The 72,089-nt window shown below is 43.5% G+C and overlaps 1 protein-coding gene across 1 annotated transcript; it reads left to right on the top strand.

Moving 5' to 3' along the window:
* The first annotated feature begins 29,472 nt into the window (after window positions 1-29,472).
* On the top strand, window positions 29,473-43,162 carry LOC141257952 (astacin-like metalloendopeptidase). Its single transcript, XM_073672958.1, has 13 exons — window positions 29,473-29,564; window positions 29,678-29,699; window positions 32,327-32,374; window positions 32,986-33,120; window positions 33,224-33,341; window positions 34,398-34,576; window positions 36,535-36,619; window positions 37,727-37,854; window positions 38,702-38,811; window positions 39,688-39,913; window positions 40,077-40,195; window positions 41,455-41,683; window positions 43,056-43,162. Exons 1-13 carry the CDS (start codon window positions 29,499-29,501, stop codon window positions 43,058-43,060), a joined length of 1,470 nt encoding a protein of 489 aa, XP_073529059.1. The 5' UTR covers window positions 29,473-29,498; the 3' UTR covers window positions 43,061-43,162.
* The last annotated feature ends 28,927 nt before the right edge of the window (window positions 43,163-72,089 follow it).

The following is a 72,089-nucleotide window of genomic DNA, read 5'->3' as shown; positions in this document are numbered from 1 at the left end:
AGAGAGATTGTCGGCCCCTTTAGGATCCCTGAAGGCGCTAAAGATGAACTCCATAATGTATGTGGATTTTCTCAAACAGCACTTCCTGCCATGGTTCAAGAAGAAGAACCGTGTATTTCACAGCAAGATCATTTTTCTGCATGATAATGCACCATCTCATGCTGCACATAAAACATCTGCATCTCTGGCTGATATGGGCATAAAAGGGGACAAACTTATGGTGTGACCCCCATGCTCCCCTGACCTCTACCCCATTCAGAACCTTTGGAGCATCATTAAAAGGAGTGTCTATGATGGCGGGAGGCAGTTCACATCTAAGCAACAGCTCTGGGAGGGTATTCTGTCCTCATGCAAAGCAATTGAAGCAGAAACCATCCAAAACCTGACAAATTCAATGGACGAGAGAGTTCAGAAGCTCCTTTCGAACAAGGGGTCCTATGTGAAAATGTAACATCACCTAGAATAAAGTTTTGAGTTGAAAACTGTTTGATTTCAGTTTCTAACAACCTGCTAATGCTTATAATTTCAAAAATGACCATTTTTTTGGTCTTTATTAAAATGAAAAGGTTGATCAAAAAGTTTGGGGGATCTAAGAGTGTGGCAACCCAGTAGTCATGATTACTTCGAATTCTGACAATATGAGGGTCATGCTGCAGGTAGTGCAGCAAGAAGGCACTTATGTGTCTTGCGCATCTCGGAGCCCCAAAATTATTTTCCGGGCTAGATGCAGCTAAAAATTATTTTTAATTTTAAATCTGGTGGAGCTTATTATAGATGGTCTAATAGGATCAGTGCTGCACACTGCTACAAAGCCCAAATTATTTTCCAGTCAAGATACAGATAAACATGATTAGTAATTTGAAAGCTTAAAACGTTTGGTTGGGTGATTTTAACCAATCATCAAGCTTTTACTCTCCCCAGGATGACACAGGGGTAGAAAAGTCGTTTCGGATCCATGATTTGTTCATTTTTATGAACGTGAGTCTGTCTACATTATCAGATGGGCAGTTGGAGATTTGGGAGCTGTGAGGAAGCAAGTGCGATTTGGGTGACACCTTTGAGGACTGGAGTATTTGTGATGTTGAAGTTGATGTGGAGGAGAGCCCACTTAAAGGAGCACTTGATATCCGTTGAAGCACCTGCTGTTTTTGTGCCTCATCTGGAATTTGTAGCGATTGGCGTGGCCGTAAGAAAGGGATCTTATCACATTGTCCGCTAAAAGAAGTAGACATTTTAGTTTGGCTGGAAGATGGTCTTTCTTCTGCAGATGTTACTGTTGCTTTAACACCTACCCCACGGACACAACCTTTTTTCCCCTTCCCAACACGCCTATTCCCCTTTCCACCAGCAGCAGGCCTTTTTCCACTCATTTTGGTGGTTAACTAATTCACAACTCTGGAGTTGTTTGCACAAAAAAACAATGGATGGTAACCGAGCAGAGCTGAGTGGCCAAACTGTGGTATTAGGCCAAAACTATTGGCTGGGTTAGATGCAGAAAAAAATTATTTTGAATTTGCAACCTGATGGAGGTCAGTATAGATGGACTAATAGAGAAAGTCCGACACACTACTAGAAGGCCAAATATTTTTTCAGAGGTAGATGCAGAAAAAAATATATTCAGTTTGCAACCTGATGGAGGTCAGTATAGATGGACTAATACAACAAGTCCCGCACACAGCTAGAAGCCCAAATATTTTTTCAGAGGTACTGTAGATGCAGATAAAAATTATTTTTAATTTGCAACCTGATGGAGGTCAGTATAGATGGACTAATAGAGAAAGTCCGACACACTAGTAGAAGGCCAAATATTTTTTCAGAGGTAGATGCAGAAAAAAATATATTCAGTTTGCAACCTGATGGAGGTCAGTATAGATGGACTAATACAACAAGTCCCACACACAGCTAGAAGCCCAAATATTTTTCAGAGGTACTGTAGATGCAGATAAAAATTAGTTTTAATTTGCAACCTGATGGAGGTCAGTATAGATGGACTAATAGAGAAAGTCCGACACACTACTAGAAGGCCAAATATTTTTTCAGAGCTAGATGCAGAAAAAAATTATATTCAGTTTGCAACCTGATGGAGGTCAGTATAGATGGACTAATAGAGAAAGTCCGACACACTACTAGAAGGCCAAATATTTTTTCAGAGCTAGATGCAGAAAAAAATTATATTCAGTTTGCAACCTGATGGAGGTCAGTATAGATGGACTAATAGAGAAAGTCCGACACACTACTAGAAGGCCAAATATTTTTTCAGAGGTAGATGCAGAAAAAAATATATTCAGATTGCAACCTGATGGAGGTCAGTATAGATGGATTAATAGAACAAGACCCACACACTGCTAGAAGCCCAATATTTTTTCAGAGGTAGATGCAGAAAAAACTATATTCAGTTTGCAACCTGATGGAGGTCAGTATAGATGGACTAATAGAACAAGTCCCACACACTGCTAGAAGCCCAAATATTTTTTCAGAGGTACTGTAGATGCAGATAAAAATTAGTTTTAATTTGCAACCTGATGGAGGTCAGTATAGATGGACTAATAGAGAAAGTCCGACACACTACTAGAAGGCCAAATATTTTTTCAGAGGTAGATGCAGAAAAAACTATATTCAGTTTGCAACCTGATGGAGGTCAGTATAGATGGATTAATAGAACAAGACCCACACACAGCTAGAAGCCCAATATTTTTTCAGAGGTAGATGCAGAAATAAATATATTCAGTTTGCAACCTGATGGAGGTCAGTATAGATGGACTAATAGAACAAGTCCCACACACTGCTAGAAGCCCAAATATTTTTTCAGAGGTACTGTAGATGCAGATAAAAATTAGTTTTAATTTGCAACCTGATGGAGGTCAGTATAGATGGACTAATAGAGAAAGTCCGACACACTACTAGAAGGCCAAATATTTTTTCAGAGCTAGATGCAGAAAAAAATTATATTCAGTTTGCAACCTGATGGAGGTCAGTATAGATGGACTAATAGAGAAAGTCCGACACACTACTAGAAGGCCAAATATTTTTTCAGAGCTAGATGCAGAAAAAAATTATATTCAGTTTGCAACCTGATGGAGGTCAGTATAGATGGACTAATAGAGAAAGTCCGACACACTACTAGAAGGCCAAATATTTTTTCAGAGGTAGATGCAGAAAAAAATATATTCAGATTGCAACCTGATGGAGGTCAGTATAGATGGATTAATAGAACAAGACCCACACACTGCTAGAAGCCCAATATTTTTTCAGAGGTAGATGCAGAAAAAACTATATTCAGTTTGCAACCTGATGGAGGTCAGTATAGATGGACTAATAGAACAAGTCCCACACACTGCTAGAAGCCCAAATATTTTTTCAGAGGTACTGTAGATGCAGATAAAAATTAGTTTTAATTTGCAACCTGATGGAGGTCAGTATAGATGGACTAATAGAGAAAGTCCGACACACTACTAGAAGGCCAAATATTTTTTCAGAGCTAGATGCAGAAAAAAATTATATTCAGTTTGCAACCTGATGGAGGTCAGTATAGATGGACTAATAGAGAAAGTCCGACACACTACTAGAAGGCCAAATATTTTTTCAGAGGTAGATGCAGAAAAAAATATATTCAATTTGCAACCTGATGGAGGTCAGTATAGATGGATTAATAGAACAAGACCCACACACAGCTAGAAGCCCAATATTTTTTCAGAGGTAGATGCAGAAAAAACTATATTCAGTTTGCAACCTGATGGAGGTCAGTATAGATGGACTAATAGAACAAGTCCCACACACTGCTAGAAGCCCAAATATTTTTTCAGAGGTACTGTAGATGCAGATAAAAATTAGTTTTAATTTGCAACCTGATGGAGGTCAGTATAGATGGACTAATAGAGAAAGTCCGACACACTACTAGAAGGCCAAATATTTTTTCAGAGGTAGATGCAGAAAAAAATATATTCAGTTTGCAACCTGATGGAGGTCAGTATAGATGGATTAATAGAACAAGACCCACACACAGCTAGAAGCCCAATATTTTTTCAGAGGTAGATGCAGAAATAAATATATTCAGTTTGCAACCTGATGGAGGTCAGTATAGATGGACTAATAGAACAAGTCCCACACACTGCTAGAAGCCCAAATATTTTTTCAGAGGTACTGTAGATGCAGATAAAAATTAGTTTTAATTTGCAACCTGATGGAGGTCAGTATAGATGGACTAATAGAGAAAGTCCGACACACTACTAGAAGGCCAAATATTTTTTCAGAGCTAGATGCAGAAAAAAATTATATTCAGTTTGCAACCTGATGGAGGTCAGTATAGATGGACTAATAGAGAAAGTCCGACACACTACTAGAAGGCCAAATATTTTTTCAGAGGTAGATGCAGAAAAAAATATATTCAGTTTGCAACCTGATGGAGGTCAGTATAGATGGATTAATAGAACAAGACCCACACACAGCTAGAAGCCCAATATTTTTTCAGAGGTAGATGCAGAAAAAACTATATTCAGTTTGCAACCTGATGGAGGTCAGTATAGATGGACTAATAGAACAAGTCCCACACACTGCTAGAAGCCCAAATATTTTTTCAGAGGTACTGTAGATGCAGATAAAAATTAGTTTTAATTTGCAACCTGATGGAGGTCAGTATAGATGGACTAATAGAGAAAGTCCGACACACTACTAGAAGGCCAAATAATTTTTCAGAGCTAGATGCAGAAAAAAATTATATTCAGTTTGCAACCTGATGGAGGTCAGTATAGATGGACTAATAGAGAAAGTCCGACACACTACTAGAAGGCCAAATATTTTTTCACAGGTAGATGCAGAAAAAAATATATTCAGTTTGCAACCTGATGGAGGTCAGTATAGATGGATTAATAGAACAAGACCCACACACAGCTAGAAGCCCAATATTTTTTCAGAGGTAGATGCAGAAAAAACTATATTCAGTTTGCAACCTGATGGAGGTCAGTATAGATGGACAAATAGAACAAGTCCCACACACTGCTAGAAGCCCAAATATTTTTTCAGAGGTACTGTAGATGCAGATAAAAATTAGTTTTAATTTGCAACCTGATGGAGGTCAGTATAGATGGACTAATAGAGAAAGTCCGACACACTACTAGAAGGTCAAATCTTTTTTCAGAGGTAGATGCAGAAAAAAATATATTCAGTTTGCAACCTGATGGAGGTCAGTATAGATGGATTAATAGAACAAGACCCACACACAGCTAGAAGCCCAATATTTTTTCAGAGGTAGATGCAGAAAAAACTATATTCAGTTTGCAACCTGATGGAGGTCAGTATAGATGGACTAATAGAACAAGTCCCACACACTGCTAGAAGCCCAAATATTTTTTCAGAGGTACTGTAGATGCAGATAAAAATTAGTTTTAATTTGCAACCTGATGGAGGTCAGTATAGATGGACTAATAGAGAAAGTCCGACACACTACTAGAAGGCCAAATATTTTTTCAGAGGTAGATGCAGAAAAAAATATATTCAGTTTGCAACCTGATGGAGGTCAGTATAGATGGATTAATAGAACAAGACCCACACACAGCTAGAAGCCCAATATTTTTTCAGAGGTAGATGCAGAAAAAAATATATTCAGTTTGCAACCTGATGGAGGTCAGTATAGATGGACTAATAGAACAAGTCCCACACACTGCTAGAAGCCCAAATATTTTTTCAGAGGTACTGTAGATGCAGATAAAAATTAGTTTTAATTTGCAACCTGATGGAGGTCAGTATAGATGGACTAATAGAGAAAGTCCGACACACTACTAGAAGGCCAAATATTTTTTCAGAGCTAGATGCAGAAAAAAATTATATTCAGTTTGCAACCTGATGGAGGTCAGTATAGATGGACTAATAGAGAAAGTCCGACACACTACTAGAAGGCCAAATATTTTTTCAGAGGTAGATGCAGAAAAAAATATATTCAGTTTGCAACCTGATGGAGGTCAGTATAGATGGATTAATAGAACAAGACCCACACACAGTTAGAAGCCCAATATTTTTTCAGAGGTAGATGCAGAAAAAACTATATTCAGTTTGCAACCTGATGGAGGTCAGTATAGATGGACTAATAGAACAAGTCCCACACACTGCTAGAAGCCCAAATATTTTTTCAGAGGTACTGTAGATGCAGATAAAAATTCGTTTTAATTTGCAACCTGATGGAGGTCAGTATAGATGGACTAATAGAGAAAGTCCGACACACTACTAGAAGGCCAAATATTTTTTCAGAGCTAGATGCAGAAAAAAATTATATTCAGTTTGTAACCTGATGGAGGTCAGTATAGATGGACTAATAGAGAAAGTCCGACACACTACTAGAAGGCCAAATATTTTTTCAGAGATAGATGCAGAAAAAAATATATTCAGTTTGCAACCTGATGGAGGTCAGTATAGATGGATTAATAGAACAAGACCCACACACAGCTAGAAGCCCAATATTTTTTCAGAGGTAGATGCAGAAAAAACTATATTCAGTTTGCAACCTGATGGAGGTCAGTATAGATGGACTAATAGAACAAGTCCCACACACTGCTAGAAGCCCAAATATTTTTTCAGAGGTACTGTAGATGCAGATAAAAATTAGTTTTAATTTGCAACCTGATGGAGGTCAGTATAGATGGACTAATAGAGAAAGTCCGACACACTACTAGAAGGCCAAATATTTTTTCTGAGGTAGATGCAGAAAAAAATATATTCAGTTTGCAACCTGATGGAGGTCAGTATAGATGGATTAATAGAACAAGACCCACACACAGCTAGAAGCCCAATATTTTTTCAGAGGTAGATGCAGAAAAAACTATATTCAGTTTGCAACCTGATGGAGGTCAGTATAGATGGACTAATAGAACAAGTCCCACACACTGCTAGAAGCCCAAATATTTTTTCAGAGGTACTGTAGATGCAGATAAAAATTAGTTTTAATTTGCAACCTGATGGAGGTCAGTATAGATGGACTAATAGAGAAAGTCCGACACACTACTAGAAGGCCAAATATTTTTTCAGAGCTAGATGCAGAAAAAAATTATATTCAGTTTGCAACCTGATGGAGGTCAGTATAGATGGACTAATAGAACAAGTCCCACACACTGCTAGAAGCCCAAATATTTTTTCAGAGGTACTGTAGATGCAGATAAAAATTAGTTTTAATTTGCAACCTGATGGAGGTCAGTATAGATGGACTAATAGAGAAAGTCCGACACACTACTAGAAGGCCAAATATTTTTTCAGAGGTAGATGCAGAAAAAAATATATTCAGTTTGCAACCTGATGGAGGTCAGTATAGATTGATTAATAGAACAAGACCCACACACAGCTAGAAGCCCAATATTTTTTCAGAGGTAGATGCAGAAAAAAATATATTCAGTTTGCAACCTGATGGAGGTCAGTATAGATGGACTAATAGAACAAGTCCCACATACTGCTAGAAGCCCAAATATTTTTTCAGAGGTACTGTGGATGCAGATAAAAATTAGTTTTAATTTGCAACCTGATGGAGGTCAGTATAGATGGACTAATAGAATGATGCTATGCCCAAAAGATTTTACTTCACTAGGTGCAGTAAAAAAATTGGTATTCTATACACAGGTGGTATATCTTGCAACACAGATAGGCTACTCCACTGACTAACACACTCTGCAATAGGCCAAAAAGGATTAGCTTTGCTAGATTCAGCCAAATGCTGTGAAAAAAACTTGCACAGCACTGGCACAGACCTGCCTGGCAAAAACTGATAAGAACTCATGTAACCTAGTCCTGAAAAGGACTGCAATTACAATTAGTCTTTACTCCCACAACCGATCTATTTAAGAGCACAGACCTCCCTGATAAAAGTCGTAGGAAATGCTGTAACCTAGTCCTTAAAAGGACTGCAATCACAACTATTCCCTACTCCCAAGCTATCTGTATATTTGTGCGAAAATTGGCTTGAAATTAACAAGGTATAGCGCACACAGCAACAGCGGTGCCGTCTAACACGCAGCTGCAGCAGTGAGAAAATGGTGGCGACGGGGAAAATGGCTTGGTCTTATAGGGCAAGGACATGTGACATACACTGCCAATGACACATGCCCTTGCTTGTGTGAAAAAAAGCACTTCGCTCCGTGTGTGCGCTGCTGATAGGCTGACAGATTGCACCTCCCCACTGTAAATGCGGGATAGAGAAAAAAAAATGGAGATCTTCATTGTTCCTGCAGAGATCCATCCCCTGCCCCTCCCCCCACCCCGCTGTACACTCAAACTGCGTATTAACATTCATTTTCATCATTACTGAGAAAAAATCCAGTTATTATTTTGGTGCACGAACAGTTATCGAACATAACCTCGAACAGCCGCATTTTTCTCAAATTGTTCGTGTTCGCCGAACGGCTCGAACACCGCCCAAAACAGCTCGAATTTGAGATTGGCGAACAGTTCGAGTAGAACAACGCTCATCTCTACAGATGACCCAGGAGGTCCCTTCCAACTCTACCATTCTATGATTCTATGATTCTATGATTAACTTGCCAACCGTGGGACCGTCGAGTGTTCTGCACTCAAACCGTAACAGAAACACAGTATCTGCTGGTAACATCAATTTTGCAGAATCATTTCACCACTTTTTTAGTCCATCCTTTGCAAGGCCACAGAAGACAAGAAGTCTGACACATAGTCAACGCCTAGAGACGATGGTACAGGAGTATCTCCAAGTAAACATTGAAGCCATGACTGTGTCACTGGACCCTTGCTCTTTTTGGGCTTCCAATCTGGATAAATGGCCGGAGCTCGCCACTTACGCCTTGGAGATCTTGTCATGCCCCGCAGCCAGCGTTCTGTCTGAACGTGTGTTCAGCGCTGCTGGTGGTGTGCTGACAGATAAGCGCATGCGGCTCTCCACTGATAATATAGACAGACTCACGTTCATAAAGATGAACAAATCATGGATCCGAAACGACTTTTCTACCCCTGTGTCATCCTGGGAAGAGTAAAAGCTTGATGATTGGTTAAAATCACCTCACCAACCGTTTTAAGCTTTCAAATTACTAACCATGTTTATCTGTATCTTGGCTGGAAAATAATTTGGGCTTTGTAGCAGTGTGCAGTACTGATTCTATTAGGCCATCTATACTAAGCTCCACCAGATTTAAAATTACTAATCATGTTTATCTGTATCTTGGCTGGAAAATAATTTGGACTTTGTAGCAGTGTGCAGTACTGATTCTATTAGGCCATCTATACTAAGCTCCACCAGATTTAAAATTAATAATAATTTTCAGCTGCATCTAGCCCGGAAAATAATTTTGGGGCTCCGAGATGCGCAAGACACATAAGTGCCTTCTTGCTGCACTACCTGCAACATGACCCTCAGATTGTCAGAATTCGAAGTAATCCTGACTACTGGGTTGCCACACTCTTAGATCCCCCACACTCTTCGATCAACCTTTTCATTTTAATAAAGACCAAAAAAATGGTCATTTTTGAAATTATAAGCATTAGCAGGTTATTAGAAACTGAAATCAAACAGTTTTCAACTCAAAACTTTATTCTAGGTGATGTTACATTTGCACATAGGACCCCTTGTTCGAGAGGAGCTTCTGAACTCTCGTCCATTGAATTTGTCAGGTTTTGGATGGTTTCTGCTTCAATTGTTTTGCATGAGGACAGAATACACTCCCAGAGCTGTTGATTAGATGTGAATTGCCTCCCGCCGTCATAGACACTCCTTTTGATGATGCTCCAGAGGTTCTGAATGGGATAGAGGTCAGGGGAGCATGGGGGTCACACCATATGTTTGTCCCCTTTTATGCCCATATCAGCCAGAGATGCAGATGTGTTATGTGCAGCATGAGACGGTGCATTATCATGCATGAAAATGATGTTGCTGTGGAATACACGGTTCTTCTTCTTGAACCATGGCAGGAAGTGCTGTTTGAGAAGCTCCACATACATTATGGAGTTCATCTTTACCCCTTCAGGGATCCTAAAGAGGCCGACAATCTCTCTCCCCATGATTCCAGCCCAAAACTTTACTCCACCTCCTCCTTGTTGGCGCTGTAGACGTGTTTGCGTGGGGTGTCCATCAACCAGCCATCCTCCACTCCATCCATCTGGACCATCGAGCGTTGCACGGCACTCATCCGTGAACAAAACACTTTTGAAGTCAATCTTCAGGTATTGTTTGACCCACTGGAGCAGTTTCTGCTTGTGTGCAGTGGATAGAGGAGGTCGACAGGATGGCGTACGCACAGCTGCAAACCTCTGAAGGATCCTGCATCTTGTTGTTCGGGGGACGTTGGAGGCACCAGCAGCTTCAAAAACTTGTCTGCTGCTATGACAAGGCTTTTTTGCCGCTGCTCTTTTAACCTGACGTAATTGCCTGTAGGAAAGAGTCCTCAATTTGCCCTTATCAGCACGCACACTTGTGTACTGTGAATCAGCTACATACTTCTTGATTGCCAAGACACTTCATCCTGATCATCGCACAATGTTTATATTGTAGTCATGCCTTGACCTAAACACTCCACAATTTGTTGCTTCTCAGCAGCCGACACATCCTTTTTCTTTCCCATTTTGGCAGAAATTGTAGGCTGCTTAATAATGTGGGACAGCCTTCTTAAGTTGTCTTGCCTTTCATTGGACACACCTGCCAAACTAATTAGCACAGGTGTCTGCAATTGCTTACAGTGATATAAAGAGCCCTGACACACATCACCATCAATGAGTTTAACTGACAAACAAACAAATTCTTCCCTTATCACTCCTAAACACTTTTTGCATAATAATTTGGAACACAGTGTACATGTGCTTTTCCACAAAACACCAGTGGTTCACGTAGTGAATCTTACAGTTCTAACTTGCCAACCGTGGTCTGTATGGAGTTGTTCAATAAAGGGCTCAAAATTAAGATAACATAGATGAGAGAGGTCTTTATGAATAGGAATTCCTAAGTATTTGATACCCTGTGAGGGCCAGGCAAAGGGAAAGTTGGACTGGATGGAATACTGTATGGATTTGGGGAGGGAGACATCGAGGGCCTCAGACTTCGCTGCAATGATTTTAAAATTTGACCATGTAACAAAGTGATCTATTTCAGCGATAACAGCAGGGATGGAGATATGTGATTGAGTGATATATACAAGGACATCATCAGCAAATAGAGAGCACTTGTACTCGGTGCCTCCCACCTCAATCCACCTAATATTGGGGTTATGGCGAATTGATGAGAGCAGGTGCTCCGTCACTAGGATGTATAAGAGAGGGAACAGAGGACATCCCTGCCTTGTCCCATTGGTGATTATGAAAGGGGATGAAAATGTTCTGACGTGCCCCCTGGGCCTTGGGACATCCGGAGCCGGACCCTTTTTGGTGGATGCTGGTGGTTGTAGTCTCGTGGCGGCGACCCGGTTCCGTGGCTCAGGCCGGTCAAACAGTGGTGGAACTATTTATGTGGTTTTGATGTTTAAATGTCCGACTACGCCACCCATGGATTGCGGTCAGAGTGAACCGCCGCTGCAGAGCACACCGCTGAGGCTGGTGTTGTGGTTGCAGCAGAGCGTAGCATAACTCCCCACGGGAGGAGTATAGCCTCAGGGCAGTGTATGCGGAGGATGGGGGTGATGGTGCAGGGCAGCAGCAGTAACGACACGGAGTCAGTGATGCAGTCCAGGGCCTTTACTCACAGTTCTTATTATCCAGACCACTTCTGCAGGTAACGGCTGCCCACGTCGTACTGTGCTCACCAGGTGAGGGGCTCAGACAACTCCCAGATAACTTTGGAGCGCTTCACAGGACCCCCTTTGTGTGTCCTTTGTCTGGCCTTTCTTACCAACCCTTCTGGCCGGCTGCCTCGGGCCTCCTCTTGGTAAACTTGGCGCCAGTTTCCCTGACCCTGTGTGGTGCCTTCCTAGAGGGTGTAGCGAGGGGCTGCACCACATAAAATGTCACAGCCTCCGGTTTCTAGCTGAGGGTCGTTTCCCGCCTCCACTAGTTTCGTGGACCGGTCTCCCCCTTTGGCCTGACCCCTCCACGCAGGTGGATTCGGGCATGCGGTGGCGACTCGCCCGTCCGCACCCCTGGGATCCCTTCGTTGCTCGTTCCTGGAGCCTTCTCCGCTCCTCTCCCTTCCTTCTCCCTCTTCCAGGCCTGGGCCTCTGTTACTAGGCCCGCCTCCGGAGCAGAGCTCATGCAGATCCCCTGCTCCCTGTCACTTCTGCTCAGACTTCTCTGCACTGAACTAAGATGGTGCCCACCTTTTATACTCCCTTCTCAATGCAAACAGGAACTGCTTCCTCCCTGCTCCTGCACTTCAGGGTTCCCCTTCCTCAGTGTTCCCTCCCCCCACTCCAGCCAGGGAAAAGGACTGTCGTGCCCATCTCAGGGGCATATTCTTCGCCCTGCCCCACGGCAATGTGGTGTAATGCATGCAGGTGTCGGGTCCTGATCCACACTCCATCCTTACCTGAGAGTGAGATATCACACCTCTGGGTGAGGTGCAATACCTCTGTAGCAACCGAGCCGTCAGGGTGCTACAGTTCCATTTATCTTCAGCCTAGGTGACGTATTGCGATACAGGACCGTGATTTTGGCTATAAAAAGGTCCCCTTGACCCCTACCCCAAGCTTTTCAAGAGAATAATATATGGCGTGCCAGGAGACTCTATGGAATGCTTTCTCAGCATCCAACGATAGTATCTAATTACAAATTTTTAACTGCATCTAGCCCAGGAAATACTTTGTGCCTAGTAGCAGTGTCTGCTAGTCAGCGGATTATCCCGGCTGTTAAGCAAGCTACACCACCTGTAGTTTGGAAACTTAATTTTTTCAAAGGAAATGCTTCAGGACCATGGGATACTCAGTGAAGAGCATCAGGAGGCACCCCAAGGCATAGGGGCTGGGACTGGCGGTAGGACGCCTTGCGGTGGACAGCCGAGCTCGATCCTTATAAAAGCTTTTTAACTGCAGCAGCTTTAGTGGACGCTACTGGAGCTGGAATTACGTGGCTGCTGGCATGAGACTTGCCCTCCAATAGATCCTTGTAAAAGGATTTAATGTGTATTCATTCAAATTAGAGAGACAATTTAAATTAAAAAGCTTAGAGCTGCCTCCACCACAGGGGGGCTCACTCGACCCACCAGCGGACAGGCACCAGTATTGGGAAAGGGGGGCTGGCCGTCAGGGTCCACCGCGGCTCTGGCACAAACCCGATGACACGGAGGTGGCACGGGCAGGAACGGACTGGCCGTGTCGGCTTCTCACTTTTTGGATTTTAGAAGGGCATGACATGCCTATATCTGTGTCTCCCCCTCCTTTTACTCCTCCACCTCTTTTCTTTTCGCATGACTATATGTACTTGTCACTTTTCCATGTGTTAGTTATGTCTTCTGAGCAGTTTGTCAGCTTTTGGACACCTTTGAAGGTGTTTTCTATGTGTTTCTATGTGTTTTTGTTTACCTGCCATTGGTTTTAACGGTGTTCGAAGGTGTTCGACGAACAGTTCGGCGAACACACGGGTGTTCGACGAACCGAACCGAACTCGAACACTACGGGGGTGGCTCAACACTACTCATCATCATCATCATCCACCTCTTGCGACAGTAATTGCATTTTCCCACCTTTTCCTTCGTGTGACCTTGGCTGCTCCTATATTTGGGCATCTCTACACGCGTTCTCCTCTTAACTCGCTTGAACCTGGCCAGGCGAGAGGCCCGAATCTACAAATGGAAAAGTGAACAGCTCTTCTGAGTGTCCAAGTGTTGAATCAGTTGTCTCCGGGCACTCGGCATGGTGGGAGGAAGGAGAATCAGGATGAGGAATATGCGATCTAGACTTACGGCTACTGAGACTTGACCGTGTGGAAAACAGGGTGGTTGTGGTGGCAAAGTGACTGGAAGCATTATCTGATATCCAACCAACAACCTTTTGACACTGCTCTGTGTTCAATAATGGTGTTCTGCAGTCCCCTAGTAATTAGGACATGAACATCGAGCGACAAGATGTGGTTGTTTGTTGTGCCACAATTTCAGCTTGCCCACGACCACTTCCTCGACTTCGGCCTCTGCATGCACCATCACCATCACGTCCACTTCACTGTCCCTTGCCGCGCACCTTGCCCATTTTTAATAGAGAACAATATATTCTATGTTCACGAGAAATGGCTTATTTTGGAATGCAGTTATATGTGATACGTCTGAAAGAGAACCACGATTTTAAATAGCAGACCTGTAATTTACTAATATTATTCTACACAGAGACCTAATGTGAATAGCTTGACCGACACACTGCAATAGAATGGAAATGGAAGAAATGTCTGATTTTGGAACAGTCTTATAGGTGATATGTCTGGCAGAGAACCACGGTTTTAAATAGCAGGCCTGTTATTTACTAATACTATTCTTCACAGACACCTAGTGTGAATAGCTTGACCGACACACTGCAACAGAATGCAAATGGAAGAAATGTCTGATTTTGGAACAGTCTTACAGATGATATGTCTGACAGAGAACCACAGTTTTAAATAGCAGGCCTGCAATTTACTAATACTATTCTTTACAGACACCTAGTGTGAATAACTTGACCAACACACTGCAACAGAATGGAAATGGAGGCCAATATTATCCATGTTCTGTTTAAATTTCTGGATTTTTATCGCTGAAATATGGAACAGGAGGGAGCTGAAGGCTGGACATAACCTGTGTGGTTGACCCAAACACACATAACTCCTGATACAGCAAATCCAGCAGCAGCAACGACATATGAAGCTCCTAGCAGGGGAGATCCATGGCAGGACATCCGCTCCACCCCCAGATCCAGGTGAGGACACACACATCAGGAAAACGGTAAGGAGAACCTTACAGAAGCTGACCCCGGGAATGTCGTTGAGGCGCTCCTGATTATTTTTGAAAGGGTGGCGGAACGGGAGAGATTGCCTCAGGAGTAGTGGGCAGAGGTTCTGGCGCCATATTTTACCAGGGAGCCGCAGAAGGCCCATTATGATCTGACTTTACAAGACGCAAAGGAGTACGCAAAATTAAAATTTGAGATATTGGCAGGCTCAGGAGTGACCATGTCTGTCAGAGCGCAAAGGGTCCACCACTGGGTATATGCTGGCGATAAACCTCCACGCTCACAGATGTTCGACTTGTTACATGTAGTCCAGAAGTGGCTGCAGCCAGAGTCTTCCACTCCTGCCCAGATAGTTTAGCGTGTGGTGATGGACAGGTTAATCCATTCCCTACCCAGGCCTGTGTAGACCTGGGTTGCCCAGGGCAACCCTCGGAAAGCGGACGACCTTGTTTGCCTGGTAGAGAGGTACCAAGTGGTCGAAAAATCCCTAGGGAAACCCGACATAATCATCTCTCCCTACTGGAGTTCCCAAAATGGGGTGGGCTCACCTCGGAAGGGGTTCAGAGCCACAACTGGGGGGCGTCCCACTTCCACTGAAGGTGCCACAAGGACTGTTGTTAAGGATGTGATCTGTTGGCGGTGTCGCAATCCGGGACACGTATCCGCCCAGTGTCATACATCTGCTGAGCCAATGGACTGCAGCCTAGGCAGATAATGTTCATATTATGCTTACCCTGCCTGCAGTGTGGACTGTCAACCCAGCGAGGGCCCACACGTGTGTGCCGTATCCGTTAATGGAGTGATGGTCCTGGAGCTGTTGGATTCTGGAAGTCTGGTAACCTTAATCAGTGCCACCCTTCCCCACCAGCTGATCCCTACCAAATTTCTGGGCGTCCACTGCATACATGGGGATGCTAAGAACTACCCGGTGGCCAGAGTGACAGTCGGAACAGACTGTGGCGCCCAATCCCACAAGGTCGGGGTGGTCAGGGACCTCATACATCCGGTCATTTTAGGGCGCGATTTTCCCTTGTTCTGGGACTTGTGGGGGAAGGGATCCAGACAGAGTCACGTGGGAAAAAGCCAGGACCCTAGAGAAATACCCCGGTCGACATCGGAAGTGGATGAGTTCCCACTATGTGTCATTGTCGGCGATGAGGACAAGACCGTGTCTGAGGTGGTCGACCTCCATAAATTAGAGGTGCTGGAGAGAACTTTGGGTCAGCTCAGGTTCGGGACTTGACTTTGATAGGGGCGTGGGATAATGTTACTGATTGTAATGGTATTGCTCAAGAGCCGGGGGCAGACACCAGGTACCACACTTTGCAGTTCAGGGGGAGCTATTATACCGGGTGACCAAACTAAAAAGTGAAGAGGTAGTGGAACAGCTCTTAGTTCCAGGTTCATACCGTCAGAGGATAATAAACATGGCACACTCACATATTCTGGGGGGACACCTAGGGGTTGAGAAAACCCAGGAGAGAATAATAAGGAGGTTTTATTGGTCAGGATGTTATCGGGAAATCTTAAACTATTGTAGGTCCTGCCTCACCTGCCACATAACCGCTCCCACCTCCCTCTTCCGTAGTCCTTTAGTATGACTACCTGTCATAGAGGTTCCCTTTGAGAGGATTGCCATGGACCTCGTGGGTCCCTTAGTTAAATCAGCCTGGGGCCACCAATACTTACTGGCGGTCATGGACTATGCAACCCGCTACCCTGAAGCGGTACCCCTAAGGAACTCGTCCAGTAAAAGTATAGCCCGAGAGCTAGTTCATATTTTTGCTTGGACAGGTATGCCAAAATAGATTTTGACAGACCAAGGAACGCCCTTCATGGGCAAGGTGATGAAGGAGCTATGCAGAGTCCTTCAGATTGCCCAGATTCGGACCTCAGTTTATCATCCGCAGACGGAAGGCTTAGTGGAACGCTTCAATAAAACCTTAAAGGCGATGCTCAGGAAGGTCATTGAAAAGGATAGGCGAGACTGGGACTACCTACTCCCATTTCTGCTTTTCTCTGTCAGAGAAGTTCCTCAAGCCTCCACTGGTTTCTCTCCATTTGAGCTCCTGTATGGACGGCATCCAAGAGGTCTCCTAGACATCGCCAAGGAAACCTGGGAGGCCGAAGTCACGCCCCACCGGAGCATCATCGAACATGTCGCCCAGTTACAGAAGAGAATGGCGAAGGTGATGCCCATAGTGAAGGAACATCTCCTGCAGGCGCAGGAAGCCCAGGCGAGGGTGTATAACCGGTCGGCAAGGCTGAGACAGTTCTAACCTGGGGATCTCATCCTGTTCTTGTTCCCACCGTTGAAAGTAAGTTTCTGGCCAAGTGGCAAGGCCCATATGAGGTGGTGGAGAAGCTCAGTGAAGTGAACTACAGAGTCCACCAGCCTGGCTGAAGAAAGCCACACCAGGTGTACCATGTAAACCTGCTCAAGCGGTGGCGAGATCGGGAACCCATGGGAACTCCTTGCCTGGGAGCCACTCCTAAAGACCAGGTGGAAGATGTCACGATAGCGGAGACCCTTTCGCCAGCCCAGAAGCAACAGTGTCGAGAACTGCTCCAGCAGAATCAGGACCTGTTCTCAGAGTTGCCGGGGCATACCCCGGTGGTAGAACATGATGTTCTAACAGAGCCGCATATAAGAGTGAACCTGACGCCATACAGGATTCCTGAAGCACGCCGGGAGGTGATCTCGGCCAAGGTAAAGAGGATGTTAGACCTCGGTGTCATAAAGGAGTCAAAGAGTGGATGGTCGATCCCCATCGTCTTCGTGCCAAAACCCAACGGAGAGTGGAGGTTTTGTAATGATTACCGCCGGCTGAATGAGGTGTCCAAGTGTGACGCGTACCCGATGTCCCACGTCGATGAACTCATCTAGAGGCTTGAACCGGTGAGGTACATCACCACTCTGGACCTGACGAAGGGATACTGGCAGATCCCCATGTCCCAGACGGCCAAGGAGAAGACGGCTTTCTCAACACCTGATGGGTGCTTCCAATACACTCGGATGCCATTCGGACTACAGGAGGCTCCAGCCACCTTCCAGAGGGCTATGGATCGGATCCTAGTCCCACATAAGAAGTATGCCGCAGTCTACCTTGACGACATTGTAGTCTTTAGCCCCGACTGGGAAAATCATCTGCCTAAACTGCAGGCCGTTCTGGATGCTCTAAGGAAGGCGGGATTTACAATAAATCCAAAAAAATGCACCGTTGGAAAAGAAGAGGCCAAGTATTTGGGCTATGTCATCGGGAGAGGCAAAATAAAGCCCCAAGTTAATAAAATGGAGGCAATCCAGACCTGGCCGAAACCGCTCTCCAAGAAGCAAGTGAGAGCATTCCTGGGAATGGTGGGATATTACCGGCTTTTTATCCCAAATTTTGCAATGATGGCCGCGCCACTGATGGATCTCCTAAAAGGCACCAGATCAACCATGGTGAAGTGGAGGGAGGAAACAGAGACTGCGTTTCAATTGTTGAAGTCAGCACTGTGTAAACAGCTGGTCCTGGTCGCACCAGACTTCAAGAAAGAGTTTGTGGTCCAGACAGATGCTTCAGAGGTTGGTCTAGGAGACGTACTCTCTCAAGAGATAAATGGAGAAGAACATCCCATTCTCTATCTGAACCGGAAGATTTCGTCCTGCGAGAAAAACTAGGCAATAGTAGAAAAAGAGTGTCTAGCCATAAAATGGGCCACAGATACACTAAGATACTACCTACGAGGCCGGACGTTTAAGTTGGTATCAGACCATGCCCCGTTGAGATGGTTGAGGGAATGTAGTTTGGGCGTCTCTGCCCCCTGACAGGCAGAGACGCCGTCCCACTTATTGCCGCACTCCCTGCCTGGCGTCCTCTGGCGCTCCTGCCCTGGCTTTGGGCAGAGGGGGGGGATATGTGACAGAGTCACTGGTATGATATATGAGGGGAGGTATGTGTTGCACAGGTTGCTAGCCTGTGTGAACTGAAACCAATGGATATTCTGCCAGCATGTTATATGCTGGTGGGTTAACTCACTTAAAGGGATTGGTTTTAGGGGAATGACATAGTGATGGGAGGGACGTCATTCCCAATACCTCCACCCCAGGGTGTGGCTGAGCAACGTTTAAATGTTCAGTCCTGTTTTTTTTTCTTTGGGTTGTGTTTGGAGAGGCAAGGTCTCCAGACTGGACAGCCATAGCTCAGGAGGGAGCTGAAGGCTGGACATAACCTGTGTGGACAACTTGCACACACATATATGGACTGTGCTACAGTTTATCTTTTGTTTTGTTGTTTAGCCAAGTAAGGCTGTATTTATTTTGCTGGAGTGCAGAGCATTATGCTGTTATTAAAGCCTGCAAAGAAAACCCGGCTTCCTGAATCTACTTCTGGAAGTGGCCAAGCGAGTCGTCCTACCACAATATATATATATATATATATTGTAATGCAGCGGCTTGCAGCATTACTGTAATGGTCCAGTGTGTTTTGGCTGACCATGTACCTCCCCCTCAGGTGACTGATCACATGACTGTGACATCAGCACAGGTCCTGTGTACACAGAAGGTCTGATCACATGAATGTGACATCAGCACAGGTCCTGTGTGTGCACTGGAGGATATATAAACCCTGGTAGTTTTGAGACAGGGTGTGAAAGGTGTGAGGCCTGTTCCCTGTGTGGGACACCATTAGAGTGTGAGGCCTAGAGAGGCCTGGTGAAGCCTGGTGAAGCCTGAAAGGCAGAGGCTGGATCCTTATGTGTAAGAGATGCCAGTAGCCTTGGAGGGCAAGAGGCTTGGAAGACAAGAGTCCTGGAAGGCAGAGCCTGCATGTTATGTGTGTAAACATACCAGTAGCCTTTGAAGGTACGAGGGCTGGAGACCCCCATCTGGGAAGCCGTAAAGCCACAGCTGTGGCAGAACAAACCTGAAACAGCTAAAACCTGACAAAGGTAAAAACACTGATTCATGTAGACATTTATATTGTTACCTTGCTGAAGGCTGTATCTGGAGCCAAGTGGACATACAGTATCTGTCACTGGAAAGGCTCTTAGACATTATATGTGTAATATGTTGGCGAGCCACTGAGATGGACTCGGTTATAAGCAGCTAGGAAGTATAATAAACTGCTGGATTGTGAAATACCAGAAAGGTGTTGCATGGTGTGCTTTAATTGACCCGGTGAAGCGAGTGTCCCCCAGCATGATGACTAGCACTGCCTTACAATATATATATACAGTATATATATGTTGTGGAATACCTATACTAACTATAAAGAAGCAAATCTCTCCCTGACGCAGCAGCACCTCTCCCTACTTTGCCTGATTCCGGGGTAGACTGTGACGAGCATAGTGGCGCCAGGTCTTTTATAGACCTGATGATGCTGTGCAGCCAGCTAATCACTGTAACGCCCACAGCCAACATAGCTACGGCATTACAGTGCATGGCAGGCAATCCCTGCATGTTCATTGTCTCTCTAAAGAGCACCAAACATGCAGGGAGGGGACCTGAGTTCCAGTCCGAACAACCCGGAAATACTCTCTGAGCGCCGAGGTTGTCGAGCACAGTGATGCTTGGGCGAGTACTGAGCAGTGGCGAGCATGCTCGCTCATCACTAGTTCTTTTGCATACTCTTGATGATAAATTTTATGGTGAGTAAGCAGGAGAGGCTTTCTTCTGATGACTAGTGATGGGCAAACCCAAACAGTAAAGTTTGGGGTCCATACCCAACACCTACTGTTCGGGCACGGACCTGAACACGGACTTCCTCAGGAAATTGTGTTACTGTTCAGGCTTGTGTTCGGGTGTTTCCCACACTGTCACTTGCGTGACAGTGCAGGAAACTCATGCTTTGATTGGCGGTGATAGCATTACCATGGTCAGAGCACTGTAGCATCATGCTGACAGTTGTGACCTGCTGTGAAAAGCTTACAGCGGGTCATAGGCGCTGGCTGATGGTACCATTACCACCATCAGCCGGAGCCTCCTGCCATAGGAAACAGCGATCACAAGCCCTGCTGGATGGGAGCAGTAGTCTCCCATCCACCAGTGCCTGTGCTCTACTGAAAGTGAAAAAAAATGTTACAATTAATAAAAAAATATTCAAATAAAAATAAAACACATTGTACTCACCTACACCTTGTCCCCAATGTTCGCCGCCCCTGCAAAAAATCAAAAAATCAAAAAAGATCATATACTCACCTTTCACCTAATCCCCGAAGCCCATGATCACCTGTAATAAAAGTAAAATCATGAAACAACCTCATCCTTACCTTTCCGATGCAGTCCAAATAGTGAGGGTCCCGCGAAGATCTCATGAACAGAGCGGCCACATTGTAAAATGTGACCTCTCTGTTCAGCAGCCGGCAATACACTGACTCAGTGTATTGCCGGCAATTGAGGTCAGCACATGCGCAGTGAGTGTTTTCCCACGCTTGCAATGAGTTAAACAGAGCGGTCACATTTTACAATGTGGCCAATTTGTTCATGGGATCTTCATGGGACTCTTGCTATTTAGACTGCGGCGGAAAGGTAAGGATGAGGTTGGTTTATTACTTTATTTTTATTACAGGTGATCATTGGCTTCAGCTGGAATGGGCGTGATGGTAAGTATGGTTTAATTTAAAATATTAAAGGGTGTCTGTTTTATTTCAAATAAAATGTTTTATTTTGGGTGTGGGTGTTTTTATTTTACATTTTACTTACACTATGGGGTTAGTAATGGGGGCGTCTTATAAACACCTCTCCATTACTAACCTGGGCTTGATGTCAGCTGCCATTATCAGCTGACATCTATTCCAACCCTATAACCCCACTGCCACCGCTACAGGGCAGTGGGAAGAGCAGGGATAAGTGCCAGAATTGGCGCATCCTATGGATGCGCCATTTCTGAGGTGGCAGAGGGTTCCTATTTCTAGCCTCGGAGGGGGCCAATATTCATGGCCACTTCCTAGGCTATTAATATCAGCTCCCAGCTGTCTGCATAGCCTTTGCTTGCTGATAAAATAGGGGGACCCCACATCATTTTTTTGGGTGGTCCCCATTTTAATAGCCAGTAAAGGCTAAGTATACAGCTGGGGGTTGATAATAGTAGCCTGGGAAGCTCCATGGGTATTATCCCCTTCCCAGGCTAAAATCATCCACCCCAGCTGTCTGCTTTCCATCCAGCTGTGCCTGCGGTCGCCGTTTCCTATGGCAGGAGGCATCGGCTGATTGTGATAGTAGTACCATCAGCTGGCGCCTATGACTCGCGGTAAGCTTTTTACCCCAGTTCACTGGCACAGCAGTGGGATCATGCTGACACCTGTCAGCATGATCTCACAATGCTCTGACCGCGGTAATGCTTACTGCCGATCATAGCCTTTGTTTCCTGTGCTGTCACGCAAATGTCAGCGCGGGAAACCAGGTAAATTCCGGTCCACGATTCACATGAATGGGGTCCATTTTCAGGTTCGGGGTTCGGGTACTGTTCTGGTACCCGAAGCGAACTTTTAAAAAACTGTTCGGTGTTTGGCTCAATTAGCTGAACCTGTACAGTCTAGGGTTCTCCCATCAGTACTGATGACTCTTCCATGAAGGCCATTTATGTGCAGGTCTCTCTCAACAGTAGAACAATGTACCACAGCTCCAGAGTCTACTAAATCTTTCTGAAGGTCTTTTACAGTCAAGGGGCGGTTTTGATTTCCCTCTCTAGCAAGCCTACGAGTAGCTTTCACTGAAATTTTGCTTGGCATTCCAGACCTTATCTTGACCTCCACTGTTCCTGTTAACTGCCATTTCTTAATTACATTTTGAACTGAGGAAAGGGCAACTTGAAAACGCTTTTTTATCTTCTTATAGCCTTTTCCTTTTTTGTGGGCCTCCACCATTTTCATTTTGAGAGTACTAGACAGCTTAGAAGAACGCATGGCTGCTGTTTTTGGGCAAAAGGTTAGAGGAGGCTGAGTTTTTATAAAGCTGGGAAATTTGCATCATCTGGCCTTTCCTAACAATGATAGTTAACAACAAGCCATAACCCTAACAGGCTAATTAGGGTCTGAAACCTTGGTCAAAGTTATCTGAGCACACAAATCTCCAAGGGTATCAGAACCCTTGGCCCATTTTTCTTTTTGCAATTTTTAAAGTGAAAAAAAAATGACAATATGTATATATATATTTTAATAAATATATATTTTCGCCTAAAATACAAAGGAAATGTGTGATCTTCAACTTTAGGCTTTTTAGAGATCATTTCATCTTCAACTTGCTTAACTGTTTACAGTAATTTTGACCATGGTTGCCTAAACTTTTACATGCCACTGTAAATCTAATTTATCATGGTGATTGAATAATGTTGATTGCAGGTGTAGGTAATAACCATATATCAGTTTTTTCACATCATGTACAGTAGATCACTGCATGTTTAAAGCAGTTGAGATATAGGACACTAGACTAATAGTTGTGTAGGCCTTTTTAAAAATAATTGTTCTCACAGAGCGGAATTTACAAGTAAGACCTTACAACCTCAGGACAAACAGGTACAGACCATACCAGTCCTCTTCTACCTGCCTAATCTTCCTGCATATGCAATTTGGGGAATTAATGAGGTTGTTTCATCCTTTGTTTACTGTGGGTCCCCGAGAAACTGGATGGATGACTTGTATTGACTTTCATTCTTTATTTTCCTTTTCCTTTCAGGTTAATCACATTCACTAATCTTTAGAGGGGAAAGAAAGCAGAATATCCCAGGTTCCAGTAGTTCATTAGGAAATTTATAAGAATTCCTAGAATACCTTTTATTATACTAAACAGTAGCCAGCAGGCTCAAATGATACAACATTGATAGCAACAAGCGTAGATGGAATGAAGGATGTATTATGAAGTGTCAAGATGGAAAGTTCAAACATGGGCCTGCATATATAAATCTATTGCAAATGCCCAGTGGCCTAGAGTGAGTTAAATACAATGAGCATATCCTGAGATAAGAATTTTCTCAGACCTGCATATTCAGGTCTGTCCAGAATCACTGTTATTCAATGGCTCTTAAATAATTAGCGGTTAGAATATTCCCAAGGGTATATACACTGCTAAAAAAAATAAAGGGAACACTCAAATAACACATCCTAGATCTGAGTGAATGAAATATTCTCATTGAATACTTAGTTCTGTACAAAGTTGAATGTGCTGACAACAAAATCACACAAAAATTATCAATGGAAATCAAATTTATTAACCAATGGAGGCCTGGATTTGGAGTCACCCCAAAATTAAAATGGAAAAACACACTACAGGCTGATCCAACTTTGATGTAATGTCCTTAAAACAAGTCAAAATGAGGCTCAGTATTGTGTGTGGCCTCCATGTGCCTGTATGACCTCCCTACAATGCCTGGGCATGCTCCTGATGAGGTTGCGGATGGTCTCCTGTGGGATCTCCTCCCAGACCTGGACTAAAGCATCCGCCAACTCCTGGACAGCCTGTGGTGCAACGTGACGTTGGTGGATGGAGCTAGACATGATGTCCCAGGTGTGCTCAATCGGATTCAGGTCTGGGGAATGGGCGGGCCAGTCCATAGCTTCAATGCCTTCATCTTACAGGAACTGCTGACACACTCCAGCCACATGAGGTCTGGCATTGTCCTGCATTAGGAGGAATGCAGGGCCAACCGCACCAGCATATGGTCTCACAAGGGGTCTGAGGATCTCATCTCGGTACCTAATGGCAGTCAGGCTACCTCTGGTGAGCACATGGAGGGCTGTGCGGCCCTCCAAAGAAATGTCACCCCACACCACTACTGCCAAACCGGTCATGCTTGAGGATGTTGCAGGCAGCAGATCGCTCTCCACTGCATCCCCAGACTCTATCACGTCTGTCACATGTGCTCAGTGTGAACCTGCTTTCATCTGTGAAGAGCACAGGGCGCCAGTGGCGACTTTGCCAATCCTGGACATCTGTGGACGTCGGGCCCTCATATCACCCTCATGGAGTTGGTTTCTAACCGTTTGTGCTGACACATGCACATTTGTGGCCTGCTGGAGGTCATTTTGCAGGGCTCTGGCAGTGCTCCTCCTGTTCCTCCTTGCACAAAGGCAGAGGTAGCGGTCCTGCTGCTGGGTTGTTGCCCTCCTACGGCCCCTTCCACGTCTCCTGGTGTACTGGTCTTACTCCTGGTAGCGCCTCCCGCCTCTGGACACTATGCTGACAGACACAGCAAACCTTCTTGCCACAGCTCGCATTGATGTGCCATCCTGGATGAGCTTTCTACCTGAGCAACTTCTGTGGGTTGTAGAGTCCGTCTCATGCTACCATGAGTGTGAAAGCACAACCAACATTCAAAAGTGACCAAAACATCAGCCAGAAAGCATTGGTACTGAGATGTGGACTGTGGTCCCCACCTGCAGAACCACTCCTTTATTGAGTGTGTCTTGATAATTGCCAATAATTTCCATCTATTGTGTATTCTATTTGCACAACAGCATGTGAAATTGATTGTCAATCAGTGTGGCTTCCTAAGTGGAGAGTTTGATTTCACAGAAGTTTGATTTACTTGGAGTTATATTCTGTTGTTTAAGTGTTCCCTTTATTTTTTTGAGCAGTGTTTAACAAGGGGTTTAGACCTGGACATATTCTACCTCCTAATTGCATATGCAGGTCTGAGAAAATTCTTATCTCAGGGTATGCTCATTGTATTTTACTTACTCTAGGCCTCTGGGCATGTGCAATAGATTTATGTATGCTACCGAGGAACTCTACAGGATTACAATATAGACATTGCCTTGATCAAGGTATGCGACATACCTTTTTATGTGTTGTCTAGGGCTATACAGGAACATAATTCTGATCTGGTCATAAAATAGCATTCACAATACTTACTCTTCATCTCTACTGTATGAGGTATATGTAAATCACTCACCAATTCCGTATGACTGACATATTTGAAAATCTTTCGCATTATTATATTTATACATGTACCACCAGTATTGCTTCTAATTTTTGGTCACATACATCTTTCTATTGTTATTTAATAATTCTGGTGCTGTTTCCTTGCGGGGTATATTAGGGTCACTGAGGGCGAGCCGACGTTGAGCGGGGATGCCATATAGTTACTTAGAGTGTCAACTTCAGCGGTATGGTAGTGAAACCACTAGGCCAAAAATAAGGTCAGGATCCCTTGTGCTCATATATGTGACATTCTGTAACATCCCTGGCGGTGTGCTGGCATGGCTTACCACCTCCCACCACGCAAGACCGCCATCTTACCTATCAATCCAGGCTGCACACTTTGCTCCAGTCTGATTGCCTAGGGCGGCGGCGCGGTTACTGCTTGATTCTTATAGTTACTGTGTGCGCACTCCTAATGCCTCCCCAGCCTATTGCTGTGAGTCACTGGATACTTAAACCCCCTCCACCCAGTAGGGGGTGCCTGAGCAACACTTTTCTTCAGTGTGTTCCTTGCAACTGAGTTGCCAGGACCTGTCCTGTATCTTTTCTGTCCGCCACCCTGGGGGCTGTATACCCAGGCCTGTTACCTGTGTCTGTGACTTCTAGTCTGTTCCGCCACCCTGGGGGCAGTATACTCAGGCCTGTTATCTGTATCTGTGACTTCTAGTCTGTCTCCGCCACCCAGGGGGCTGAGTTCTCAGGCTCGTTCCTGTATCTTGTTCCTGGTTCAGTTCCTGTCTGAACTGTGTCCTAGCCTGTCACCTGTTTGTCTCTATGTCCGAACCTTCCCTTTTCCTGCAGTGTCGGAACCTGCACCTAATTCCAACTCATTGTCTCTGTACTTCTGTTTGTGAGTTTTGTGTCCACTCGCTACTTCATAGTAAGTACCTTGTGTGTATCTGGTTCTGCTTGTCCCGTTTCCCTGCCTCAGTATCTACCTCCTGTGTTCTAACTATCTTCCTGTATTTTCCAGTCTGTTCCATGTGAAAAGAGCCCTGTCCTGTCTGCCTGCACCTTCTGCTCTGTTCTGCTCTGCTTGCCCACCGCATCTGCGGTTTCGCTCTGCTCTGCTTGTCTACCGCACCTGCGGGTTTTGCTCTGCTCTTCTTGTCTACCGCACCTGCGGGTTTCGCTCTGACTCTGCTTGTCTACCGCACCTGCGGGTTTTGCTCTGCTTGTCTACTGCACCTGCGGGTTTTGCTCTGCTCTGCTTGTTTACCGCACCTGCGGGTTTTGCTCTGCTCTGCTTGTCTACCGCACCTGCGGGTTTTGCTCTGCTCTGCTTGTCTACTGCACCTGCGGGTTTTGCTCTGCTCTGCTTGTCTACCGCATCTGCGGGTTTTGCTCTGCTCTGCTTGTCTAACGCACCTGTGGCTCCGTTCCTGTATCCCAGTCTGTACTGGTCCCTATCCTGCCTGCGTTCCTACTTGCCAGTACCCGCCTGTCTGCATGCCAGCCGTGCCTGCCAGTACCCGCCTGTCTGCATGCCAGCCATGCCTGCCAGTGCCCACCTGTCTGCATGCCAGCCATGCCTGCCAGTGCCCACCTGTCTGCATACCAGCCGTGCCAGCAATCCAATGACTTGATACTATCAAAATAACGGTGGAGAAAACCCTGGTGGACCTATCTAGGCTTGCACAAGATCGAGCTTCCTTAAGATCGTTCACCCATCAAGTCACTATAGCTCAAGATCGAGACGAAGGACATTAAATAGTAAATAATAGCCAGCAGGTAACACATCCTGATCTCCACACTTTTTGACATTCACAGTCATGGAGGCGTATATTTATGAATGTCACCAAACATTCTACCAAAGCACCAATTATGCATTATATTGCATGGTGATTGCTGTAAAAGAATTAAATATAAAACGGTATCCAGATTCATTATTTTTTTATTCATCTTTGGAACAAAAAAATAAAAGGTGATAAATAAGTTGTATGCACATCTTTCCATGAACATTTAAGCTCTTACACCTGGTATGCATGGCACCCCATCCCTATCCTGGTATACATGGCACCCCTATCCTGGTATGCATGGCACTCTCATCCTGTTATGCATGGCATCGCCATCCCAAACCTGGTATGCATTGCCCCCTCATCCTGGTATGCATGGAACCCCCATCCTGGTATGCATGGCACCCCCATCCGCATCCTAGTATGCATGGCACCTCCATCCTGGTATACATGGCACCCCAATCCTGGTATGTATGGCATCCCCATCCTGGTATGCATGGCACCCCCATCCTGGTATGCATGGCACCTCCATCTTCATCAGGCTGCACACAAAAAAAATAAAGGATTCTACTCACCTTCCTTCCCTCAGCTCCAGCAATGCGTCCTGTTCTGCTGCCAACAGCTGATCTCACCATGTGAGGAGCACAGGACATCACTGTCCTGCGCCCTCACATGCTGAGATAAGCTGCCGGAATAGTCACTGCTCCCCACGCCAGGGCTATGGGTGTGTGGAGTAGTGAATGTTCATTCTACTTAAATGTGCGCACAGTGTCAGCCACCGCTCCTGCTGCGGCTTGGTGATCATGTGTGCCCGCTAGTAAACAGAATGAATATTCACTACTCCCCATGCTAATGGGAGTAGGGAGCAGTGAATAATCATGCTCTTTAATAGCGGGCACACTGTTAGCCGCAGCTACTGCAGGAAGCCGGCGGCTGACACTGTGTGCACTATTAAGGAGAATGAATTTTCACTACTCGCCACTCCCATGGGCATGGGGAGCAGTGAATATTCATTTTCTTTAGCAGCGAGCACAGTATTGGCTGCAGCAGGCGGCTACTACCTCCTGTGCTCCGCTCCTCCGCTGCTGCCGCTCCTCCCACACTTTCCCTCTGCTGACAAGGTTTTTGTAGATAGAAATTTCATTCTCAAGCAGGACTTGGCACTTGTCCACACTGCGAAAAGTACCAATACCTGGTTTACAAGCAACAGTATCACTGTGCGTGATGGGCCAGCAAACTCGCCTGACCTTAACCCCATAGAGAATCTATGGGGTATTGTCAAGAGGAAGATGAGACCCCAGACCCAACAATGCAGATGAGCTGAAGGCTGCTATCAAAGCCACCTGGGCTTCCATAACACCTCAGCAGTGCCACAGGCTGATCGCCTCCATGCCACGCCGCATTGATGCAGTAATTGATGCAAAAGGAGCCCCGACCAAGTATTGAGTGCATTTAATGGACATACATTTCAGTAGGACAACATTTTGGATTTTAAAATCATTTTTCAAGCTGTTGTTATAAAGTATTCTAATTTACTGAGATAATGACTTTTGTGTTTTCATTTGCTGTAAGACATAATCACCAACATTAACAGAAATAAACACTTGAAATAGATCACTGTCTGTAATGACTCTATATAATATAGGAGTTTCACTTTTTGTATTGAAGAACTGAAATAAATGAACTTTTTGATGATTTTCTGATTTAGTGATATGCATCTTTATATAAATGGTGTTCTGTAGAACAACTCTATTATTGGGTATAGGGTAGCCTTATTTTTATCATGAGAAAAGATTAAAACCATATTTTACTTTAAAATTTGCTCAATGCTATAAATAGTTTTTTACATAGGTGCGTGTAATTATAGCCTTTCAGTCATTTGGGTGGAGTAATGGTTTCTCAAATGGGGAGTGCCTCCCTCCTCATTGATGAAAACCCTTGTGATGATTGGCTATTTCTGCACAGATTGGAGGTATATATTGAGCTTATGCTGCACATGTACCACCAGAAGAGAGAAAGTTCTCATACAACACAATGAAGTTAAGAATTGTGCTGCTGTGCTTACTTAGCTGTTCCATCAGTTGGGCGCTACCTGTACAGGTAATTCGGGATCCTAACCTGTCATTTTCTCTAATAAAGAGGAGTAGATAGATCTGTACTCAGTGATCCCTCCACTTTCCAAACATAAAGTTGTCTCTTTTTGTTCCTTGCAGGTAAATGATGTTAAACCCAATGGTAAGCAAGCGTTTGTTTTCATTGATTTAATAACATTTCTTTCCTCTTGATGATTAATATTTTTTCTTTTGTTAATTTTCTTTTCTTTCATAGTCATTAATAACATTATCACCTAAACAGTTTTCTGCTTCTCTATCTCTTTCTTCACTGCCATTACAAATTTATTGCCAGCTTTCTCTGCTCCTTCCTGACTCTATTTTATAAACCACAGAAAACATTTCTTAGCCCCTGTATAATTTCTTTTCACTCACTGATCTTTTTTTTTTGGCTCATTTTCTTTTCTCTATAACTATAATTTCCATAGTCAGTAATAACATTATTCTCATGTCCATGTTGTTTTCTGTCTTTCCGTAACTGAGTGTAATAAGTTTGCCTCTACAAATTACTTGTAAGCTTTCTCTGCTTCTTCTTGACTCTACTCTAAAAAACACATAAAATAGTTCTTATTCCCAAACCCCTTTCTTATCTACGTTGACTTATTTTTATTTTATTTTTTTTTAACAATACACATGATTACCATAGTCAGTAATTATATTATCCTCATGTTCATTAGTCACCCATGCTGTTTTACTACTTTTTCCATTCTTATCTGCACTAGCTGTGCCATAATCTAAGATAAAGACAAAATGAGCAAATACCCTGCAGTAAGTAAATAAATAGTAATAGTACATATAAATACATAGGGGACTTCGTTAACATTGTTTTGATTAAAAAAAAACATAAAAGCCATCCCACCACGACAAGGTGTACCCAAATCGGGACAGTACCTAACTCTTGTAGTCCTCCTCACTATGTATCAGCAGGCGTAAAAATAGATAAGAGCAGAGTAGGACCTGGGTCCCGACTGTTTAGACACCTGCCCATAGATAGCTATATAAATATAATTGCCCAAAAAAGGGGAGCTATGACCCTGTTAGTACAAAGTACAAAAAATAAACCAAAACCTAAAATAATTGAGCCAGAGCATATGTTGGTATTAGTGCAATGCATAGGTGTGCATTCACACTGTGGCCATTTAACAAGCAGAACCTAACATAAAAACAAAATGAGAAAATACCCTGAGGTAAGAGAATAAATAGTAATAGTGCATGTAAATAACATAGGGTACTACTTAATTAAAGTAGTTTTAATTAAAAAAAAACATAAAAGTCATCCCACCACAATAAGGTGTACTTCAATTGGGAAGTTCTATTAAAAATGTATTGCTAGCTTTCCCTGCTTTTACCTGACTCTACTCTAAAAAACACATTAAATATTCCTTAAACCCAGTTTGAATTCTTTTCTCCTGCTGATCTTTTCTTTGTTCGCTTTCTTATTTCAAGAACTATGATTTTCATAGTCAGTGATAATATTATCCCCGTCACCATTGTTGTTTTCTATTTTTCCATCCTTGTCTATACTATGTCATTATCAGTTCATTGCCAACTTTTTGAATTTTTTTTCTCTCTACTCTAAAAGCCACATAAAACATTTTTTACCCCCAGTACCATTTATTTTCTCTCACTGGTCACTTAATTTTTCTTCTTATTTTTTTTTTCCATACTCATGATTTTAGTGATAATATTTTCTCATGTTCCCTAGGATGTTTTCTGTTTCCCTATCCTTTCCTTCTAGTTTGTAACAATTACAAATTTATTGCCAGCTTTAGCTGCTACCTTCAGACTCTACTCTAAAAATCCCATAAATAACAACAAAGTGTTTTATAATAATTATGAATTATTTGAACCATAATGAAAATAATAATAGCTTAATAATGGGGTAACTAATATGATACAATTTAATTTACATGTTACAAGACTCTCACTAATTTTGATCGGTGGAGGTCCCTGTCCTGAGGGTTCAATGATAGCTTAAGGGGAACCTATAATGTAAATAGAAATGCTATTGACCTGCAGATATGGGGTTAATCTGGAGGGTAATAACGTTCTGACACTATGCAGCTGCCACACTGAGAGCCCAGCTGCCAGGAGGAAATTAACTTTGTTCCTCCCGGCAGCCTTTGGCTTTCAGTCACGGGGGTGCAGCTTGGATGATTTCAGTCAACACTCTGTTCATAGAGAGCTGCAGCTGTAACAACGCCCCGGCATTGATTGACAGCTGGCTCAGCATTAGTTAGGGGTTGTCTGGGACTTTAACATTGATGGCCTATCCTTAGTGGCCATGACCAGGTACTGCAATTCCACCCCCTATTGCTTTGATGAGTCTATGGAGCTGTGCTATGCAGCTCAGTAACTGAGCAGTTCCGGACGCCACTGACAGCAGGAATAACTGATTGGCAGGGGGTGCCGAGTGTTACACCCTCGCCAATCTGACGTTGATGACCTTCCCTAAGGATAAACCATCAATGTAAAGGTCCCAGACAACCCCTTTAACCTTCAAAAACTGTGCGACCTTTCAAAGCTTTTATGCCTGAAACTGGGAAAAAGTCCCTTTTTGTTCTTTTTTCATGACTATACATAGGTGAAATTCACCATAAGTGAACTGAAAAGAACAGAACACGTATTTTTGTTGATGAAGCTGTAATTTGGTTCATTGTTTTGATCTATTTCATATGTAGAATGTAATCTTTTGAACACAACATTTTTTTCTTTATAACATTTGTGACTTTTTTTCTCTATACTCTTCAGTTGATGATAAAAGAACGTTGTACGAAATACTTAAAGAAGCCAACAAAAGTAAGATAATGTATGTCATGGATCGTTAAAAGGAATCTATCAGCGGGATTTCACCAAACTATTTCCATGGCTCTTTCAAAGATAAGTCCAGCAATACCTTTACATGGCCAGTCCCAGCCTTCGTTACTGAGAAATCTGTGCTTGAATTGATATGCAAATGGATATGTTAGGCTCAAAGCCTCTGTCACTCCAGTTATATTATCCACCCAGGGCCGTCTTCTCCTCCTTGACTAACAGCTCCTTTACCTAAAGTCACACAGCATAGAGCTCATCAGTCAAGCAGGAGGAGGTGTCACTGGGTGGGAAATAGATCTGGAGTGACAGAGGCTTCAGATCTACTATAGCCCTTCATCTTCATTTGCATATCAGTTCAAAAGCCGATTTCTATGTAATGGAGGGACGGACTGGCCATGTATAGGTATTGCAGGACTTGTCTTTGAAAGAACTAGATGCACATGTAAGATTACAGGCTGAAATCATCCTGCTGACTGATTTCCTTTAAGCAGTTATTGTAAGATTTGGGGATTTTTGTGACATTTTTCTACCATCATAAAAATTGAATGTTTCATGGTTAAATATAGCCTCTTAGTTATTATTCTTCCTTCTCTCAGACGTCAGTGTCTTTCTTAAGGAAGAAGACATCAATGTTAAAATCATGCGTAACATTGTATCATGTTCGTCATGCCGGTGGAAAAAATCTGACGACGGAATAGTAAGAGTCCCGTACACCATCTCTTCTTCATTCTGTGAGTTTTCTATATTCCATTCATTATCTGAGGTACTCATGTCTAGAGAATTTTAGCAGATATTTTAGACCTGGAAAATGTGACTCTGGTCTTCTGTTTCCAGTGGACTACGAAGCATCAATGATCACTTGGGCCATGAAGGAATTTGAGGTGATGACCTGTGTACTGTTTGTCGGCAGAACCACAGAACAAGATTATATCAGTATAGAGCCCGGCGGAGGGTATGATATTTCATTATTATAGCTTTCGTTGGTTCGGTCGTATTTCATATTAAGTGACATTTACTTACTAGTGTGGGGGAATCCGTCCAATATGTGTGGAAAGGCAGTAAAGTAGGAATCAGCACCAGTCTTAAAGAATCGGTCCAGACTCCCTAGGCCTCTTAATTTTGGGTAGCAAAGGACAGCACCATAGTGAGGGGGCACAATTAGATCTATTTCAAGGGGCTTCTCATCTTTCATTTTCTTATTGATTTTTAAAAGCAATCTTTAACCTCCAATACTCAAATACCATCAATACACAAAAATAGAATACATATTCTTAAATTTTTTTTTAGCATAATTCACACACTAAAAGCCTGCTAAATATGCAAAAAGAAAAAATAATTATATATATATATATATATATATATATATATATATGTATTTATATACACTATGTATAGGGAAAACCATATGCATTAGGACAGGGATGTCAAACCAAGATGAAAAACTTGGACAAAGTCGCAGGCCAAGCAGTATACAGTATAATGAGCCCCACAAAGTTCTCCATACAGAATAATGGGCCCCACATAGTCCTCCATACAGAATAATGGGCCCCACAAAGTTCTCCATACAGAATAATGGGCCCCACATAGTCCTCCATACAGAATAATGGGCCCCACAAAGTTCTCCATACAGAATAATGGGCCCCACATAGTCCCCCATACAGAATTATGGGCCCCACAAAGTTCTCCATACAGAATAATGGGCCCCACATAGTCCTCCATACAGTATAATGGGCCCCACAAAGTTCTCCAAACAGAATAATGGGCCCCACATAGTCCTCCATACAGTATTATGGGCACCACATAGTCCTTCATACATAATAATGACCCCACATAGTCCTCTATACAGAATAAAGGCCCGCCCCACATAGGGGTGGTGGTTCTGGTGTCATGGGCCAAAAAAAACAACCCGTGTGCCAGAGTTTGACATGTATGCATTAGGACATAATAAAGTTATAGATTTTTGATCTAAAAAGTATCGGGTCGTTAATTGCTGTTTTCTGTTTTTTAGGTGTTGGTCGTTTGTGGGAAAAGTGGGAGGTAAACAGGTAGTAAGTCTTGTTAAATCTACCTGTCTCAGATTCCCTCTTGTACAGCATGAACTCATGCACGTACTTGGCTTCTACCATGAACACACCAGGACAGACAGAGACCAATTTATTAATGTTTTATGGCAAAATATCTCTCCAAGTGAGTATTCATATCAGGTAACATTTTCATAAACAAAATATTGTCCCCTTCTATGGAGAGTGGAATACTGTTGGTGCAAAGATTTACTAATTAATTCCACCTAAGGGTTAATACACACAGTTATTTTACATGTTTGTTCATAGTGGGAAATATTGAGAGGCTTTTTTTGTAGAAATCCAGAAAATAAATGTGTAATGCTACATCGGTCTCCATATTTGTGGAGGTATAAGAAAGCAGTGCCAGTGATCTGTGTGTCCATGAACTTAAAGAGAACCTGCCCCATTGCACGTGCAGTCCGATCTGTGGAGAAAATGGTGTAGAGAAGAAGCTGAGCAGAATGATATATAGGTTTGTAGGGAAAGATTCAGTATTACTTGTAATTTATTAATTGAAATCCTTAGTGTTTATATGCATATGAGTTCAATAGGCGGTCCTAGTAATATGAGTTTGGTGGGTGGTCCTGCTTAGTGATTGATAGCTATCTCTCCATGCACAGTCATACAGGGAAGACTGTCAATCATTAAGCAGGACCACTCGATGGACTCATCTGCATAAAAACACCATAGATTTCAATGAATATAATGCAAGTTTTACTGAAACATTTCCCACAAAAATGTATATAAATCTGATAAGTTCCTCCTTCTCTATAACATCCTGCTTGCAGATCAGATATCATTTTCATTTTAATAGGTGCTCTTTAAGAAGGACTAGTAATGAGCAAGCACTAAAATGCTCAAATGCCTGGTACTCGAATCGAGCAGGTCGGATGCTCGGATGGGCTCGACTCAACTAACGAGTATAATGGAATAGAATGGGAAACTCTGGCATTTTTTCAGAAGATTCTAACAGGAGGGCAGGGCAATTGCTGAAATGGATGGAAACAGTGCTCAAATGGAATGGGAACAGCATGGGGAAGACGCCTGGAAACATTTCTGACTCCCAAGTCACTGGGAGAGTATTACGCCACTTTTAAGGACTGACAATAAAACATACAAAACTGAAAATAAAATGGACTTTACCGGAAAAAAATGTTAGGAAACATTCTTTCCTGCTTAACTTGTATATAAAGCAAAATTAAAAAGAGAAAGCAAAAAAACTCCTCCTCCCTTAATAGCTGGGCCATCTCTCACCGTATTTCCCTGTCGCCTATGACTACAGTAGATGACATAGTAGGGGGGGAAATAAAATTACACCAACCAGTAGTCACCGCTAAATATAATTTTAACATTTTACTACCTTATCTGGGCATGTGGTGTGTGAGAAATGGTTAGACACATCCTGTTTAATTTATGAAGGAGGGACTCTGAAACTCAGAGAGCCTATGTGGACCATGCAAGAACTGCCAAAAATTAGAAAGAAGAGGGTCTCCGATACACCGTGTATTAGACATAAAGAAGAGTTTCATACACATTCTGTTAAAATTGTTAGGTAGTGGGACTCCAAAGCTCATAAAACCTATAACCTAAGTGCAATGAGTACAAAAAATTAGAATGAGGGAATTCAATACACCCTGGAAGACACGTAGAGGAAGGCCTCAGAAAACATTTTTTTCCCATTTATAAGGAGCGGGACTCCTATATTGGTAAAGCCTATGCACTAAGTGCAAGGGTTGAAAAAAATTAGGCAGGGGAGACAGGTCATTGATAGAAGAGAGACACGTCAAATACTAGAGGTTGGCGGTGGCTGGTAGTGCAGTGGCTGTCTTGCTGCACTTTATATTAAAAATTCCAGAATGGATTTCTCAAAAAAGCCTCCAACTTAATTCTACAAGCAGGGTATGAATATAATAGGCATTAAAATGGCTGAACACTCATGCCTTTAGTCAGGGGTCAAATATCCTGCTGAAAGGTCGTCTTTAAGGAGTAGTGATTTCATGGCTCAAATCTTCTAAAGAAAAGAGAACTAAAAATTGTACCCATGTTAACAAGATCTCCATGTTTTTCTGTTTTCTCAAACAGATGATTACAGCAATTTTCAAATTGATACTGATGGGAACAACATGAACCTACCATACGCCTACAACTCCGTCTTGCATTATGCCTCGTAAGTAGATGACCAAGGTAGATCACATAACACAGACTGTAACTTACTGTAGAGTCTTAACAGACAAATTATCTTTCCTTTTAAGCATGCTTTAATTAGTGCGGATTGTCATTCACCTTCTTGATGATATTGTTACAAAATCATAATATTGCTATTAGATCTTATTTCTTTCTCCTTCTAAAAGTTGAGCAAATTAATGCGGGAGTACCTGTATCAACCGCTAAATATAAACTTCGCCCTCAAACAATAAATTATGGCACATAAATAATAAAACTTAACGTTTACTAAGAATTATAAAAGATATAACAAGACTAGATACACATAACATACAACATATAGAGCAGTGTAATGCTCAAAAATGCCCACATCCCTGCTAGAGAATGGTTCAACAGTGATTGCTTTAGGGCTTTGTCAAAGTTCTTGTACATAATGTATAACAGCATTCACCAAGATAATGTTGTAACTTCGTAATCTTATAGTATATGCTATCTATATGTGCAGAGAAAAAATATATATAGAGAGAGAAAGAACTGTCTCACCCAATTTATTGGACATGTTTCACATGGATGGTTCCACCAGTCAAAGAAGAATGGAGTTCTGGTCTCTCCAAAGGGAAGCATGCAGGGGCAATCCAGGGTTGTATAGTATAAAGGGTCAGTTGTGGACTGTCCTTGTAAGGGCAGGAGTCTGGGATGCTAGGGACAGCCTGTCTGATCAGGGACTGATATGGCAATACAACAGAACTCCATTCTTCTTTGGCTGGAGGAACCATCCATGTGAAACATGTCCAATGAATTGGGTGAGACAGTTCTTTCTCTCTCTATATATATTTTTTCTCTGCACATATAGATTGCATATACTATAACATTACAAAGTTACAACCTTATGTTGGTGAATGCTGTTATACATTATGTACAAGAACTTTGACTAAGCTTCTTCAAAGCAAATGGATTGTCGCTCCATTCTGGATGTTGTAGTAAGCATGGAAATTTGAGTTTTTATTAAAGATCTCAGACAGAAGTTTCTATTTCTCAGCTTAAAAACATATGACAAGTAAAAACATTTGAAGTTATGTTACTTATGTCTAACCACGTTCACCTTCTATAGGACAGCTTACAGCAACGTTCCAGGACAGCCATCGATGGTTGCTAAATCTGACCCTAGCATGTCCCTGGGACAGTCTATAGCAATGAATAATTTTGATGTAGCGAAAGTTAATACCCTCTATACTTGCAGTAAGTACTTTAATTTCATCCTGATGCCATTAGCTAGCATTTTGCATTTAGTCCAAAAAGTTCTACATGGTCTCATCTGACCAGAGCACCTTTTTCTAAAGGCTAGCTGTGTCCTCTTTGTCCCCTGTGTGTGGAAGACAGTGCTCTGGTCAGATGAGACCAAACTAGAACGCAGTGTGGTGGAAAACAAACACTACACACCACCCTGGTGTTTGTTTTGCATACCCATGTTTTTATGGAGAAGGAAGCAATACCATCGTGATATTACATTAAAATATTGCAAATAGTAGCACAGCCTATTATGATTCCAAAAATAATACCATAGACTGCTGAGATCAAGCATAATCATTACCAAAACAATTCCTTCCTTCGTTACTAGAATATTACTCCAAAACAAGCAGAATCTTTGGGTGGGTGAAGGCCAACAATAGTTTTACTCACTTAAATTTTTTCTTTCTCTTCCATTAAACTTGTATTAGGTACTTGTATTACTTGTAGGTAACCCATTTCTCAGTCTGTTTTATCACAGGAGTTAGTGTTTCTGCCATGTCACTAGCTTTCTGAGCTCATCATAAATAAAGTCAGTGGCATAAAAACTCTGGCCCCTAAGCCTTTATGTTACTGAATTTATTTATAATGAGGTCAAAAGGCTGGAGAGGCAACAGAAACACTCGCTCCTATGATAAAACAGGCAGGAAAGTGTGCTACCTCAGAAAGCAGCAGCTGTTGTGTTGTCTGTAACCTCATTTATAATAAGTGACTTGTGGTTCCTCCAATGGTCAGGATCTGTGGTATGTGTACTTTAAGATTTAGCATGTTTTGATGACTTGTAATGTATTGATTTCAGATATCTGTAGAAGAAAGTTTGTGGAGTTATCAGGAACATTTAACTTTAATTTCGACTCATCAAGCCAAGGAGGATCCTACTGCCGTTATCTGTTCCAGAATTCCCAATTGGTATGTACAACATATTTCCTAATTAATTTTTTTTAACGTTTTTTTCAATTCTTGCCATCAACAGGTCAGTATGAATAAGTACTAAGTAAGAGTAAACATCTTAAACTACAACTAGATCAGTCACAAGGACAACATAACAGAGGCTCTTATCCATAATTAACCCATGTTAGATGTCACCGCAGCAGCCCCAACGCGTGTTTCAAATTTGCTTTCTAGGGTGGACTGTCACAGTACTGCCTTGTTGACGTACCATGCGGTTTGTAGACACAGCAGTTACTGTGAGTAAACACTTAGAGCACTAGCACTTTAAGTATTATATAATTTGGTGTATGCTCTTCCCATCCCAGGCTACAATGAGTAGTGAGTGTTTTACTTCTTAACACCTGATCCAAGCTACTGATCATGTCTATCTATGTATCCTATATGTATTTATATATGTATCGTTGTTAATTTAATAAAAATTGTGATATTTTTTATATGGACGATTTACTCAAATTTTTTGCTATTGCTGTTTATGTTTGAGAGTGTTCATAGTTTACATTATTGTTGGCACTGATACTGATAGGCGTTGGCCCTTATCTACATGGTGGTATTATTATTTATTCTGTTCTAGGGATATTGTTTCCACATATTGACTACAGCATCTTAGGGGTTGGGATCAGTGGTAACTCCTTTCCCAGCTATTGCTGTAAAAGTTCAGCGATATATTTCAACTGACAAACTATGGATGGTGAGGATTGTGCTTTGATTGATGGCAAAAAAGCACTGCATGCAATGACATTCTTGCCAACAACATTGGCATCACTTCCTGATACATATGGCTAAAGTATACGCTTGTGGAGTCTTACACGATTGTTATCTTTGCTTTCATCCCAGGTTCAACTGCAGCTCAATAACATCAATATCTCACCATCTCCAAACTGTAATACTGCCTACATTAAAATCTATGATGGAGGTGATACTTCATCACCCGTCCTAGTTGACAAGATATGTGGAAATGTGGTACTTCCACCTCTGGTTTCCTCTGGATTCTTCATGCTGATCGAGATCGTTACCAATCAGCCATCATCTCAGAATACATTTAGCGGTTCTTATCAGTCAGGTAATGGATTGACTGTTGCAATCCCCCTCATTATAAATGTTGGTCACCATTTGTGGTAGCATATGATTGTACTGATGTAAAGATCTAGTAATGATTTTTACTGCCGCGATTATATGAATTTAATGCAAACCTAGTGACCACATGTTATGTTCTTTTCATCTAGTGAGGTACGGAGGAACCTATGTGACAACTAGTTCGCCGTTGACATCTCCATTGTTTCCTAGTATGTATCCCCCCAATCTGAACATTGTCTACAGTGTCATAGCCCCTGTAGGAAAGAAGGTAAGACTTCACATCTCCGGTATAATGGTCATTTGCTGGTAACGTCATTTTTTTGGGGGCGTCCCCCATTTTAATAGCTAGTAAAGGCTAGGTATTCAGCTGGGGGCTGATATTAGTAGCCTGGGAAGCTCCGTGGGTATTACCCCCTTCCCAGGCTTCAAACATCTGCCACAGACGTCTGCTTAACCTCCGCTAGAGACTAAAATTACGCGGAACCGCACGCCAATTTTTTTTTTTAATAAATCCTTTATTTTAACTCTAAATGACAAGAACAGTAACCAACACTGTCACTGTACTTATTATATATGTGACTGACATGTTTCTATCTATCTAATCTATGTGTGATGCTCTATTCTTTCTGTTCTAAATTGTCGGGTACTGATGTATGCCGCCGATGAATTGACGGCTTTTTAAAGAGATGGGTGCATGAAAATCGGAGGGCACTAGTGTGTCCAAGTGCCCTGCTATGTTTTTCATGCACCCTCCTATATACCCTGCCTGCCTGCCTGTCTGCCTATATATTCTGCCTGCCTGACATTTAATTGAGCACTGTTCCCATCGATTTGGGCAATTTTTGACCTTCTGCAGGCCGCCGGGGGGGACCGCCAGAAAAATGCTCGAGTTTCCCATAGACTTACATTGGGCTCGTTGCTTGGGTCGAGCACCCGAGTATTCCAATGTGCTCGACCCGAGCCTCGAGCACCCGAGCATTTTAGTGCTCGCTCATCACTATTGACAGCCAAACAAACAAATTACCATGTGAGACATGCACCCTTTGAGGGGAAGGGAAATTCAGCAAAAATTTTCTAAGTTCTGGTATTTAAATAACAGTTTCATGCTGTTCTGCCAAAATGGGCAGCACTAGGAAGGAGTTTGGGTGGGACAGGTCATGGCTACTCCCATCAAATTAATGAATAGTGTCAGTGTTTCTTATGCCACAAATGTTATTCCAGTCTCTGACTGGAGTAACATTTCTGGCACGGTGCATGTAGGCTCACAAAACTAATAAGATGTGCTGAATTCATTAAGTTGCACGCATCTCTTAATGAATTTGGTGCTTTTTACACCTACACGGCCCTCATTAAGCCTGGCATGTGAAACAACATTCTTATTGAAGCCAAACCTGTCTCTTTAAGCAAGTCTATGATCAGTTTAAGTCAACGCAAAATCCCCATGAACTGTATATCGTCTCCAGTATCCATAATTCCCTCCATCGTCCACTCAATTATACATCTTATTTTTTATATTTCTTTTCTCAGGTGACTCTAACATTCAATTTCTTCTCGATACTATTTTCGACATCGTGCTCCACAGAGTATTTGATAATTAGAGATGGACCCTTATTGACATCCCCGATCTTGAACACGTTCTGTGGACGGTATTTGCCTCCTCCTCCTCCAGTCACATCAACTGGAAACACATTGGTTCTACAGATGCAAACTGGAGCTACCACTATGTTTAATGGATTTATTGCATACATTAGTTTTGGTAAGTGTGTCACATTGGGTAGAATTAAGAAGTGTCATTTTTAAAAGATTTTATCAGAAAAATCTATAAAATATCTGTCCTTAGCTCTAGCTGTTCCATGGATAATGAATAAAGAATAGGCATGAGTGCGGGGCCAATGCTCCATCATGCCAGAGCACTTCAGTCCCCTGTTCGCGGGAGATGTGGGGCTACCAGCTGTTAGACCCACACTGATCTAAAAGTTGTCACCTATCCCTTGGATAAGTTTTAACTTTAATGACAAGAATAGCTTTAAATATTCCTTACAAACGAAACAAATACTCAGTAGTATATTAAAAGGGGTAATTTGCTGCCACTCACTTCCAGATCGGGAGGTGAACGGTGCCGATAACATTGGCAAGTCTCTCCTAACCTGTTATTCAATGGTAGCAGTGCTGGTAGAAGGCAGTGCTGGACTATTCTCATTGCTGGCTTTTTCCAGCACTGATCCCGGAGATTTACAGTTCAATCAGATAGCGGATGACCAATCAATCACCTGTAACAGTGCTGGAAAAAGCAGGCCGGGGCAGTGCTGGGCTAGTTTCCTCTCTGTGATGGTCCCCAAGCAGAACTTCCAACTATATTTTCTCTAAAAATCCAGCTCGTTTCAGGGAAAAATGTATCTGTGTACAATCGTTCAATGCTCTGATTCATTCTGCCGATAGTTTGGGCAGAATAAATTAGCTGAAAAGTTCCGTTTATCGTTCAAGCTATAATAATGGCCAAGGATCTTTTTCTTTATCAGCACCATAACGTCTTTTTATTTATACATTTATAAAGCAGGTTCACGTGGACATATAAAAAAGTCGCTCATTTTTTATGTAGAAATAAAGGACAATTTCACCAATATGGTGGTTCGTATGCAACCACTATGCAATCCATATGGCATCTGTTTTTTACTTCACCAGTTTCTAACATTTACAAGATCAACAATTTTTTTTTTCGTGTGCCGATTCGATCATCTTAACTACTCAATTGAATAACATTTAACCAAGTGCTGTCCATGTGATGTCAGTTCTTTTCACAGACGGCACCCATACCACAAAGATGGTTGTGTGAATGTAGCCATGTAGTAAGAAGAGTGATGTTTTATGGGAAAAAAAGTAATTTTTTTTAATGCTGCATCCCAAGAACCATAATGTTTGTATTTTCCTGTCGACACTGCAGAATGAGGGCTTGTTTTCTGTAGGTTGCATAGTTTACACACGTTTCATCCGAAAAATGGTGGCATTGGCTAAGACAACCAATTACGTGGGAAATGCAACTTGATTGTATCACCTTCGACCCCACCTGTGAATTTTTATGTTTTTTGCCATACAAATAAGTTGATCATCTGTTTTTTTTTGTCTTGTAGTGTGAAGCTGAAATGCAAGAGGAGTTCAGGAGAGTCTGACTGATCTAGAAGTGGAATGACCAAACCCGATCTTTTTTAAATTATTATTTATTCTATTTAACCATCGTGAATAATTTCGGAAAGGCAATGTAATGTCATGCAATGATCTTAGGTAATGGTGCTGCTTTTATTATTATTATTATTTTACTTTTTCTTTATAATACTAAATAATACTTTCTGAAAAATGACTTATTTTAGGAAGTAATGATTCCTTCCTTTTGTATCTGGCATGTCATGTCAATTCAATAAAGGTGCTGGCTAGTGACCAAAACTCGTGTGATTAATTGAGTGGTTAATTTGTTCAGGACCAACAACTGTAAGCAAATGGCAAAATGAACGAATGAATAAAAATTATTCTTAAAAGGGCTCAGTGAATAATTTTTAAAAAAATTATATTCTGCAACACAAATCCCCCGCAAGTCCTGTTCTGATGCTTTCCTAGTCTGTTAATTTCCAGAATGTGCTGAATATTTATTAAAGAAAATTGTAAGTTCGGCACTTTTGGAGTGCTGTGATTGTCACATCTTCAATTACAGGGAACCTGTCCTCTGAGTTATGCTACCTAAACCATGGGTAGCGAGAATCAGGGCCTGGCTGCACGACTGCAGCCAGGAAAGTTTTACTCTGGAACATTCCAGTGTTTGAAGACCCAACCGGAGATGAAAGGAGAAGACAAGACTAGTTTAGCGCCGCCTCTCTCTGATCTAGTTGATTGACAGGTCTCTCCCATATGTGTTCATAGGGAGAGACTTGTCAATCAACTAGAATGGTGTGAAGACCCGGGATCTTCCCTGGGCGTAATACTACTCAGACAACACAGGGTAAGGTTAAAACAGCGTGGTAATATTTCATTGAACCGCAAAGTGGACAATAAACACGTAGAACAGTCCCAGAAAATACCCAAGATGGTACAACATTACACAGTCTCACCCTTCCTCTTTGCCTGCCTGGGATAGAACAACTTTGACTTTGGGACTTTCAGGGCCAACTACTTCAATCAGAGGCCCCCCTACTTTTGGCGGGCCCCCATAGAGAGAAGGTAGTGGCAAGCTTATGAAACTTTCCAGTCAGGGCCGATACCCTTAGGCCGGAATCATGTAGAATCCAAATCTGTGTCTCTTTAGGTAAAATCCATGCTTCCGCTGATGGTCTCAGAGTCTGTGTGTCCTCTTGCTTCTCCTTGATTCTCTGTCCTAAGTCTTTTTTCATCAGGATAGATAAACCCTTTTTTCTATTTACATGTAAAGGTCATCAGTCACAGGGCATTACTCACATGGCTCAGCTCTCATTGTTTGAGCTAATCTATTTACATAGTTGGTATAGTAGGGGCTCTTTAAATCAACATTCAGGATTATTTCAAACAATAGTCTCTGTTAATCAACCAAAGAAGATCACAGGTTAAAAAGTCGACATAAAAATAAAGGTATACTGCTCTCGCCATCAGAAAGTATGTCTGGCATAATTAAGATTTTTCGCTCTATCGTCACAAGTGGTACAGAATGAAGCCGGCCAGGGTCGATGCCAGACTAGTCACATCTCCCCACACTGTCCTGGTGCAGCCAGGCTCTGATTCCTGCTGCCCATGATTTGGGCAGCAAAAATCTAAAAATAGGTTCCCTTTAAAAAATTTGTACAAAGAATGGACGTCACCCCATATCTATAGGATAGTGGATTAATTCAAGATTGCTGATAGTTCGACTAATGGGAGCGCTTCAGACTCCAAGATTGGGGCTCTATAGAGCCCTGTATGAATGGAGCAGATAAGCTTTGAGAATGAAGGGAGGAAAGGTGAGCATGCTCGACTTACGCTCCAAACAGATGGAGATCTTCAGAGCCGCGCTTTTGAAATGAACTCCCCCAGCTATCAGGAAGTCATCCCAAATCCAACAAAAGGATAACTTATAGTTCTGGTATAAACCCTACAGAAAGGTGTAATTAAAGGGACAAAGTCTATCTAGTGTTTCTTCTCCGCAGAGTCTTGTGTGAATGGAGAGAAGGTCACCACTGTTCCATTCATTGTCTACAGAGAATGTTGCATACATACTTGGAAAATTTCTTATACAGAGTTTAGTAAAGTATATTTTTGTTTGTTAAAGAGGATCTGTCACCTAGTAAAAAGTGTTTTTATTTTTTACTTTTTTTAATCCTCTTAGGAAAATTCAATCTGCGATTGTCTAATTGCTTGCTGTATATACAGCAGTACAACCGATGGGTTGTCATAATAGCCGGGTGGCTGGCTATCATAGGAGTTTGAGATTTTTGCACTACATAGAAGTGCTGAAGTACTATTATGTATACCAAAGGCGATCAGACAATTCAAATCTCCTAAGTGGATTATTAAATACAGTAAAAAATAAAAAAAAGTTTTAAAATATATTAAATATATTTAAAAAAACACAAAAGTTCAAATCACCCCTCTTTTGACCCATTAAAAATAAAGGAATTAAAAAAATAAAAATTATACATATTTGTTATCAACGCATTCAGAAATGTCCAATCTGTCAATATATAAAATAAATTAATCTGATCTGTAAACTGCATAATGAGAAAAAATTGAAACACCAAAATTACATAGTAACATAGTTTTTAAGGTTGAAGGAAGACTTAGTCCATCTAGTTCAACCCATAGCCTAACATGTTGATCCAGAGGAAGGCAAAAAAAAAACATGTGGCAAACACCAAAGCTCCACATTGGGGAAAAAAAATTCCTTCCTGACTCCATATGGTAATCAGACTAGTTGCCTGGATCAATGCCCTATCAAGGAATCTGGTGTATATATTACCTATAATATTGTACTTTTCAAGAAAGGCATCCATGTCCTTCTTAAATTTTAGTACTGAATCACTCATTACAACATCATGCGGCAGAGAGTTCCATAGTCTCACTGCTCTTACAGTAAAGAATCCGCGTCTGTGATTATGATTAAACCTTGTTTCCTCCAGATGTAGAAGATGCCCCCTTGTGCCCGTGTCAGGCCTCAGAGTAAAAAGATCAGTAGAAAGGTCTTTGTACTGTCCCCTCATATACTTGTACATAGTAATAAGATCACCCCTAAGCCTTCGTTTTTCCACAGTAAATAACCCCAAGTGTAATAACCTGTCTTGGTATTGCAGACCCCCCAGTCCTCTAATAACCTTGGTCGCTCTTCTCTGCACCCGCTCTAGTTCAGCTATGTCTTTCTTATACAATGGAGACCAGAACTGTACACATTATTCTAAGTGTGGTCGCACTAGTGACTTGTATAGAGGTAAAATTATGTTCTCCTCGTGAGCATCTATGCCTCTTAATGCATCCCATTATTTGATTTGCCTTTGCAGCAGCTGCCTGACACTGGCCACCAAACGTGAGCTTGTCGTCCACAAATACACCCAAGTATTTTTCAGTGACAGTTTTGCCCAGTGTTTTACAATTAAGCATATAATTATACATTTTATTTCCTTTGCCCAAGTGCATTACCTTACAGTTAGCCCCATTAAAGCTCATTTGCCATTTATCAACCCAAGCTTCCAGTTTACATAGATCATCCTGTAATATAAAAGTGTCCTCCTCTGTATTGATTACCCTGCAGAGTTTAGTATAATCTGCAAATATTGAAATATTACTCTGTATGCCCCCTACAAGGTCATTAATAAATATGTTAAAAAGAAGCAGGCCCAATACTGACCCCTGTGGTAACCCACTTTTAATTGTGACCCAGTCTGAGTGCGTTCCATTAATAACCACCCTTTGTTTCCTATCACTGAGCCAGTTCTTAACCCACATACATATATTTTCCTGTATCCCCATTGTTCTAATTTTATGTATCAACCTTTTGTGTGGAACTGTATCAAAAGCTTTTGAAAAGTCCATATACACAACATCCACTGCATTTCCTTGGTCCAGTCCGGAACTTGCCTCCTCATAAATGCCGATCAGATTAGTTTGACAGGAACGGTCCCTCGTAAACCCATGTTGATATTGGGTCATGAGGTTATTCTTCTTCAGATACTCTAGTATAGCATCTCTTAGGAAACCCTCCAGGATTTTACCCACAGTAGAGGTTAAGCTTACTGGCCTATAATTTCCAAGTTTGGTTTTTGTCCCCTTTTTGAATATTGGCACCACATTTGCTATACGCCAGTCCTGTGGTACAGACCCTTGTTATGGAATCTTTAATGATTAAAAATAATGGTCTATCTATGACGTTACTTAATTCCTGCAGTACTCGCGGGTGTATCCCATCCGGGCCCGGGGATTTGTCAACTTTAGTGATTATTAGACGCCGTCGTACTTCCTGCTGGGTTAAGCAAGTGACATTTACTGGAGAATTTTTGTCATCACTAATCATGTTTTGTCATGCTATTTTCTTGTGTAAATACTGTTGAAAAAAAATCATTTAGCATATTGGCTTTTTCCTCATCCATCATTTCACCCAGACTATTTTTAAGGGGGCCAACACTATCATTTTTTAGTTTTTTAATATTTATGTAGTTAAAAAAAAATTTGGGATTATTTTTACTTTCTCTGGCAATGAGTCTGTCTCAATCTTTGCTGCCTTGATTTGGCTTTTACAGAATTTATTTATGTTTTATTGGTTGCTGCAGCATTGAAATAAAATGCAATAAAGGGCAATCAAAACATTGTATCTATCCCAAAATGATATCAATAAAAACATCAGCTCAGGGAGCAAAAAAATAAGCCCTCACACAGCTCCATATTCCAATAATTAGAACATTAAGGGTCTGGGGAAATGCCGACAAAAGTGAAAAACCTTTTTTGACAAATGTAATAATTTTTTTTACCACTTAAATAAAAAAAAACTTTACATGTTTGGTATCTGTGTACTCGTACTGACCTGACGAGTAATATTGCTAGATCAGTTTACTATATATTGAGCATGGTAAATAAAAATTATTGAGGAATTGCATTTTTTTGCTATTTCACCACATTTGGAATCTTTTTCCCGTTTTTCAGTACACTATGTAGCAGACTGAATGGTGTCATTCAAAAATACAACTCTTCCTGCAAATAATAAGCCTTCAATCCTCAAGCGGCTATATGGATGAAAAATTAAAAAGTTATGGCTAGTGATGAGCGAGTGTATTTGTTACTATTCGCTATTCGCACGGATAGTACGGTATTCAGGTTACGCATTATATTGCGAGTATTTGTGTACTCGCCTCGCTATATTCGGATGTCCCGCCCTGCAGTTTTGGCGCCTCCTTTGCAGCCACTAAACATGCTGGGCTTCTTAACCAATCACAGTAATGCCGCAGACATCTTGGTTGTGGCATCACTGTGATTGGCTGGCCACCCAGCATCATAGGGTCCATTTAAGCCCTGCTGCCGCCATTTTATGCACATTGCATACGTTCTACAAGCATAGGGAGAGATCGCTGAGCTGCTAGGGAGAGTGTTGAGGCCTCTTCATAAAACAAAACCACTTTTCAGGGCTACCTGCTGTATATACTAGTTCAGTATAGAGTAGGAAGGAAGGGATACTCGAGCAGGGACAGCTTAAAGGAGCCGCTCACGAGCTCCATAATACCACCAAAAAATAGCTCTTTTCAGAGCTGAAGACACATAACAAAGTCAGAGTACAGGGAGGGAGAGATTGTGTATTAGGTAGGGAGAGGTTAAAGTGTTATTCCAGTGTCCATCTTAAAACAGCTCATTGTCAGAGGCAAAGCAATATTTTTCCAGCACACAGAGTAGTAGCATCTTGTGCTGCCTTTTTTTTTTTAAAGCAACGGTCTATTTTTCCCGCTGTTTTAGGGGTCAAAGCCTGGCTTCTGCTGTCCACATTAGTCCACTTAAAAAGGCTGTTAGTGCCCAATGCAAAGCAGTAGTCCAACCATTTCCTACTACCTGCTACCAAGCACGCACCAGGCCATTTTCGCCTCTGTTTTTGGGGTGACAGCCTGCCTTCTGCCCACATTAGTCCACTTAAAAAGGCGTTTAGTGCCCTACACAAAGCAGTAGTCCAAACATTTCCTATTGCCTGCTACCAAGCACACACCAGGCCATTTTCCCTCTGTTTTTGTTGTCACAGCCTGCCTTTTGCTGTCCACATTAGTCCACTTATAAAAGCGGTTAGTGCCATACGCAAAGCAGTAGTCCAAACATTTCCTATTGCCTGCTACCAAGCACACAGCAGGCCATTTCACCCTCTGTTTTTGGGGTGACATCCAGTCTTCTGTCCACATTAGTTCACTTAGAAAGGCGTTTAGTGCCCTACGCAAAGCATTAGTCCAAACATTTCCTACTGCCTGCTATCAAGCACGCACCAGGCCATTTAATCCACTATTTTAGAAGCCACCATTCCAAGGGCCACCAATCACAAATAGTAGTTAGGCTGGAGTAGGAATACTGTCCTGGTTTGTTCATTGCACAATGTGCATAGTGTTTGTTAAAATGAACCCTATGGGCTGAGTCATGGTTGACTCATTATTTTGGCTGTGACAGCTAGCTTGACTTGCACCATCAACATCTGAAAATCTGTCAACAAAACCCAAAATGCCAAAAAAGCCTGTTAAAGGATGTGGACGTGGTATTGTCAGTGGTGCGCGAGAAGGCACTCAGTCTGTGTCAGGTCAGAAGAAGCTTGATGCATCCACTATGTTCCTGGAAAAATTTTCCTGTCTGGAATGTAAACGTGTGTGGAAGCCAGAAGAGCGAGAGCAGATTCTGTCTTGGATAGCAGACAAGGCCTCTACGCATAATCTCAAAGAGGAAGCTTTGAGTGCCCAGCATGTTGATATCGAGCCAGATTTCCCAATGGGTGATACTACCCAGACCTGCCAATATTCTGAGGCAACATTGGATGATGAGGAGGAAGATGAGGAGGATGAGGACTTGTTTTTCTGTGCTACCGAGGGGACTCGTAATACTACAGAGGGGACTGCCAACCCAAGCTTCATGTCTGTCCAGCCTGGATGGGCTGGAGAGGAGGAGGTGGAGAAGGAGGAGGAGGAGGCGAGTCAGAGTGAGGAGAGGATGGGTAATGTTGCTACTGTTGGGGACACAGAACATTTGCCTTTTTGCAGCTTGGCCCACATGGCATAGTTCATGTGTAAGGCCCTTGGGATGATGGCTTCCTGTGTCAACCATGACTCAGCCAATAGGGCTAATTTTTACAAGCGATATGCACATTGTGCAGTGGATAAATCTGGAATGTACAGTGGTCCTACCAAACTAATATTTGTCAATGGAGGCTCATATCACAGGTTGTGCCACATTGTGACTGAGATAGGAGATACATATTCAATAGAAATGTACTGTCAGTCACCCTATTTGGCAAAAAAACATGCCTGGCTTGTGCCACATTGTGACTAAGATAGGGGATACATGGATACATATTCAATAGAAATTTACACTGACTGTTGATGACCGACTGATGCCCCTCGGAAAACTTGAACTGAGGGCCACAACTACTACAGTACTCAATCATAGATAATGTTTGTCAAGGCAGGCCCTTGTCATGGAATCTTCCTGCACCTAAGACGCAGCCCCCAGGGGTAATTTTTGGAAATACGATTCACATTCTGTACTGGACCAAGTAGTACAGTATCAAGAAGTCTTCTCTTGCTATATAATCTGGGGAATATTGACAATAAAAATCTCTGAGCCATTTGGAGAAGCTACTCCAACACGTTGAAAAATAGAATATCCAAAATAAATCAAGAAAATCACATTGTATAAATTAGATAAATTTATTTGCATTTTGCAGTGAAAAATAAGTATTTGATCCCCTACAAACCATTATCAGTTCTAGCTCCTACAGAAAAGTTAGACGCTCCTAATCAACTCGTTACCTGGATTAAAGACAGCTGTCTTACATAGTCACCTGTATAAAAGACTCCTGTCCACAGACTCAATTAATCAGGCTCTAACCTCTACAACATAGGCAAGACCAAAGAGCTTTCTAAGGATGTCAGGGACAAGATCATAGACCTGCACAAAGCTGGAATAGGCTACAAAACCAAAAGTAAGACACTGGGTGAGAAGGAGACAACTGTTGGTGCAATAGTAAGAAAATGGAAGAAATACAAAATGACTGTCAGTTGACATCGATCTGGGGCACCATGCAAAATCTCACCTCGTGGGGTATCCTTGATCATGAGGAAGGTGAGAAATTAGCCTAAAACTACATGGGGGAACTTGTTAATGATCTCAAGGCAGCTGGGACCACAGTCACAAAGAAAACCATTGGTAACACATTACGCCTTAAAGGTTTAAAATCCTGAAGTGCCCGCAAGGTTCCCCTGCTCAAGAGAGCACATTCGCAGGCCCATCTGAAGTTTGCCAATGAACACCTGGATGATTCTGTGAGTTATTTGGGGAAGGTGCTGTGGTCAGATGAGACAAAAATTGAGCTCTTTGGCATTAACTCAACTAACTGTGTTTGGAGGAAGAGAAATGCTGCCTATGACCCAAAGAACACCATCCCCACTGTCAAGCATGGAGGTGGAAACATTATGTTTTAGGGGTGTTTCTCTGCTAAGGGCACAAGACTACTTCGCCGTATCAATGGGAGAATGGATGGAGCCATGTACTGTAAAATTCTGAGCGACAACCTCCTTCTGTTAGAATCTATGTTATTTTACTATCGGCCATCTTGTTGTGGTTTGCTGGCTTCTAGTCTTTTCCTCTGGTGATGGGTGTCTTGGTCACGTGATCTCTTCACTCTTTATTACTCAGCACCTGTCTCCCATTCCCCGCTGGATATCAGTGTTGTTGCGCTCGTGCTCTGGCTAAGATGCCTTGTTAGGTTCTTTGGACAATTGATATCCTGGGACTTCTTGTTCCATCAGTATTGTTCCCTTTCATTTCTGCAACTAACTTTTCTGTTAGGAGGTCTCCTGTTTTTGCTCCCAGTCCTTAGATTTTTAAGGGACCCCTTTCCCCTTCCTACAGGTCTTCGTTTGAGTTCAGTGCAGGAGTTTCGGTGTGGCTATTCACAAGGAATAGGGCACCCACCCCAGCATAGGGTTAAGCTGAATCTCAGTGTAGGGATAGCTTTTCCCTCATATTCCTTAGTTCTAAGTTGCAGAACATAACAGTATGTCCAGCCCTGTTTAAAAAAAAAAATAAAAAATTTTTCTTCTCCTCTCCTCTTCCTGGAGTTTCTTCAGTATGAGTACCATCCAGGAGCTTGCTCAACGCTTGCAAGGGTTGACTCTGGAGGTTGCCGATCTTCAGCAGTACTTGAGTAAATACCTTGTAGAACACTATGAAGAACCTAAGGTAGGATTACCTGAGTATTTCCCGGGGAAACAACAGTTTTTTTTTTCATTTAAAAATGCTTGTTTCTTGTATTTTCTGCTCAGACCTAGATCTTCTGGGAGTGAACTACAGCGTGTAGGGATTATTATGTCTCTATTGCGTAAGGAACCTCAAATCTGGGCATTTTCCTAGTCTCCTGATGATCATTGTTTGAGGTCTGTGGAGGCATTTTTTGATGCCATGTGTATGCTGTATGATGATCCTGATCAGGTTACATCAGCTGAGGCACAGCTCAGACGTCTCAAACAGGGTTCTCTTGATGCTGAAAGTTATTGCACCCTTTTCAGATGATGGTCTGCAGAGGTCAGGTGGAACTACCCTGCACTCAAGTTTCAGTTTCTGGCAGGCTTGAGTGAAAGGGTTAAAGATTTGCTCATTGCATTCCCTGCACCTGATACTCTGCAAGTTGCCATGCAGTTAGCTATCCGTGTAGATAGAAGGTTGAGGGTCAGACAGAATGAGGAGTAGTTTCCTGTATGCTGGATTCTGTTTCTCACGATATTCCTGCTGACACTGGGGAACTGTCACGGGTGTGTTGCCACGAAGATCGTCACGAGTACACAGCCTGACTTCTCGCAGCTGACTTGTTGGTGCTTTGTGTTTTTTCGGCAGTGAAGGAGTTAATTCTCTCTCTCTCTGGGCTAGCTGAGGTCCAGCCTCGCCCAGCTGCAATCAATGCTTCTTTAGTGAGACTCCTTCATATTCCTGCAGGTCTGTTTGGGAGGTGTCGGTGAAAGCTTTTCATTCAGACTTACAGAGCGGATCGTGGTGTTTGGAGTTGCTGAGATAAGTGTATTTGGAAGTGTTTTTTCCCTTTCCTCGCTTTATCATTTATCTCCTTTCCCGTTGGTGTTCCCTCTGTTGTAGTTGTGTAGAAGTTGTATGCAAGGTGGTTTTGGTTTTTCCCTTGTACTGTCTCGTTCGTCTAAATACTGTGTGTGGGCATATTATTTCTGGTTCCCAATTGTTGTGATCGGGGTCCTTCTCAGGACTAGATTACTGAGGTGCAGGGATCCTCAGGAGGTAGGGGTTACGCTGGCGGCCTGGACCTCTGTACCTTTAACAGTACCTCCAGGTTGAGGGATTAGTCAGGGCCCCAGCTTAGGGTCAGCTTAGGCCCCCTACCTCCAGTATTCTGTGACAGTGTGACAGGAACCTATGCAGGTGGGGGCAATGTCATCCCGTTCCAAGGAGAGGGACAGGAGGTTCTCTGAGGGACTTTGCTTGTATTGTGGTAAGGTTGATCATTTTTTAAAGCAATGCGAGGTTTGCTTAAGGAAAGAAAAAAAAATGGTCAGTAGAAATAACACTCACATTCGCATTGCGTTTTTACGTTCTGCTGGGGTGTTTTTTCCTGGTAATACCACCTGTCAGGGTCGTTCGATTGAGTTTCAGGTTATGGTGGATTGTGGTTCTGCACTTAATTTGATTGATCAACAATTTCTTGAAAAGTGTAAGTTTGATTCTGAACCTTTGTCATCTCCTTGTCCTGTGGTGGCGATTGATAATACTCCCCTGGAGCATGGGAGCATTCTTCGAAAGGTCACTGGGTTTCTGCTTACTATGAATTTGGAACATCAGGAGCAGGTTGACTTATTTGTACTTGCTAGGTTGCCTTCCCCGGTCATCCTGGGGTTGCCCTGGTTAAAAGTGCATAATCCTTTGCTGGACTGGTCGTCTTGTTCCATAAGATCCTGGGGTCAGTGGTGTTATGGTAAGTGTTGTAATGTTCACATTGCGGCTGTTGTGAAGGGGGAGTTACCTGAACCCATTCAGGATTTTTGGAGGGTTTTTTCGGAGGTGGAGTCGAAAGCTTTACCACCTCATAGAAATTACGATTGCGCTATTGACGTCATCCCTGATGTTAAGCTCCCTAAGAGTCGGTTGTTTAATCTGACAATTCCCGAGAGGGAGACTTTGAAGAAGTACCTTAAGACAAGTTTAGCTGCAGGTCACATAAGACCCTCTAAGTCTCCTGTGGTGGTTGGGTTCTTTTTTGTCAAAAAGAAGGATGGGGGTCTTAGGCCATGTCTGGATTTTCGAGAGATTAATAAGATCACCGTGCGCAATCCTTACCTGTTACCACTTATTCCGGATTTGTTTAACCAATTGACCGGAGCTAAATGGTTTTCTAAGCTTGACCTTCATGGGGCGTATAATTTGCTGCAGGTGAAGGACGGAGATGAATGGAAGACAGCTTTTAACACCGCGGAAGGTCATTTTGAGTGTTTGTTGATGCCTTTTGGGCTTACTAAAGCCCCTACATTTTTTCAAAATTTCATCAATGACATTTTGAGACCCTTGATCAGTAGGAGTGTTATTGTTTATCTGGATGACATTTTGATTTATTCATCGGATCTTGGGTCTCATTGGCAGAAAGTCCGCAAAGTTCTTCAGATACTGAGAGATAACACACTCCTTGCTAAATTGGAGAAGTGTCAGTTTGCTGTCCAGAAAATTTGTTTTTTGGGTTACTTTGTCTCTTGTGATGGTTTTGAGATGGACCTGGTGAAAGCTCAGGCTGTGCTGTAGTGGCCGAGGCCTGAGGGTTTGAAGTCCGTTCAGAGGTTTTTGGGGTTTGCCAATTATTACAGGAGATTCATAAAGAATTTCTCTGTCATCGCTAAACCCTTTACTGATCTCACCAAGAAGGGTGCTATTACAGTCCAATGGTCCACTGAGGCTATTGAAGCTTTTTAATAACTCAAGGAGAGGTTCAGCTCTGCTCCTGTTCTTATCCAGATGGATGAGACCAAGCTATTTTTGGTTGAGGTGGATGCCTCATCTATAGGCGTAGGGGCAGTTCTGTCCCAGGGGGGTGAGGATGGGGTGCATCCCTGTGCTTTCTTTTCAAAAAAATTTTCTGAGACAGAGCTCAACTATGATGTTGGGAATTGTGAGTTGTTGGACATTAAACTCGCGTTCGAGCATTGACGAAATTTTTTGGAGGGGGCTTGACATCCTATACCGGTTTTCACTGATCATAAGAATTTGATTAATCTGGACGCAGCTAAACATTTGAATGCCTGTCAGGCTAGGTGGGCACTGTTTTTTGCCCAGTTCAATTTTTCCATAACCTTTGTCCTGGGGACAAAGAATGTTAAGGCTGACGCTTTGTCTCATAGTTTCTCTCCAGCAGTGAATACTGAGAGGGAGGAGTGTATTTTGCAGAGAGGGGTGTTAGTGGCCGCATTAGATTCTGAGTTGGAGAATAGCATCTTAGAAGCTAAGAGTGCAGCACCAACTAACACTCCGTGTGGTAAATTGTTTGTGCCTAGAGCCTTGAGGAGAGCGTTGTTTGTTGAATGTCATGAGTCTCAGTTGGCGGGTCACCCAGGGATTTCAGAAACTAGAAAGTCTATCGGTCTGAGTTTCTGATGGCCAGGGTGGCAAAGGGAAGTCATCAAGTGGGTGGTCAGTGTTCTGTGTGCGCTAGGTCGAAGGCCTCTCACGCTCCCGCTGCGGGGTTGCTGTGCCCCTTGGAAGTTCCTAGTTCGCCATGGATGCACCTTGCCATGGATTTAATCACCGATCTGCCTTTATCGGAGGGTTTTTCTGTCATCTGGATTGTTGTGGACCGGTTTAGTAAAATGTGTCATCTGGTTCCGTTCAACAAGTTACCTTGCGCCAAGACTCTTGCTAAGGCTTTTGTGAAGGAGATTGTGAGGCTCCATGGTGTCTCCACTGACATTGTTTCCGATAGAAGGCCACATTTTGTGGCTCGCTTTTGGCATGCTTTTTGTGACAGATTGAAAATTAATTTGTCATTCTCGTCGGGGTATCATCCAGAGTCCAATGGACACAGTGAAAGGAAGAACCAGGATGTCGAGCAGTTTTTGAGATGTTTCGTGGCAGACAATCAGGAAATGTGGTCAGAATTTCTACCACTTGTGGAGTTTGCCCTTAATAATCATACTTCTTCCTCGGCTAGTTGTTCTCCTTTTTTTTGTTGTAGTGGCAGGTATCCATCTTTTGGTCCATTTTCCAAAGTTTGGGCGGCTGTACCGGAGGAGGACAATTCTTCTGGTGATTTGGAGAGGGTTTGGACCAGTGTACGCCTGAACCTTAAAGAGGCTAACAGGAGATCAAAAAGGTATTTTGACAAAAAAAGAAAGGAGTCCTTGTTTGCTGTTGGGGATATGGTTTGGTTGTCCTCTAGGAATCTTTGTTTGAAAATTCCTTCTAAAAAACTGGGGCCTAAATTTGTGGGTCCTTTCAAAGTGGTTCAATTGTTAACTCAGCAGCGGTGAGGTTGGGCATTCCTTCATCCTGGAGGATTAATTCTGTGTTTCATGTGTCATTACTTAAGAAGGTAGACACGCCTGATAAGCAGGCGAAGCCTACTGTTCCTCCTGTTGATGAGGAGGGTGAATTTGAGATTTCTCGCATTTTGGATTCCAGGTGGCATAGAGGAAGATTACAGTATCTTGTGTCCTGGACAGGTTTCGTCCCCGAGGATAATTGCTGGGTGACGGCCGAGGACGTCTTGGCTTCAAGGCTAATTAATGCTTTTCCTGGTAATGCTCGGCCTGGAGGATCTGGAGTTTCCTCGTAAAAGGGGAGGTACTGTTAGAATCTATGTTGTTTTACTATCGGCCATCTTGTTGTGGTTTTCTGGCTTCTAGTCTTTTCCTCTGGTGCTGGGTGTCTTGGTCACGTGACCTCTTCACTCTTCATTACTCAGCCCCTGTCTCCCATTCCCCACTGGACATCAGTGTTGTTACACTCGTTCTCTGGCTAAGTTGCCTTGTTAAGTTCTTTGTGCTTTGGACAATTGATATCCTGGGACTTCTTGTTCCACCAGTTTTGCCCCCTTTAATCTTCATTTCTGCAACTAACTTTTCTGTTAGAAGGTCTCCTTTTTTTGCTCCCAGTCCTTAGAGTTTTTCGGGATCCCTTTCCATTTCCTACAGGTCTTCGTTTGAGTTCAGTGGAGGAGTTTCGGTGGAGCTATTCACAAGGAATAGGGCACCCACCCCAGCACAGGGCTAAGCTGAGTCTCAGTGTAGGGACAGCTTTTCCCTCCTATTCCTTAGTTCTAAGTTGCAGAACATAACACCTTCCCTCCACCAGGACATTAAAAATGTGTCGTAGTTGGGTCATCCAGCAAGACAATGACCCAAAATATACAGCCAAGGCAACAAAGGAGTGGCTCAAAAAGAAGCACATTAAGGTCATGGAGTGGCCTAGCCAGTCTCCAGACCTTAATCCCATAGAAAACTTATGGAGGGAGTTGAAGCTCCGAGTTGCCAAGCGACAGCCTCAAAATCTGAATGATTTAGAGATGATCTGCAAAGAGGAGTGGACCAAATTTCCTCCTGACATGTGCACAACCCTCATCATCAACTGCGAAAAACATCTCACTGCTGTGCTGCCAACAAGGGTTTTGCCACCAAGTATTAAGTGTTGTTTGCCAGAGGAATCAAATACTTATTTCTCACTGAAAATGCAAATACATTTATCTAATTTATACAGTGTGATTTTCTTGATTTTTTTTTGAATATTCTATCTCTCAATGTTAAAATTAACCTACCCTTAAAATTATAGACTGTTCATGTCTTTGTCAGTGGGCAAACTTACAAAAACAGCAGGGGATCAAATACTTATTTCCCCTACTGTATATATATACAGGGTGGGTCATTTATATGGATACACCTAAATAAAATGGGAATGCTTGGTGATATCAACTTCCTGTATGTGGCACATTAGTATGTGGGAGAGAGAAAACTTTTCCAGATGAGTGGTGACCATGGCGGCCATTTAGAAGTCAGACATTTTGGCTCCAACTTTATTTTTTTCAATGGGAAGAGGGTCATTTGACTCATCAAACTCATTGAGAATTTCATAAGAAAAACAAAGGTGTGCTTGGTTTTAACGTAATTTTATTCTTTCATGAGTTATTTACAAGTTTCTCTTTGTTTACAGCCATTGACATTTCGCAGAGGTTAACATGTGAGGAGCGGATAGAAATTGTGTTGATGTCTAGTGAACGCAGTACCCGGGTCATTGCAGCAGATTTCAATGCAAGACACCCTACGAGACCACCCATCTCCCATGCTACAGTTAGCAAACTGCTTGCCAAATTTTGTGAAACAGGTTGAGTGTTGGATTTGCCAAAATGTGGACGCAAGAAAACTGTCTCTAATGAAGAAACATCAGTGGCGGTCCTAGCTTCATTCAGCAAGAGCCCACAGCATAGCACTCGCCGCATGTCACTGGAGAGGGGCATCAGTCAAACATCCCTTCGGCGGATATTAGCTACTCACAAATGGCATCCTTACAAAATCCAGCTGCTGCAGCATCTCAACAAGGATGACCCAGATCGGCGCACTGAATTTGCAGAATGGGCAAAACAAAAATTGGAACAGGACCCTCAGTTTACACAGAACATTATGTTCAGTGATGAAGCAAACTTTTTTGTGAATGGTGAAGTTAACAAACAAAACCACCGCTATTAGTCTGACACTAGCCCACAGTAGATAGATCCCTCCAAGACTGTTGGAACACAAAAATTGATGGTATGGTGTAGTATATGGGGTACAAAGATAGTGGGGCCATTCTTCATCAATGGAAACCTTAATGCCACTGGATATCTGAAATTGCTACATGATGATGTGTTGCCCTCTTTATGCACTGAAGATGGCACATTCCCTGAGTTTTTCCAACAAGATGGTACACCACCACATTATGGGTGACAGGTCCGAGCATTCCCTACATAAACAGCTTCCTGGAAAGTGGATTGGTCGTCGTGGGCCAGTTGAATGGCCACCAAGGTCTCCCAATCTGACCCCTTAGACTTTTACCTTTGGGGTCATCTGAAAGAAATTGTCTATGCTGTGAAGATACGAGATGTGCAGCATCTGAAACAATGGATACTGGAAGCCTGTGATAGCATTTCTTCTGCAGTGTTGCTATCAGTGTGTCAAGAGTGGGAGAAGAGGGTTGCATTGACAATCCAACACAATGGGCAGCACTTTGAACACATTTTATAAGTGGTCATGTTGAGGGAGGGCAATGGCCCTTCACGGTTGACCAAGTGAGTGTCAAATTATTATGTTGATTGCGCAATCCAACAGGGAACCAGACGGACACAGTGCTCTGTATGGGAGGATTCAACGAATCTTTGATCCCATTTATTTTGCTTAGCATTTTATATTGTTTTGAGTTTATCAATGGCCAATCACCTACATCCATACTGCAGGCTTGAACCAATGTTAGTACAATTATTACGGAAATACACATATGGTCATATTATAGTTAGTTCGGTGCACGAGGGAAATTTACAAGGTCAATCCTGGCCTAGACTAGTTAGATAACAGGAGCAGGGTGTCTGACAAAATGTTCTTGTGAGAAAAGGTTAGTGTGAGAAAGTTGCATGAGAAAAGAAAAAAGAATGTATGTTATGCAAGGAGTGATAATAACATGATTTTGAAACAAGCAGACAAAATGGAGTTGCTATAGCATGAATATCAATATGTCCTTTACATTTCCCCCCTAAAAATTATGTTATTATCAACAATAGAGGTGCTATCCCAGGGTCATGCTTTGAGCCTGAGGGACATTGGTCTTCACTCAATTAGTGCCCTTGTCACCAATCGAGGCTGTCGCGGCATGTCCATCCCCCCTTGTTCGTTGATATAATCATAAAGCTCCGATCTTCAGACATGAGGTTGGTCGGGTCATGCTGGTAAAGGTCATCATTCCCTTGTCATCCAGGTCCTCAATGCTAGTTACATCTGGGAGGTCCGTGTACAGTAGCACTGGATGTCGGTTAACAGCGTCCTCCTTGCTCCTCTCTGATGACTGGCAGGTTTTCCTCATGTAAAATGGTATACAATAAAAGACTAGTTTTAGTAAGACATATATTAGCAAGATGCAAGCAACAATATGCAACACTCCTTGTAATATTCCAGCAATCCATCCACCAATCCCTTTAAACCAATTAGCAGGATTTAAAAAGGATAACGTATTAGACCACCAACTGTCTTTGGTCAATTCGTTATGTTTGTTATACTCTTCCCTGAGTTTCCTAATGTCTGCCATTTTAGTCTTCAACCGTATGGTAGAATCGGGGTCAATATAGTGACAACAGGCTGGGCCTATAACCTGACACATCCCTCCTTGAGCTGCTGTCAAATAGTCCAGCACTAAAGCATGTTGATTGGCTACTATAATAAGTTGATTCTGCACTGCAACAGTAGTATTAATTACTTCCAAAATGTTCCAAATCTGGTCATCTAAGTAGTCAGTGACTTCCACTAATTTGTCCCACATTTGTGTAACCACAGGGTAGAGGAAGACAGTACTGGCTATCTTATTGAGTATACTCATTTGTACTAAATGAGGTCTTCCTGATGGGCGTGGGGTGTTGTCCTTAGCACGTTTATAGATGGTATGGAGAGGGATGGCTCTCATATCTACTTTACTATAGGGAATAAGATTTATATGCATTATTCCCACAGACCCAATATGTGGCTGATGGTAGATCACATAAAGCAGAGTGCTGTAATACTAATTTATCTGCCAAATCGATAAAAACGGTGTTATTTGATAACATACACCATGAAGGCATTTGTCCCAGGGGGCTACAATATCCAACATTCGGATTGCCACACGTTGGATCACTAGGCTTATATTCAGAGGATTCATTACAAGGGATATTACCAGATATTTTAAAACATGTGTCATTGGTACCTTTTATAAACAGATTTACATTTACCCATGAGCGATTATGGAGTGCCAACATGCCGCGACAGCCTCGATTGGTAACAAGGGCACTAATTGAGTGAAGACCAATGTCCCTCAGGCTCAAAGCATGACCCTGGGATAGCACCTCTATTGTTGATAATAACATAATTTTTAGGGGGGAAATGTAAAGGACATATTGATATTCATGTTATAGCAACTCTATTTTGTCTTTTTGTTTCAAAATCATGTTATTATCACTATCACTTGCATAACATACATTCTTTTCTTCTTTTCTTCTTTTAATTGATGTTGGGTAAATCTAGCTATGGCTGGTTGTGACCCAAATAGTATCTCATAGGGTGACAGTTTGTGTTTCCCTATGGGATTGGTGCATATGTGATATAGTGCAATGGGAAGGAGCTCAGGCCACTGGGCCGTAGTCTCCTGCATCATTTTGGTTAATTGCCTTTTGAGTGTGCCATTCAAACTCTCCACCTTGCCGCTTGACTGTGGATGGTAAGGAGTATGCAGCGCCACTGTTGATCCGATCATGGTAAGTATTTTTTGATATACACAAGAGGAAAAGGCTGGTCCTTGATCACTTTTCATAACTTCTGGGACTCTATACTGGCAAACAACTTCAGAGACCAACTTCTTGGCGGTAGTCTCACAGGGGAACCTGCAGTCACGACAAAGCCTCTTCTTGCCCAGATCTCCCCAAAATCATGTGCAATCCCGAAGGCGTATCTCGAGTCAGTAAATATATTCACACGTTTTCCTTCGGCCTGTTTACAAACAGCAATTAGGGCTTTGAGCTCTGCTTCCTGTGCTGACATACTGGGAGATAAGGCTGCAGCCTCTACAAATGTATCTTCAGTTGTGACAGCATATACAATATGAAACCTTCCCGAGGTGTCAGCATATCTGGATCCATCCGTATATAACGTAAGTTCTGGATCATCCAAGGGTACTTCTGCCACTAAAACAAGTGGAGTTTACTCCGCAGTAATTTGTTCCAGATAGTCATGTGGTGGAGCCTCTTTCCCCTCTCCTTCAGGTGCTGGTAGCAGGGTGGCTGGGTTGATGGTGGTGCACCGGTGTAGCTTCACATTTTCTGGCAAAATCAACGAACACTGCAGCCGCAGGTGCCTCTGTGTGGACAGATGTTTAGGTTGCTGTAAAGCCAGAACAGCCGCAATATCGTGTGGAGCATAAATGTGAGTCTCATGTCCAAGGATGATATCCGCCGTCTTTTCAAGTAACTGCTGTGTGGCGTGAACCACTCGTAGACAGCTGTGGGAGGCCCTGGCTACTGGGTCCAGATGCGCTGAGTAATACCCGACTATGCGCTGCTTTGTACAGTGTCTCTGCGTGAGTACTCCGGCTGAATGCCCTCCCATCTCAGAGACATACAAAAGGAAAGGTTGAGCATAGTCCGGGTTTCAAGGGCAGGGGCTGTCATTATCCTTGACTTTAGTTGCTCTAAAGGCTTGTTGCAGCAGTTCTTGGGGGTCCTTGTTGTTTACATCAGCCAGATTGTCTTCTTTTAATGCACCATATAAGGGTTGCGTCAGACGTGAGGCATCTGGGATCCATTGTCTGCAATATGTACATAGTCCGAGGAACCGTTGCAGCTCTATGGGATCTTTTGGGAATGGTAGTGCGTAGATGGCCGTCTTCCTTTCTTCTGTGAGATGTCTGGCACCCTGAGCAAGGCAGTGGCCTAAGAAGACCACTTGACCGAGGCAAAATTGAAGCTTCGAGGCTGAGACTTGACAATTCAGTTTTCCTAGATGCTTGAGGAGGTTAACACTGGCCCTGATGGACATCTGCTCCGTGAGGGCACACAAGAGAAGATCATCCACGTATTGTAATAGTACTCCCTCAGAGTTGTCCAGCTGCCACGGCAGCAGACAGCTAGACATGTTATTTGCAAACTGATTAGGCAAAGATGCCGGTGGAAATAAATGGCAGGGTTAGGGTTGGGACCACATGAAGCTGTGATGCGTATGCTATGGTGATTTGAATTGTTTCTGTGAGCAGGTGTTGTGACCTGGGTACATCCAGGGGATCATATTTTGGTCCCACCGCATGTATAACATACGGACATGATGATCTTCATCATACACATTCTGGGTGTAGTGCTGCCTGTATTCCGGGTGTGCCAAGATGGCCGCCACCAAAGGGACATGTGGTCAGAGGCTGGAGGTGATGCAATTGTTGTAGCAACATGGCCGCTGCAGGAAGGGTTGGAACTTTAGGCGGACATAGGTATAACAGATGAGGATGGGGCACTAGGAGTGGCTTGGGTAGCAGCAAGGGGTGGGCCTCCTGGACGGGGCGCGTGACATGCAACACAATAATCTGCTGACTGGAATTTGTACAGGTCCATCTACCCCCTGTCTGCCATTATCGGGCGGTGGCTGGAGAGCAGTATCTTTGTAATACACATAACATGGCATCTTTCCCTTATTGTCTGTATTTTCTTCCTCCATTCACTCTTTTTTTTTTTTTGACAGATTCTCTGCGGTTCCTTATTAAGCCAATGCTGTTTGCTATTCTAGCAGCTGTAACTTGCGCTTATCTGGTAGCTCGCAAATTTTAGTTAACCGTTTAAGATTCTCCACATACTTTTTTCCCTTCTTTCGACAAACTCAGCGCAGCCTTTTTTTCACATGTATGCACTTTCCAACAAGCCATTTATCTATCTCGTACTGTAATCTACCCACCCGGGTATGATCAACACAATGACATTACTCTTTTGGTTTTCTCTACATATTTCCTTCCTTCTGTTTCAACATATCCATCATCACAAATCTCATGTGCAACTTTCTTAAACTTTTCAACATCTTCCAACAATCCACTAATCTTCCCCTATTCTGACGAATTCCTTCGTCCCACAATGCAGGCTTAAGTCTGTCCTGCACAGGAAAGTTTAACACCTTAAACACTTTTGGTGCATTCTTAAATGATCTTTTCCCTTCTCGACTGATCATGAAAGTCATCACGTCCTCACCCTCCTGCGGGGGAGACAAATTCTTTCTGCTCCACGGAAACCTTGATTAATCACTAGTGTTGAGCGATACCTTCCGATATCGGGAAATATCGGATCGGATTGGATTGGACCGATACCGAAAAAGTATCGGATATCGCCGATTCCGATACCGGAAACCAATGCAAGTCAATGGGACAGAAATATCGGAATGAAAATAAACCCTTTCTTTCCTTGTAGGTTAATTCTACATGAAGGAAAACAACTAAGAATAATGTAGAATATATTGAGGGAGGTGGGGGAGACAATAAAGGCATAGAGGTTTAGCCCAATCAAATGGAATAGCAGGAATTAATATTTTTTTTAAGACGCTCTGAGTTACGGAAATATTGACTATGTTAAGTATTTTTATATTTTGTCAGATATTTATGTTTCACTACTTCCATGCTCTTCACCTTCCTTTTTACGTCTCCCACACTTTCTCCTTCATCATCCTCAGCATCTTTTTCATCCACTTCTTCTTCACCTTCTTCATCTTCTTCTTCACCTTCTTCGTATTATTCTTTTTTTTTACATTCTTCATATTCTACTTCTTCATCTTCTTCATATTCTTCTTCTTCATCATATTCTTATTTGTGACAGGCATTCCTGTAGTTGTTATCTATAGAAGGTTGGACATTACACCTTTCGTTCTGCCCGTCACAAAAGATTTACAACAGGATTTGTCCACGTTCAGTTAGGCCTGCAGCAGCAGGTCTTTTCCAGGGGCACCACGAGGAAGAACGGACTCACCCCCATACACTGCTTAGTCATCTTCTGCTTATAATTTAGATATTATCTTTTGCTCTGATTTTTAGTCTTATGCTTAATGTTCTTCCGCTTTTTGTTCTGCAGCTTCTTGTATTTCTGCTTCTTGGTTTTATGTCTCTTGCTCTTCTGTATCTTGGTGCTTGTCTTCTCTTCTTTGTCCTCTTGGTCAACTTCTTCAGGGTCATCTTCTTGGTCTTCTTCGGGGTGGTCTTCAGGGTCGTCGTATAAGCCGATCCTAGTCTTCGGGGTCCTCGTCTTCTTCGGGGTGGTCTTCAGGGTCCTCGTCTTCTTCGGGGTGGTCTTCAAGGTCCTAGTCTTCTTCAGGGTGGTCTTCAGAGTTCTCGTCTTCAGGTTCGTCGTCTTCGGGGTCCTCGTCTTCTTAGGGTTGGTCTTCAGGGTCCTCGTCTTCAGGGTCCTTGTCAGGGAGATCCAGAGTGATTACCAAGAACCATTTCAAAAAGCTTGAACTTGGAAATGTAGCAGAAGGTACAAGAAAGCTGAGGAACTACCGAGGACCAGCTGACGGTACTGGAACCCGGATGGGTAGCAGAAGGTACAAGAGCCAATGGAACTGCCGAAGACCAGCTGACGGTACTGGAACTCGGTTACTAAGCAGGAGGTACCTGTGTCAGAAAGCACTACCAAGGACCAGCAGACGTTGGTGGAACTTGGATACCGAGAAGGAGGCACCTAATCCAAGGTGTCGAGAACCAGCTGACGGTGCTGGAACCCGGATGGGTAGCAGAAGGTACCCATGTAAAAAAAAGTTCAAGGCCGCGAGCCGGCCGCAGTTGCCAAAACCCACAGTCCTACAGGGGGTGCTTGTCCTATTGGCACTATGGAACCAGCATTCATTGCCAGATCCCGCAGCCCACATAGGAGTCACCTAAACTGCAGGCACCATAGAGTCGGCTAACCCGACCGCAACACGACAGGACAACGCATTGGAGGCAAAGTGACGTTGACACTACCCGGAAACAGCTGGCGTGCTGAAACCAGGCTGGGCAGGAGGGAGTACCCGTGCCAAAGTCACTGCCGAGAACCAGCTGACGGTACTGGAACCCGGAGGGGTAGTAGAAGGTACAAGAGCAAATGGAACTACCGAGGACCAGCTGACGGTACTGGAACTCGGTTACTAAGCAGGAGGTACCTGTGCCAGAAAGCACTACCAAGGACCAGCAGACATTGGTGGAACTTGGATACCGAGAAGGAGGCACCTAATCCAAAGGCACTGCCGAGAACCAGCTGATGGTACTGGAACCCGAATGGGTAGCAGAAGGTACCCTTGTAAAAAAAAGTTCAAGGCCGCGACCTGGCCGCAGTTACCAAAACCCACAGTCCTACAGGGGGTGCTTGTCCTATTGGCACAAAGGAACCAGCCTTCATTGCCAGATCCCGCAGCCCACATAGGAGTCACCTAAACTGCAGGGACCATAGAGTCAGCTAAGCCGACCGCAACACGACAGAACAACGCATTGGAGGCAAAGGGACGTTGACACTACCCGGAAACAGCTAGCGTGCTGGAACCAGGCTGGGCAGGAGGGAGTACCCGTGCCAAAGACACTGCCGAGAACCAGCTGACGGTACTGGAACCCGGATTGGTAGTAGAAGGTACAAGAGCCAATGGACCTGCCGAAGACCAGCTGACGGTACTGGAACTCGGTTACTAAGCAGGAGGTACCTGTGCCAGAAAGCACTACCAAGGACCAGCAGACATTGGTGGAACTTGGATACCGAGAAGGAGGCACCTAATCCAAAGGCACTGCCGAGAACCAGCTGATGGTACTGGAACCCGGATGGGTAGCAGAAGGTACCCTTGTAAAAAAAAGTTCAAGGCCGCGAGCCGGCCGCAGTTACCAAAACCCATAGTCCTACAGGGGGTGCTTGTCCTATTGGCACTATGGAACCAGCCTTCATTGCCAGATCCCGCAGCCCACATAGGAGTCACCTAAACTGCAGGCACCATAGAGTCGGCTAACGCAACCGCAACACGACAGGACAACGCATTGGAGGCAAAGGGACGTTGACACTACCCGGAAACAGCTAGCGTGCTGGAACCAGGCTGGGCAGGAGGGAGTACCCGTGCCAAAGACACTGCCGAGAACCAGCTGACGGTACTGGAACCCGGATGGGTAGTAGAAGGTACAAGAGCAAATGGAACTACCGAGAACCAGCTGGCGGTGCTGGAACCCTAAAAACAGAGTGGAGCCAGAGGTGTAATTGGAGCAAGATTTAAATCAGTAGTAGAGTGGATGTGGACAAAGCAGGAGAATTTGCCGGACACACAGCAGGGGAACAGCTGACGTTACTGAACCCCAATAACACTGGAGCAAGCGTTTACTGTGCAGTTGGCACTTCTGAGCAGCAACTAGTGGTATTGGAGCCCAGGGTAAATACTGAAAACAGAGGAGCCAGAGGTGTAATTGGAACAACTTTAAAATCTGTAGTAGTGAGAATGTGGACAGAGCAGGAGAAATTGCGGTCCGCACAGTAGGGGAACAGCTGACGTTACTGAATCCCAATAACATGGCAGCAAGTGTTGACTGTGCAGACGGCACTTCCGAGCACCAACTGGCGGTGTTGGAGCTCAGGGATAATACTGAAAACAGAGGAGCCAGAGGTGTATTTGGAGGAGGTTTTAAATCAGTAGTACAGTGGATGTGGACAGAGCAGGAGAAATTGCCGTCCGCACAGCAGGGGAACAGCTGACGTAACTGAACCCCAATAACACGGCAGCAAGTGTTGACTGTGCAGACGGCACTTCCGAGCGCCAACTGGCGGTGTTGGAGCTCAGGAATAATACTGAAAACAGAGGAGCCAGAGGTGTAATTGGAGCAACTTTAAAATCTGTAGTAGTGAGAATGTGGACAGAGCAGGAAAAATTGCCGTCCGCACAGCAGGGGAACAGCTGACGTTACTGAACCCCAATAACATGGCAGCAAGTGTTGACTGTGCAGACGGCACTTCCGAGCGCCAACTGGTGGTGTTGGAGCTCAGGGATTACAGTTCAGGTGGTAGAAACATGAACAGAACAGGAGACCTGGATACTGTTGCCAACCAATTATTTATTCTGGAAGAGGACTGGCAAATTCATGAGAGATCCAGGACTTGTTCATTTTGAGAAAAGTAAGCCGGTCAACGTTATCGGTGGATAGTCGCATGCGACGGTCTGTTAGTACACCACCTGCGGCACTAAAGACGCGTTCCGATAATACACTAGCAGCAGGGCAAGCTAGCACCTCCAATGCATACTGACTAAGCTCTGGCCATGTATCCAGCTTACAGACCCAAAACTTGAAGGGAGAAGAGCCGTCTGGGAGTACACTAAGAGGGCAAGACATGTAGTCTGTCACCATCTGACGGAAACGTTGCCTCCTGCTGACTGGAGCCGTCTGTGATGGTGTAGACATTTGTGGCGGCGGGGACACAAAACTTTGCCACATTTCGGCCATACTGGTCTTGCCTTGTGCTGAGGCGCTGCTTCTGCTCCCTCTTTGTGCAGAGCTTCCTCCACTGCCTCGACGCACTGAGCTGCTTTGTAAAGCACTAGCAGCACTGCTCTCGGTTGGAATGGAGAACATGATGGAATGCACCAGTGCGTTTTGGAACTCCCGCATTTTACGCTCCCGGTTCAACGGTGTTATGAGGCTTTGTAAGTTGTCCCGGTAGCGAGGGTGGACACCCAATAATCAGCCGTGTTGAGAATGTGGGCGATGCGGCGGTCGTTTCTCAGGCACTGCAGCATGAAATCAACCATGTGCTGCAGACTGCCAACTGGCCAAGAAACGCTGTCCCCTGCTTGAGGCGTGATCTCTGCCTGCTCTGCATCACCCCACCCTCGCTCTAGATACTGACTACTAGAGCATTGTGTACCTCCCTCCTCTGGACAGATGTCTTCCTCATCCATTGACTCCTCCTCATCCTCCTCACAAAGTGTCCCCTGCCTAGGCCTTTGTGAGGAACCACGTTGCGCAGACTGTAGAGAAGCAGATGGCATTTGTGACTCCTCATCCTCCACCTCTTCCAAAACCTCGTCCCTTAGTGCTTGCAGTGTTTTTTCAAGCAGGCAGATAAGGGGGATAGTCATGCTGACTAGTGCATCATCTGCACTCGCCATCCGCGTGGAATAATCGAAGGCACGCAAAACGTGGCAAATGTCCTTCATAGAGGCCCACTCAGTGGTGGTGAAGTGTGAACGGCGCGCACTGCGACTTGTTTGCGCCTGCTGCAGCTGGTACTCCATTACTGCTGCCTGCTGCTCACACAACCTCTCCAACATATGTAACGTTGAATTCCACCTGGTGGGTAGGTCACATATGATGCGATGTTCCGGAAGACGTAATCGGCGCTGCAGAGCTGCAATGCGTGATCTTGCATTGCTGGAACGCCGCAAGTGAGCGCACTCTATGCGGACCTTGTGAAGCAGTGCATCAAGATCCGGATAGTCCCTCAAAAAACTCTGCACGACCAAGTTGAGCACATGTGCCAGACATGGGATGTGAGTGAGGTTGCCTAGGCCCAGAGCTGCCACCAGATTTCGGCCATTGTCACACACTACCATGCCTGGCTGGAGATTCGCTGGCACAAGCCACGCGTCGCTCTGCTGCTTGATGGCATTCCAGAGCTCCTGAGCTGTGTGGCTTCGATTCCCCAAAGAAATTAATTTTAATATGGCCTGTTGACGTTTGGCCACGGCTGTGCTGATATTGGTCACCATAACAGGTAACCGTTCAAGGGTCGATGTGGAGGTAGACCGTGATGGCTCCTGCAGCGCTGATTCAGAGGAACTGGAGTATGAGGAGGAGTCAATGTGTACAGACTGGATTCCTGCAATCCTTGGAGTTGGCAGAACACGTACAGCGCCACTCACAAGATCTGTACCCGGCTCCACAACATTTACCCAATGGGCAGTGAGGGAAAGGTATCGTCCCTGTCCATGCTTACTGGTCCACGCATCAGTGGTCAGGTGGACCTTGCTACTGACGGCGTTTTGTAGCGCATGTTTAATTTTTCCCTCCACATGATGTTGCAGGGCAGGGACGGCTTGCCTGCTGAAATAAAAGCGGCTGGGCACGTTGTATTGTGGGACTGCCAATGCCATAAAGTTACGGAATGTGTCAGTCTCCACCAGCCTGAATGATAGCATTTCAAGGGCCAGTAGTTTAGCAATGCCAGCATTCAGAGCCTGTGCTCGGGGGTGGTTTGCCGAGTATGGGTGCCTTTTCTCCCATTCCTGTGCTAACGATGGCTGTAGACTGGCCTGGGAGTGTGAGGATGACTGGGAAAGTGGTGCTGTGGGTGGAATTACACTGTGTCTCTGTACAACAGTGCCAGAGATTCTTCCATGGCGATCCTGTGAGGAAGCCGAACCAGCTGTGTGTGAGCTGGAGGAAGAGGCTACAACACAAGCTGAAGAGGTGGTAGGTGGCGCTGTAGGTTGGCCTAGGTCTTCAGTGTGTTTTTGTAACTCCACCACTTGCTTGGTCCGCACATGTTTCCACATATTTGTGGTATTGAGGTTGCTGACACTTTTCCCTCTTTTCACCTTCTGATTACACAGCTTGCATTTGACAAAGCAAATGTCATCTGCAACTGTGTCAAAAAAGGACCAGGCACTGCAAGTCTTGGGAGCGCCCGCTTTGGATTTTCGGAGAGCCATGCTCCTAATGGGTGCCGAAGTGGAGGCTACAGGCAACCAAGTCTGCCCCCTCCCTCTCCCTCATTTTTGGGCTGTTCGGGGAATCTCTTCCTCAGAGCTTCTCCCACCACCTTCCTGTCCCTCACGCCATGATGGGTCAAGGACCTCATCATCTACACCACCCTCTTCAAACAACTGCTTCTCCTGGGTAGTCTCGACACCACAGTACGCACCAGAAAGTGGCACCTGAGTCTCATCATCAGATGCGTACTGAGGTGTGCTGCTGACCATAGGCACTGGCCCACCCGCCTCTTCAGATTCAGAGAGACAAAACGGTTGCACATCACTGCATACTACCTCTTCTTCAAATTCTCGAATTCTGCTTGGCTGGCCCCCTCTTTCCAAGCCAAGAGATTCAGAGAACAGAAGTAGAGATGGCTCCTGTCCAGGGCTCTCTGACTGCCTGGGCAATTTGGCAGGTGGTGAAGAGACAGATGGGTGCTCTTCCGTGCTCAGGACCTGAGAGGATCTGGAACTAATTGAAGTCGATGCGTTAGCTGCCATCCATCCGACAACGGCTTCAATTTGGTCCTCCCGCAGCAGTGGGGTACGGCTAGCTCCTACAAAGCTGCGCATAAAGGACTGTTCCCTGGTAAAACTGGGGGATGCTGAGTCACTGGTGCCTGCAGCAGGCACAGAATCCCCATGTCCTCTCCCTGCAGGCACAGAATCCTCACGTCCTCTCCCTGCAGAAACTCCACGCCCACGCCCACGACCACATGCCTTACTCCCTGCCTTCTTCATCTTGGTAGACTGATAAAGATAGGCAGAAAAGTACTAAGGGCTTAGTGTGCTTATTCCTGAACAGCTGCTAACAGGTATAAGAAACACTAATTTTATAAAGTGTGGACTAGACTTTAATATGAGCTAATGTGGCCTACACAACTGTAAAGTGGAGTGTTTGGTGAACTTTATTTAGGTTTTTTTTGTCACAAAAAGACACTGGATGTGCCTAAAGATGTAATAACGATAGTATCACAAACTTTTTGTAGCTATTACAATGTAGGAAGGTAACCTACAATGCAATAGATAAGGCTACAAAAAATAGGCTAATACTAATCTGGCTGAGGCTGCAGGGCCCAATGCTGCAGAAAGGCTCCTCTAACTACTCCTATATAGTGTGTTTGGAACCAATTTAGCTGAATACGGATGGAACCACCACACTAATAGGAGAAATCAGGAAAAATTATGAATTGGCAAAAAAGGACAATGTATGAGGCAGTGACACACACTGAGTGCACTACAACCAGACGTGGTTGAAGCACACACTACAGGGTGAGCTGCACTCACACACCAGACCTTGCAGACAGCGGTGAACAGTACAGATGCAGAGCACTGTGCACTAGCGCTGCAAGACCAAAAAATTTCTCTATCTACTCCAATATAGTGTGTTTGGAACCAATTTAGCTGAATACGGATGGAACCACCACACTAATAGGAGATATCAGGAAAAATTATGAATTGGCAAAAAGGACAATGTATGAGGCAGTGACACACACTGAGTGCACTACAACCAGACGTGGTTGAAGCACACACTACAGG

Source organism: Phyllobates terribilis, unplaced genomic scaffold (genome assembly GCF_046119375.1).
Source record: "Phyllobates terribilis strain yellow unplaced genomic scaffold, ASM4611937v1 Scaffold_3__8_contigs__length_932513732, whole genome shotgun sequence".
NCBI classification, from domain to species: domain Eukaryota; kingdom Metazoa; phylum Chordata; class Amphibia; order Anura; family Dendrobatidae; genus Phyllobates; species Phyllobates terribilis.
This window is presented reverse-complemented; position numbering and strand designations above follow the sequence as displayed.

Excerpts from the sequence above, each read along its gene's own strand:
- LOC141257952 (XM_073672958.1), top strand. The coding sequence starts at position 29,499 with ATGAAGTTAAGAATTGTGCTGCTGTGCTTACTTAGCTGTTCCATCAGT. Across the intron at positions 36,620-37,726 it reads TCCGTCTTGCATTATGCCTC|GACAGCTTACAGCAACGTTC; the intron begins GTAAGTAGATGA and ends CACCTTCTATAG. Across the intron at positions 39,914-40,076 it reads TAGCGGTTCTTATCAGTCAG|TGAGGTACGGAGGAACCTAT; the intron begins GTAATGGATTGA and ends CTTTTCATCTAG.